Below are 72,089 nucleotides of genomic sequence, written 5' to 3'. Positions count from 1 at the left end.
TGTTTCCAATCCTCATTCCAAAACATCTTTCTCACCTTGATACATGTTCTGCTGTGGTTGACATAATGCTCTACCATATCAACACACCCTCCTCAAGTGGGATATTTTGTGTGTAATGTGTCACTATGAATACGTATTTACTGAGCTATAAATCTTTTTGTTCCATTTTGTCATTGTAAATATTTGTAGTGTAACCTTTTCTTTTTTTTGCCTGTTCTTTAATAGGGAAACCTGGGGGCATAGTGGGTAAGTATTACAGCTGCTAACTGAAGGGTTGACAGTTCAAATCTACCAGGCACTCCTTGGAAACTCTATGGGGCAGTTATACCCTGCACTATAGGGTCGCTATGAGTTAGAATCCACTCTACAGCAGCGGTCTTTTTTGTTGTTGTTGTTATTCTTTAATGGAAGGCTCCCTTGTGGTGGAATGTTCAAACACTCACTGCTAACTAAAAAGGTGCCTGTTTGAACCCACAAGCCATTCCACGGAGAAAAGACCTGGCCATCTGTACTCATAAAGATTACAGCGTAGGCAACTCTATGGGGCATTTACACTCTGTACTATAGGCCGCTATGAGTCACAGACGACTCGAAGACACCTAACAGACAAAAATTCTTTAGTGGTATATATTTTGTTGCCTCCAACAGAACATTGTCTGACTTTCTTTCTTCAGACATGTCATCAGGAAAGATCAGTTGCTGGAGGAGAACACCACATTCGGTGAAGTAGAGGGCCAGCGAGAATAAGGCAAGCACTTCATGAGACAGATTGACATAGTGGCTGCAACAATGGATTCACACATTCCCAGGATAGTGAAACTCTGTGGCGCGGTTCTACTCTGTCCTACAGGGTGAGGACAGCACAGATCCAGGCAATGTTTTGTTCTGTTTTACATTAGGTCGCCATGAGTTGGGGTCACTCAGTGGCAGTTAACAACACCAACCTTTTGTGATGGACTTTTTTAACTTCATGTGATTCCATTGAGGTCCATCCGCGCTGTTGTGTGCATCAATAATTTGTTCTTTTTTACTGCTGAGTGTTATTTCATGAATGGATTTAGTAAAGTTGGATTCATTCATTCACCCACAGAAGGACATTTTGAGTTGTTACCAGTTTTTAGCTATTATGAATAATGTTTCTGGGAACATTTGTGTGAGGGTTTTTGCATGAACGTAAGTTTTCGTTCCTCTGGGATAAACGTCTAAGTGTAGGTTGTTTTAATTTTGACAAAGTCCAATCTATCAATTTGTGCTTTTCATCCATATGTTTGCGTGTAACAATATTTCAGCGGTTTATTACCGAGTGGTGTTAACTAGCGGGAATAGACCACGGTTTATCCGCCCTCGGGGAGATGGGCATTTGGTTTGATTCCAGTTTTTGATTATTACAGATGCAGTTGTTAGGGACATTTGTGTACATTTCCTTATAAGGAAAAGTGTGTCATTTCTCTTGGGTAGATATGAGTAAACTGGCTAAATTTTATGGTAATACTGTATTCATCTTTTTAAGACGCTGATGCTTCAAATTATTTGTTAAAGTATTTGCACCGTTTTAATTTTCCACTAACAGTTTAGGAATGCTCCATTTCCTCCACACATTTACCAAACAGCTGATATTCTAATAGATGTATAGAGACATGTCATTAGGGTTTTAACTTGAAATTCACTGAAGAATAATGAACTGAACATTTTTATGTGCTTAATTTACCAACTGTATGTGTCCTTTGGATAAGTGAATGTTCATTTTTATGGTAATTTTTGTGGGCTGTTTCTTTTCTTTTTGTTTTTGAGTTGTGAGACCTCTCTCTGTATATATTATGGAGTCCTGGTACATAGTGGTTAAAGAACTGGTAGCTAACCAAATGGTTGGCAGTTCAAGTCCACCAGCTGCTCCTTAAAAACCCTGTGGGGCAGTTCTTCTCTTTGAAACTGGGTTGCTATGAGTCGGAATCAACTTGATGGCAACGGGCCGTTGGGGGTGGGGGAGAGAGTATATATTATGGACACAGGCCTTTTATGAGTTGTATTATCTGAAAATGTTATATCCCAGAATATAACTTGTTTTTATACTAATGTCTTTTAAAGAGGAGTTTTAATATTTCATGTGGTCAAACTTCTTACGGATTTTGCATTTGGTATTATATTGATGAAATTCTTAAATGTATCTATAGAGTCATTGAAAACCCACTTAAAATCCAAACAGCCTTTAAAAAAAAAAACTAATAAGCTGAAAGTAAAGTTATCAATAAATGTTAATGTTTTAGTCCTGTAACTGTACTGTAGAGTCTATTAGATTTTTTTACATTAAAAAAGTCATCTATTAATAAAGTTTCTCCTTTTTCAACCTAGATCCTTTCTATTTATTTATTTATGTTTTTATTGACATACTGTATTTCCTAGAACTTCCACTAAAATGTGGAATAGATTTGGAAAGAGTAAATTTACTTGTTTTGGTCCTGGTTTTACTAAGAATGTATTCAGTCTTTGAAACCATGTACGATCGTAGCTGTAGGTTGTTCATGGGTGCCCTCTAACAGTTTGAGGAAGCTCCATTTTAATACTAATTTGGTCAAAGTTTTATCACAATTATTGGGATTTTTAAAACTATTTTCTCTACATCTATTTATATGACATTGTTTGCCATTTCTAATTTGTAATTATGGTGAATGTTATTAATTGATATTTTAATGTAAAACTAACAATGCATTCCTGGGGCACACCTAATTTGGTGCACTATTACCTTTACATATGGCCAGGCTCAATTTCTTAAATTTTCCCTTAGATTTTTCACACATGTGTTCTGTTGTTTTCTTTTAATGCCTTTGTCTGAGTTAGATATCAGGGTAAAGCTATTCTCATATAAAAATGCAGATATACCCTTCTCTTAGGTTTTGTGGAAAGTTTGTGTAGAAATAGCTAATTTTTTTTCCCCTAAACACTTAAAAGAATTTCTCAATCAAACCACTTGGACTGGTTGGGAAGGGGGTGAATTTTAAATTTAAGTTTCCATTTTGTTACCTCTTCATAAAATGTATTTTTCCTGTGTGTTTTCTAGTCTCTACATACATGGAAATATATCATATCCCTCCTTGTATGGACCTCTTATGCAAGGATATATAATTAGAAAATGACTTCTAAACAAGGGTAATTATTGTTTTCTGGAGAGATAAGGCTAGGAATTTATGAGACAAAACACACAATCAGGAAGCAATATCAATCCAAGACAATAAAAAAATGAAAACATCTGGAAGTTTCTATGGCTGGCCTCAGTAAATTTATCTTAACTGATATAGCCACTGACAGAGAAAAAATGGGCTGCTTTGGACTGAGATGATCCTCTTGAACATAATAACTTCATTTTGTTACTCTTTATATTAATATTACAATATAATAACAAATAGTAACAAAGTAATCATGTTCTAAGGGTTCACATATGAAAGTAAAGGCACCGATGATCAAAGAGAGGAATTTCAAGGTTGAGAGAACAGACATTTGAGCAAATTCAGATGGCTGAGTATTTCATATCATCCCACTGCCCTGAGCTTTCTTCCAATCAGAATTAGCCTCCCCAGGGCAGAGAATGAGAAATAAAACAGAAGGTGTGCATGCGCAGTCATATACACAAACACGCAAACACATACTTTATACGTTTTTTTTCCTACTAGATGAGGAAAACACCAGATACTTGAAACTCTTCCTGTATCTACTACAATTTCACTGTCCTACACAATATATTCACTAGTCTTCTTTTATTTTTTAAAAATCTATCACCCCCTAGCACATTCTAAGATGCTATAAAATTTCTTAATTATTACACTTATACTGCATCATTCCTGCTCAAGGAAGGCAATACTTTTTGCTGTTCTGTTTATTAATCTACTTATAGCTCTTAGTAGAGTGGTAGAAGGCAAGGTAGAAATATATGTTTAGCTGATCTGTGCATTTGTGATTGCTATTCCCTTTGGAGGCACACAGAAAAACGTTTAAAGCCCATGACATAAATTAGGAATCATAGTATAGTAACCTTTGAGAAAATAAATTGCATAATTGTCCTAAAGTCCTATGTAAGGCATATTTTACATCTTTATTCCTCAAACTATAGATCAAGGGATTCAACATGGGAATAACCAAGGTGTAAAATATGGAAGCCACTTTATCAGTGTCAAAGGAATGACTGGATTTGGGCTGCACGTACATGAAGATTAAAGTCCCATAGAACATTACCACCACAGTCAGGTGGGATCCACAGGTGGAGAAAGCCTTGTGCCCGCCCTCAGCTGAGTTCATCCTGAGAATGGCTACAATGATCAGTATGTAAGAAACAAGAACTATTAGGAGGGATGAAATCAAATCAAAAGCTGCTAAGGCAAGAATGATCAACTTGATTTCAAGTGTGTTTGAACAGAGCAAAGATACCAAGGGGAGACCGTCACAGTAGAAATGCCTGATGACACTGTAGCCACAGAAGGATAAATTAAAAATCTTCATGGTGATCAGAAGAGAAACAAATGTGCTGTAGAGATAGGTGATTGAAACCAACACCCAACACCTCCTCTGTGACATGATGACTGTGTAGAGCAGAGGGTTACAGATGGCCACATAGCGGTCATAGGACATTGCTGACAGGATAAAAAATTCACTATTTAGAAACATAATAAAGAAAGCTAGCTGTATAGCACAAAAATAATAGGAGATTGTGTTTTCATTGACCACAAAATTGACTAGCATTTTTGGTCCCACAGTTGTTGAATCACCAAGATCAGTGATAGCCAGGTGTCTGAGAAAAAAGTACATGGGGCTTTGTAGCTTGGAGTCCATCTTGGTGAGGATGATGATGCCCAAGTTGCCCACCACTGAGATCATGTAGATGATGAGGAACAGCCCGAACAATGGAGCTTGCAACTCTGGACGGTCTGCGATTCCCTTCAGAATGAATTCATTCAGCACTGTTAGATTATGCTTGTCCATCTAGAAACCTACTGTAAAAAGAGACTTGAGCATCATCAATAGCTTTTATGTAGTATCATCCGGTAGGTTTTTAGTATACAAAGCCAGTATGTCTACTGTAAATTCAAAGTTTTCATTTTAGGATATTTGAATACATACACAACTTTCATAAATTTTGCACACACATATACACATATACGTGTTAAATAGATTGGTTGATACATTGATAGATGAAACAAAAATGAATAATATGTTAAATATTTACATGTAAGGTACATGGATATTTACTGTACTCTTCTTAAAACTTTTGTCTTTTTCGTATACCTAAAAAAATGCATCTAAACATTTTGCATTCTCTATTTCAAAACATTACATTATGAAAACTCATGACTATAGATAGTCCAGGTTGGAACAGTCAACGTACTAGACAGATTTTGGATATATATATGTATATACATGTATATATACACACATATATATGATTGATGACAATTGGGATTATTTGTCTTTATACATGAAAACATTCCTAGAGATTTATGTAGATAGATGCAACCTCTGCTATACCTCCATTTGTAGTATATACAAAGAGATACTTTGGGCTAATAACACGTGTTATATGAACCTATTTATTCCCACCTGAAAAAAATCATATTCCAACACTTTCTTGCAGGGTTGTTAGAAAGGATGAATGAGAATTAAGTTCTTCAATGTGTCTACGATACTTGAAAATAAAATAGTGTGTGCCTGGGACTATTTGTCTATCTGTCTGTCTTTCTGTCTATCTATCTATCTATCATCATCATCTATCTTTTTTGGATGTAGACAGTAATTAGTTGAAATTTTTTTATTGTTGTTAATTGTTTTGATTTTTAAGGTATTTATATGTAAATTCTTCTGAACTGTGCTTTAAGTTCTTTGTTACCATATTCATGACAAATAGGTTCATTAAGATGTTATCCTTGTAACTGACCCCACCTCCATAGTCCATAATACCCGTTCTATGACTAAAGTGTCTAACAGCGTCATTCTTTAGTTTCTTTTTTGGTCTCCTTAAAATGCTTTCTCCTGCAATTGGGCATTTGTATTGTAACTGACACATTTTAAGCTTTTTCTAACAAATCAGATATATATTTTTTTCTCACAAGGAAACCTAGGCTATATGAGGAAATCTGAACAAATAATGAAAAATTGATGTCATAAACTCCTTCTTATAAAAAAAGAATCCTTTACTTTTTATGAAAAAAAAGTTTAAAAAATCACTATATAACACAATAGCATAGGAGAAAAAGGAAATATACTGGTTATGACATATATGCGAATTATTGCAAGGTACTTAGGATCTTTTTGAACATGAACTATGTCCCATTAAACATTGGAATTCCTATGTGCCATGTGATATCACAGAAAAATTTCCGTATAATCTTTAAAAAATGTATCTGAGTATACCAGAGTTGTTTTAAAATATAAGAATAGCCTTACTGGTTGATATAACAGAACTGTAGCTTTAAAACATCATGATCATCACTACTTCATAAGTATGTACGTGCATCTGCCTACCTACCAATCAATCAATCAATCTATACATCATCTATCGATCTACTTTTCTATTTATCGATCTACATATCTATTTATCTATCCATCCTATATCTATTACCAATACCATGAGCAGAACAGTCTCTGTGTAGGCTATTAGCAGACAAATGCAGAAATTAAATTTCATAGCTTTAAATTGTATTATAAAAGTGAGTACATGAAATCCACATTCATCTCACACAAAACGTATCAAGAACTCAATCAAATTTCTTAATATTTTCCCACCTATGGAATCGACTCAATGGCACTGGGTTACTGGGTATGAAAAGTGGAGCCTCAAAAATGTCACTAAAGCATTCCAGTTATTAGTAAAACATGGCACTACAAAAAAAAAAAAAAATCTACCTTTTTCCTGTAAAGAATCTGTTTTAACACCCCATGCACTTCTTAACATGGCATAGTGGGAAGGATTTATAGCATTCTCTCGGCCTTTAAGCCTCTCCCTGAGGAGATACCAAGCAATGTTTTAATCATGTCTGAAGCACTTGAAAGCTTAACAAAACATCTACAGTGTCTGTTAATTTTCTAAACAATTTGAATTCACCAGGGAGTTAGTTTCTTTTAGACATGTTTATTCATTTATTCTCAGTCAGCTTTCAATTTGTCCCATCAAGGGATCTGGATTAAAATATTTTACTTTTAGGACAGACCACTTGATATTCCCCCATTTCAGTAATGTTTTTACATGGAATAAAATTAATACATTTCATATATATGATATACTGTTTCTTTGTGTTTTATTCTCTCTCTCTATATATGTATTTACTTCAGGGACAGATATTAGTCAATCCAACTCCTCCTTTTTTTGGAAATTGTCTCTTTAAGACTTCTCTTTATTTTATTTTATTAGATTAACATGTTCTATTTTATTGGCATGACTCAAAAACAGAAGTAACAACTGCAAACATCTAATAATAATCAGAACATGGAATGTACAAAGTTTGAACATTAGAAATCAGAATTCTTAAAAAATGAAATGGTCTAAGTGAGCTGAACTGGACTGATATTGTCTGTTTTGAACTGGACAATCATATGGCATACCATGCCAGGAATGACAAGTTGAAGAGGAATGGCTTTGCACTCATCGTCAAAAAAAAAAAAAAAAAAAAAAAATTTCAAGATCTATCCTGAAGTATCCTGAAGTACAATGATGTCAATGATAGGGTAATATCCATATGCCTACAGGGAATACCAGTTAATACTACTATTATTAAAATTTACACACCCAATACTAATTCAAAGATGAGGAAATTGAAGATTTCACCAACTTATGAAGTCTGAGTCTCATCAAATTGACAGTTGATATTCAATAATAACTGTTGTTGTTGTTAGGTGCCATGGATTCGGTTCTGACTCATAGCAACCCTGTGTACAACAGAAGTAAACACTGCCAGCTCCTGAGCCATCCTCACAATTGTTGCTATGCTTGAGCCCATTGTTCCAGCCACTGTGTCAATCCCTTTCGTTGAGGGTCTTCCTCTTTTTCACTGACCCTCTTCTTTACCAAGCATGATGTCCTTCTCCAGGGACTGCTCCCTCCTGATACAATGTCCAAATTTGTGAGTTAAAAGTCTTGCCATGGTTGCTTCTAGTAAGCATTTTGGTTGTACCTCTTCCAAGATAGATTTTTTTCCTTTCTTCTGGCAGTCCATTGTATATTCAGTATTCTTCATCAACACCATTATTCAAAGGCATCAGCTCTTCTTGGGCCTTCTTTTTTTATATATATAATTTTTATTGTGTCACAATTTTTAAGTGAAAGTTTACAAATCAAGTCAGTCTCTCACACAAAAACTTATATACACTTTGCTACATACTCCCAATTACTCTCCCCCTAATGAGACAGCCCGCTCTCCCTCCACTCTCTCTTTTCGTGTCCATTTCACCAGCTTCTAACTCCCTCTACCCTCTCATCTCCCCTCCAGGCAGGAGATGCCAACCTAGTCTTAAGTGTCCACCTGATCCAAGAAGCTCACTCCTTACCAGCATCCCCCTCCAACCCATTGTCCAGTCCAATCCATGTTTGAGGGCCTTCTTTATTCACTGTCCATGTTTAGCATTCATATGGGCCAAGCGAAAACACTATGGCTTGGGCCAGGCACACCTTAGTCCTTAAAGTGACCTATTTGCTTTTTAACACTTTAAAAAGATCTTTTGCAGCAGATTTTCCCATTGGAAACTGTCATTTGATTCCTTTACTACTGTTTCCATGGGCTTTCATTTTGGATTCAAGTAAAATGAAATCCTTGATGGCTTCAACCTTTTTGTTTCCTTTATGTTGAAGTTTAATGCATACTGAACGCTGTGGTCTTTGATCTTCATCAGTAAGTACTTCAAGTCCTCTTTACTTTCAGCAAACAAAATTGTGTCATCTGCATTTTGCATATGTTAATGAGTCTTCCTGCAATCTTGATGCCTTGTTCTTTTTCATGCAGTCCAGCTTCTTAGAATATTTCTCGCCATACAGATTGAATAAATATGGTGAAAAGATACAACCCTAGCACACGCCTTGCTTGACTTTAAACCACGCAGTATCCCCTTGTTCTGTTTAAATGACTGCCTCTTGGTCTAAGTAAAAGTTCCTCATGAGCACAATAATTAAGTGTTCTAGAATTCCCACTTTTTGCAGTGTTATCCATAATTCATTATGATCCATACAGTCGAATGCCTTTGCATAGTCAATGAAATGCAGGTAAACATCTTTCTGGTATTCTCTGCTTTCAGCCGTGATCCATCTAATATCAGCAATGATATCCCTTTTTCCATGTCCTCTTCTGAATATGGCTTGAATTTCTGGCAGTTTCCTGTTAATGTACCGTGGCAACTGCTTTTGAATGATCTGCAAAGTCTTCCTTGTGTGTGACAATAGTGATATTGTATGATAATTTCCACTTTCTGTAAATATTATCTTTAGTGTTAGTTTGGTCAAAATTTTATCACAATACGGGGCTTTAAATTTTTTTCTACATGTATTTATGTGGCATTGCTTTTCCATTCTAATTTGTTATTATGGTGAATGCCAGTAACTGCTATTTAAAAAACAATCATACATTCTTGGGTAACACCTAATTGGGTATATTAGTGTCTTTACCTATTGCAAGACTCAATTTCTCCATTTTATTCTTTAGGTTTTTCACATATATGCTCTGTTATTTTCTTTTCTTTTAATGTTTTCAACTGTATTTGATATCAGGGTAAAGCTATCCTCATATAGAAAATGGCAATATACCCTACCCTCCTCTTCAGTTTTCTGGAAGAATTTGTATAGTATTGGATTTTTTGTTTTCCCTAAATGTTTAATAGAATTACTCAATCAAGCTACTTGGAATTGATCTTGGGATGGATGGAGACTATTTTAAATTTCCATTTTTTATCCTCTTTAGCAGCCATTTTTTTTTCTCATGTAATTTATCTAGTCTCTACATAGGTGGAAATTTATCATATGCCCTCCTCATATGGTCCTAACCTAAAATTCAGATTGAATTTTTTTTAATAATAAAACCAAAACCCAGTGCCGTCGAGTCTATTCCTACTCATAGCGACCCTATAGGACAGGGTAGAACTGCCCCATAGGGTTTCCAAGGAGCACCTGGTGGATTCAAACTGCCGACCCTTTGGTTAGCAGCTGTAGCACTTAACCACTAAGCCACCAGGGTTTCCTTTTTTTTTAATAGACAATCTTAATGTATCTAAAATCTACTTAATTTTTTCTGATTAAGAAATTTTGGAAGGTTTAAAGAATAAAGATAAAAAAATGTGGATGGAAAATTCATAGGGAATATAGAGTAACTATGTCCGGAAACCCTGGCAAATATGTAAAAAGCTACATATCGCACCTCACTCACCAGAAACACAGCATAGTCCAAACCTTGGGATTATCTCCTTTTGCTTCTTCCAAACGGAATAATCAAAATGATGAATTCAAACAATAGATCCTGATCAAAATATAGTGCCCACTCATATTAACCAAATTTGAGGAAATTCGGCCAAACAAAAACAAGACAAGGAACCCATCTCATCATAAAATAAACTTCTTATGCAAGGATGCTTAAACAATTAGAAAATACCCTTTAAACAAGAGTCCCAGACAAAAAAACCCAGTGCCGTCGAGTCGTTTCCGACTCATAGCGACCCTATAGGACAGAGTAGAGCTTCCCCACAGAGTTTCCAAGGAGCGCCTGGAGGATTTGAACTGCTGACCCTTTGGTTGGCAGCCGTAGCACTTAACCACTATGCCACCAGGGTTGTTTTCTAAAGAGATAAGGATAACAATTTAGGAATCAATACCAGTCTGGTAGAGAAAAAAAAAAAAAAACGTAAAAACCTGGAAACTTCTGTGGCTGACATCAATAAATTTATCTTAACTGGTATATCCACTGATGTAGACAAAATGGGTTGATTTAGACAAAAGCAGATGCTGAGCTGATCCTTTTGAACATAATAACTTTATTTTGTACTCTTTTTATTAGTATTATAAAAATAATAACAAAGTAAACAGCCTCTAAGGGCTCGAATATGAAAGTAAAGGCATTGATGATGAAAGAGAGGGATTTCAGGATTTAGGAAATGGATGTTTTAGAAAATTCGGTTGAATGAGTAGTTCTTCAAATCATCCCACCACACTGTTGAGCCTTCTTCAAATTAGAATTAGCCACCTCGGGGCAGAGTACGAGCACTAAAACAGAAGGTGTGCATGTCTGCACACATATACACACTCACTATTCTTCTTTTTCTTTTGAAATCTGTTGGCCCCCAACACATTCACTATACTATACAATTACTTAATTATGCATATAATACATCTCTCCTGCATAAGGAAGACAACAATTTTTATTGGTTTATTTATTACTGTATTTACAGCTCTTAGAAGACTGACTGGTAGACAGCAATATAGAAACATTGATTGAGCTTATCTGTGTTTTTGTGCTTGGTATCCGCACCGGAGGCACACAGAAAAATATTTAAAGCCCATAGCATAATGTATATGAAAGACATGGTATAGTGAACTTTGAGAAAATATATTACATAACACTCCTAATATCCTATGTAAAGCATATTTTACATCTTTATTTCTCAAACTGTAGATCAAGGGATTCAACATGGGGATAACCAGGGTGTAAAATATGGAAGCCATTTTATCAGTATCAAAGGAATGACTGGACTTGGGCTGTACATACGTAAAGCTTAAAGTCCCATAGAACACTACCACCACAGTCAGGTGGGATCCACAGGTGGAGAAGGCCTTGTGCCTGCCCTCAGCTGAGTTTATTCTGAGAATGGCTGCAAGAACGAGGAGGTTGGAAACGAGAACAATTAGGAGAGATGAAATAAAATCAAAAGCTGCTAAAATAAGAATGATCAATTCGATTTCATGTGTGTTTGAGCAGAGCAAGGATAACAAGGGGAGACCGTCACAGTAGAAATGCCTGATGACACTGTAGCCACAGAAGGATAAATTAAAAATCTTTATGGTGGTGAGAAGAGAAACAATTGTGCTTCAGAGATAGGGGATTGCCACCAGCACCCAACATATCCTTTGTGACATGATGACTGTGTAGAGCAGAGGGTTACAGATGGCCACATAGCGGTCATAGGACATTGCTGACCGAATAAAAAGTTCAGTAGTTATGAACACAGTAAAGAAACCTAGCTTTGTAGCACAAAAATAATAGGAGATTGTGTTTTCATCCATAACAAAATTTACCAACATTTTGGGTCCCACAGCTGTTGAATAACCAAGATCAGTGATAGCCAGGTGTCTGAGAAAAAAGTACATGGGAGTTTGTAGCCTGGAGTCCATCTTAGTGAGGATGATGATGCCCATGTTGCCCACCACTGAGATCATGTAGATGATGAGGAACAGCCCGAACAATGGAGCCTGCAGCTCTGGGCGGTCTGTGATTCCCGTCAGAATGAATTTATTCAAGACTGTTAGATTGTGTTTGTCCATCTTTGTCTATCAGGAAACCTATTCTGGATAGAGACATAAGCATTGTCAATAGCTTTTATGCAGGACCATCTGGTAGATTTTTTAGTCTACAAAGCCAGTATGAATAAAATAAATCCAAATTTTCCATTTTAGGATATTTCAATGCATACCCACCTCCCACTAATTTTATACACATACACATACACACATATATATATTAGATTGATGGCTACATTGATAGAGAGATGAAACAATAATGAATAAAATGTTAAACTTCTAGGTGTTAGGTACATGGATGATTACTGAACTCATCTGAAAACCTTTGTTTTTTCATATACCTAAAAAACTTACGGATATAGTTTGGACGTTCTACTTCAAAATGTTATCTTTTGAAAGCTTATTATTATAGATGGTTCAAGATGGAACACTCAACACACTGGACAGGTTTTGGATAGATACATAATTGACCACAAGGGGATTATTTGTCTTTATACATGAAAACATCCCTAGAGTTATATGTCTATAGATATATATACATCCATTTGTAATATATATAAAGTGGTACTTTGGGCAAATAACATAAGTTTTAGGAATCTGTTTATCCCCACCTGAAAAATCATATTTCAATACTTCCTTGCAGGGTTGTTAGGAAGTATCAATGAGAATTAAAGGCTTCAATGTGTCTAGGATACCTGAAAATATCTCTAAAAGTGTGTATGCGTAGTACAATTTCTTTATCCATCTGTCTATTTATCTATCTATTTATCTATCTGTCTGTCTGCCTATCATCATCATCATAGCATCTATCTTTTTTTGGATGTTGATAGTAATTGCTTGAAATAATTTTTTTTGTTGTTGCAGTTAATTGTTTTGATCTTTAAGATATTTATAGGTAAATTCTTCTGGACTGTGACTTAAGCTTTGTCACAATTTCTGTGATGCTATCCTTGCAACTTATCCGAGTTCCACATTCCATAACACCAGTTCTATGAGTAAAGTGTCCAAAGGTGCTGTTCTTTAGATTACTTTTTTGTTGGTCTACTTGAAATACTTTCTCCTCCAATTGGGCATTGGTATTATAACTGACACATTCTAAAATTTTTGTATCAAATCATATGTTTTTTTTTTTTCCTCATGGAGAAACCTAGGGTATATGAGGAACTCTGAACAAATAGTGAAAAACTGATATCACAAACTCTCCCATTATAAAAAAGTACCCTCTACTTTTAATGAAAAAAATTTTTTAAATCACCGTATGACACAATAACATTAGAGAAGAAGACAATATACTGATGATGACATATATGTTAATTACTGAAAGTTATTTAAAATCTTCCTGAACATGAAACACATCCCATTAAACATTGGAACTCTATGTGACATGAGGTATCACAGATAACTTTAAGTATAATCTTTAAAAAAAAGTATCTGAATATACCACAGATGTTTTTAAAAATTTGAGAATATTCCTATGGGTTAAGATAACAGAATTATTGGTTTAAAACTTTGTGAGCATCACTCCTTCATAAGTATTATGTCTATCTCTACCATCTATCTATCATCTATCTATCTATATATATATCTTTCTATCTAACTTGCATATATCTATTCCTGAATACTATGAGCAGAGCAGTCTCTGAGTAAACTATTAGCAAACCAATGCAGAAATTAAATTTCAAAGCAATAAATTATTAAAGTGAATACATGAGATCCACATTTATCTCATAAAAACTTACCAGGAATAATGGTGGAAAGCAGACAGAATTCACTCAATATTCTTAATAATTTGCTGTGACTTTGAAATCAATTGAAACGGTGCCTTGAAAATGTTACTATAACATTCTAGATGTTAGTAAAACATGGCACTACTTAAAAAATTCTACCTCTTACCTGTAATCAATCTGTTTTAACACCCCATGGACTTCTTAACATGGCATAGTGGGAACAATGCAGCTTTCTCTCAGCCTTTGAGGTTCTCCCTGAGGAGATACCAAACAATGTGTTAATTATGTATGAAACTCTTAAAGGCCTAACAAAATGTCTAGGGTGTCTGTTAATTTTCTAAACTATTCATATTCACCAGGGAAAGTAAGTTTCTTTTAGATACATTTATTCGTTTTTTCTTAGTTAACTTCAAATTTGTTCCATCCAGGGATCTGGATTAAAGTCTTTTTAGGACAGACCACCCAATTTCCCCCCATGTCCATAATGTTCTCAAATAGAATGAGATTAGTACATTTCATACATATGATATGCCATTTCTTTGTTTTTTCTATATTGTCTTTTCTTTTTGACTTCGGGACAGATATTAAAAAAAAGATTAGTTACTCCAATTTCTTTTTTTGCAAATTGCCTGTTTAAGACTTCTCTCATTTTATTTTATTAGATTAAGATATCATATTTTATTTTTCCCATTCTGGCCAATTCCCATTCCAATTATTCTTTCCCACCTGGATACATACTCTACTGTGTTTTATGTCTGACATACAACATCAATGTATCCTTATAAAAATGTAGTATTTTGTGTATATGTGTTTTACTCTGCACATTTAATTTGTGCTGTCTTAATGTTGCATTTTCCAGTCATTTTAGTGATTGGCAATCTATCCATGTTGTGACATATACACACAAGTATTTCTCTGCTTCTTGCTACGTAATAATACATGAGTCGGAATCAACTCAACATCAACTAACAACAAAAACAGCATATATGTAACACCGTACTTTTCTAGTTTCCAAATGGTATATATTTTATTTATCTTCACCTCCCAGCTATCCTCAACATCACTACCACATGCAGCCTTGAGCATTTCCCTTTCCACTGCTCTTAAAAAATTGTCTTCGTGATATATGTCATGTATGTATAGTATATTCATGCACACACACATGCGCACACACACGCACATCAGTGAAATGTCTTTGTAAAATGAAGCATAACACCCCTATTAATTTTGCTGAACAATTAAAATTTGTTGTAGAAATATGTACTTTCTCCATTAAATGCTTGCTGTTTCTTGGGTTCTCATATGATTATGTCATTGTTAATTGGACATTAATTGCAAGCAATATAGATTTCATCTCTTATACCATTGTCTCTTTTCCTATTCCAGTTGTCCACGGTTAATAATTCATATGTGTATTACCTGCGAGTTAATTTCTACTCTTGCTTTTTTCCCTTGCTTTTGGTCATTCGGATCAATTTCTTGGCAAGTATGGTGATCATTTTATTGGTTTTAGTGGAGTATAATAAACAACAATATATATATTTAACACATACAATTTAATGTTTTAACATATGTATGTACTTGAAAAACTATTACAGTAGTAAAGATAATGGACATATCCAACACCCCAAAAGTTTTCTAATGTCCCTATTTAATCCCTTTCTCCTGACCCTCTCTGGCCCACTTCCAGCCCTGTTCAGCTATTGATGTGCTTTCTATCATGATCTATTTGTTTGCATTTTTAAAAAATGTTATATAAACAAATTTTATCTCATATACTTTTTTTGAATCTGGCTTATTTCACTCACCATACTTACTTTGATATTCATCCGTGGTGTTTCATATGCTAACAGTTCATTTCTTCTTTGTGCTTTGTTTTTGTTGTTGAGGTGGACTCAGTTGTATGGATATACCGCAATTTGTTTATTTATTCTCCCCTGAATGAGCATTTGCATTTCTTTCATGTTTCAGCTATCATTACTAAAGGCCCTGTGAACATTTGTGTACAAGTCTTTCTAAGGTTGTATGCTTTCATTTCTCTTAGGTAAATACATAGAAGTGAGATGCCAGGATTGTATGGTAGAGGTAAGTTTAACTTTTTAAGAAAATTCAACACTGCTTTCCAAATTAGTTGTTCTATTTTACAATGAGGTGGATTGACAGAGAGGCTGCAACAATGGGCTGAAGCATCAAAGTGATTGTAAGGATGGTGCAGGACAGAACAGTGTTTCATTCTGTTGTGCATAGGGTCGGAGCCAACTCCAGGCACCTAACAACAACATTTTACTTCCCCAGTGGTTAAATATTCAGCTGCTAACCCAAAGGTTAGCTGTTCAAACCCACCCAGAGGCTCTGAGGGAGAAAAGATCTAGTGATCTACTCTCATAAAGATTACAGCCTTGAAAACCCTATGAGACAGCTCTATCCTGTCCTATAAGGGCTCAATGAGTCAGAAACAACTCGGTGGGAATGGCATTTGGTTTTGGTATCATTTATTTATGTTTCAGTTTCCTCCACATGCCTATAAATTAGCCATTCTAATATGCATGTGCTGATAACTCTTTGAGGTATAAATTAAATTTGAGGTGATATTTCATCAAGATTTATTTTCATAAGCTTATTTGCTATACTTACATATTCTTCTTTGAAGTGTTTGTTCAAATCTTTTCCCCCTTTTTTGATATTGTTTTCTTATTATTGAGTTTGAGATTGCTTTATACAATGTGGATATTTACGCTATAACCATTGTGGCACAATGATTAAGAGCTCGGCTGCTAACCGAAAGGTCAGTGATTCTAACCCACATGTGGCTCCGCAGGAGGAAAATACCTGGAGAGCTGCTCCCATAATGATTTCAGCCTAGGAGGCCTTATTACTCAGTTCTGCTATGTTCTATAAGGTCAGTGTGAGTCAAAACAGTCTCAACAGCATACAACAACAACATCCTGTTACAGATATAACATTTGAAATATTTTCCCCCAGTCTATGGCTTGTCTTCCAGTTTTTTAATAATTTATTTTAAAGAGCAGTAGTTTTAAATTTTGATGTAACTGAATACAATAAATACTTATTTTATGGATTTTGCTTCAGTGTTATGTATAGGAATATTTTTCTAACCCAAGGTAAAAATTTTCTGCTGTTTTATTTTCCTTTCTAAAAGCTTTAAAATTTGATGATTTACATTTAAACTGTCATGCACTTTGAGTTAATTCTTGCATATGTGTAAGTTATAGATCCACATTCTTTAATTTGTATATAATATCTAATTGTTCTACCACCATTTGTTGAATGGCTATCCTTTCTCCACTGATTTTTCTTTGAATCTTTATGAAAAAATTAGTTGTTCAAATATGTGTGGGTGTGTTTTTTAACTCTTGCTAATATGTCTTTGACCTATTTGCTAATTTTTTTTTCAATCACACTTTGTCTTGATTATCATAGTTTATAATAAGTCTTGGAATCAGTTCTTCTTTGTCATCTCTCTTTGGTCTCTTTTTTCAAAGTTGATTCAGCTATACTAGGTCCTTTGCATTCCATTATAGATTTTAGTTTTCTTGTCAATTTCGACACAGACCAAAAAAAAAGTCAGTTGAATTTTCATTGGAATTTCATTGACTCTATAAATACAGTTGGGGAAATTTGACATCTTAACAATATCGAGTCTTCTGACTTATAAGCATAGCTTATCTCTCCATTTATTTAAGTCTTTATTTCACAATATTTTCTAGTTTTCAATGTAAAGGCCAACTCACTCAACTTATCAAGTGTTTGATTAAAAGTCATCTCCTCATAGGGTTCCCCTAAAGATCTTCATTAAAATTTTAACGCTCATCTGCCTACTGGCCCTATTTCATTTTCATATAACTCAATACCTTCTATCATATGATATAATCCACTTATCATTATGTATTTTCTTCACTCTTCTACAGAAATGTAAGCCTTATGAAGTGAGGGGTATTCATTGTTTGATTTAAAATATTTCTTTATTAAATATAATGAGTCCATTAACATAATATTCACCAGGTATCTTTTTTGTGCCTTTTACTGTGCCAAGTACAACAGATTAAGTAGTGAGTGGAATACACAAAGTCCCTGGCTTCATAAAGATAGATGTTCAGTGAAAGGAACATATAAACAGGCTATATGTGAGAATATGTAGGAATGTACCTTGTAGGGATATATCTAACCTAGGCTTGAAACCAAGTATAAGTTGATACTTGAAGTATAAGCAGGAGTTAGCCATCTCTGGGTGATTAACTCTGGCTAAAACATAAGGAAGAAATTTCTATGTATCTACACTTATCACTAATTTATTCTATTCTTTCCATGGAGACAAACAGTACACGGCTAAAGGAAAATTGGATATAGGATATAAATTGCCTATTAAATAATTATTCTTATCTTATCTTACAGTTCATTTTAAGTAGAATATTTAAACACAGTCTCCAGGTTCTGTGTACAGCATTTTTCACCTCTTTGTTCCTCAAACTATAGATGATGGGATTTAACATAGGTATTACCAGAGTATAAAAGACAGAGGCCATTTTATCAGTATCAAAGGAATGGCTGGATTTGGGATGCACATATGTAAAGAATAGAGTCCCATAGAAAATGACTACCACTGTCAAGTGAGATCCACATGTGGAGAAGGCCTTGTGCCTGCCCTCCGCAGAGTTCATCCTGATGATGGCAATGAGTATCAGCGTGTAGGACACAAGGACTATTAGAAGGGATAAAACCAAATTAAAAGCCGAAAAGATCAGTATTATTAATTTAATTTCATGTGTGTTTGAGCAGATCAAAGAAATCAAGGGCAAACTACCACAGTAGAAATGCCTGATAACATGGCCACAAAATGATGCAACGAAAATTTTTATGATTGTCAGCAAAGACAAAAAGAGACTGTAGAGATAAGGTATGACCACCAGCACCTGGCATACTTTTGGTGACATGATGACTGTGTAAAGCAGAGGGTTACAGATGGCCACATAGCGGTCATAGGCCATTGCTGACAGAATGAAAATCTCACTACTTATGAAAATACTGAAGACAGAGAGTTGCATAACACACCAATTATATGAGATTGTAGGTTGATCTACAATAAAATTCACTAGCAGTTTGGGTCCAATTGCTGTTGAATATCCAAGATCAGGGAAAGACAAATGTCTGAGGAAAAAGTACATGGGTGTATGTAGCCTAGAGTCAACCTTGGTGAGGATGATCAAGCCCAAGTTACCCACTACAGAGACCATGTAAACAATGAGGAGGATCCCAAATAATGGAGCCTTCAGGTCAGGGCGATCTGTGATCCCCAGTAGAATAAATTCATTCAGCACCGTTAGATTGTATTTGTCCATCCAAGCCACTTAGGAAACTTCTATGAGGAAAAAGTACAAAAATAATCATTAACTTTCATGAGCTATTACTGAAATATATATATACATAACATATATATATGCATAAGATCAATCCATATTCTAATTTCAGAGTTTTGATATAAATCTTCCCTTTAATCTTGAAGGTTGGAAAACCCGGTAGTCTATTGGTTAAGAGCTACGTCTGCTAATCAAGTTGTCAGCAGTTTGAATCCATCAGGCATTCCTTGGAAACTCTAAGAGGCAGTTTTACTCTGTTCTAAAGGTCATTTTAAGTCAAAATCAACTCGACGGCTATGCTTTTTTTTGGTTAATCTTAAAGGTAGAGAAAATGAAGCTATCTTTTTGTGTAAGTTGTAAACATCAACACACAGAGTAAACTAGGAAATTAGGTCATGTAAGTAAAGAATATCAATAAAGAGGTAGAAATTGTAGAAAAGCAGAAGAGTAGACGGGAAGCGACTACTTAATGGGTATTAGCTCCCTTTTGGGGTGAAGAAAATGTTCTGGAACTAGATAATAGTGATGGTTTCACAATATTTTGATGGTATTTAATGTCACTGAATCGTACATTTTAAAATATTTGGCATGGTGAATCCTCTGTAATGTGTATTTTACCATATATTTAAAAAAAAAACTCTTTTACAACCTCATTTCCACAGGACTGTATTTGTCATGCTTACATTTACTTTTATGTTATCAAGCTTTACAGCATATATTCTATCAAATTACTAAACATAACTAGATTTTGTATGCTTTGTCTGTATTGTAATTTAATTTATGAAAATCAATGGGTAATATTTGTAGTATTATAATAATGTAATACTTTTCTCCACTTATCGAAGTAATACAAAATTAAAGTGTTTTATCTCTTGTACAGATCATTTATTTTGCTTTCACTTAATAAAACAGAAGCACTCATTGCCATTTTAAAATTATAACATGGCCAGTGATCTCAGCAATTTGACAGATCTCCAGTGTTTAAAAATATAAAGTTCTATGCCAAACCTATGGAAATAATAGTCAGGGCCTACCAATTATCTCACATCATGAGTGTCTTACAAATCCATGGCCATCTGGTATACTTTCCTGGCCCCTATATATGACTTGGCATACTTGTATACTGAAATAATTCTCAAGGGACAATGTATTTAGGGACCTATAATAAGAAGGAGTATAACTCTTGTATGTCTGAATTAATAAGATATTATAAAAACTATCGTTTTCAAAACCCATGTTGTTGTTGTTAGGTGTCATTCAGTGGATTCTGACTCAAAGCGACCCTATACACAAGAGAAGGAAACACTGTCCAGACCTGTGCCATCCTCACAATTGTTGCTAGCTTAAGCACGTTGTTGCAGCCACTGTATAAATCCATCTAGTCCAGGGTCTTCCTCTTTTTCTCTGACCCTCTACTTTACCAAACATGATGTCCTTCTCCAGGGACTGATCCTTCTTGATAACATGTCCAAAGTATGTGAGACAAAAATCTCATGATCCTTGCTTCTAAGGAACATTTTGGTTGTACTTCTTCCGAGACAGATTTGTTCATCTTTTTTGGCAGTCCCTGATGTATTCAATATTCTTCACCAACACCACAATTTGAAGGCATTAATTCTTCTTGGGTCTTCCTTATTCAGTGTCCAGATTTTGCATGCATACAAGGTGATCGAAAATGCCATGACTTGGATCTGGTGCATCTTAGTCCTCAAGGTGACATCCTTGCTTTTAACACTGTAAAGGGATCTCTTGCAGTCAATTTGCCCAATGCAAAGCTTCTTTGGATTTCTTGACTGTTGCTTCCATGGGTGTTAGTTGTGGATCCAGGTAAGATGAAATCCTTGACAATCTCAATGTTTTCTCCATGTCATGATGCTGCTTATTGGTCCAGTTGTAAGGAGTTTTGTTTTCTTTACATTGAGCTGTGAGCCATACTGAAGGCTGTGGTCTTTGATCTTCATCAGTAAATGCTTCAAGTCTTTTTCACTTTCAGCAAGCAAGGTTGTGTCATCTGCATAATGCAGGCTGTTAATAAGTCTTCCTCCAATCCTAATGCCCCATTCTTCTTCATGTAGTCCAGCCTCTCAGATTATTTGCTGAACATATGGGTTGAATAGGTATGGTGAAAGGATACAACCCCGACACACACCTTTCCTGACTTTAAACCATGCAGTATCCAATTGTTCTGTTCAAAGGACTGCCTCTTGATCCAGGTGCAGATTTCTCATGAGCACAATTAAGTGTTCTGGAATTCCCATTCTCTGCAATATTATCCATGAAGTGTTATGAGCCACACAGTTGAACACAGGTAAACATCCTTCTGGTATTTTCTGCTTTCAGTCAGGATCCATCTGACCTCAGCAAAAATATCCCTGGTTCCATGTCCTTTTCTAAATTCAGCTTGAATTTCTGGCAGTTCTCTGTTGAGATACTGCTGCAGGTGCGTTTGAACTATCTTCAGCAAAATTTTGTTTCCCTGTGATATTAATAATATCATTCCATAATTTCTGATTCAGTTGGATCACCTTTCTTGGAAATAGGCATAAATATGGATCTCTGCCAGTCGATTAGCCAGGTAGCTGTCTTCCAAATTTCTTAGCATAGGTGAGTGAGCACCTCCAGTGCTACATCCGTTTCTTGAAACATCTGAATTGGTACTCCATCAATTCCCGGAGCCTTGTTTTTTGCCAATGCCTTCAGTGCAGCTTGGACTTCTTTCTTTAGTACTGTCAGTTCCTGATCCTATGTTACCTCATAAAATGGTTGAACACTGACCAGTTCTTTTTGGTACAGTGACTCTGTGTATTCCTTCCATTTTCTTTTGGTGCTTCTTGTGTCTTTTAATATTTTGCCTGTAGAATCCTTCAGTATTGAAATTCAAGGCTTAAATTTTTTCTTCAGTTCTTTCAGCTTGAGAAATGCTGAGCATGTTCTTCCCTTTTGGTTTTCCATCTCCAGGTCTTTGCAAATGTCACCATAATACTTTACTTGTTTTCTTGAGCCACCCTTTGAAGTCTACTGTTTGGCTCTTTTACTTCATCATTTTTTCCTTTTGCTTTACCTACTTGATATTCAAGAGAAGTTTCAGAGTCTCTTTTGACATCCATTTTGGTCTTTTCTTTCTCTCCTGTCTTTTTAATGATCTTTTGCTTTCTTCAAGTATGATGTCCTTGATGTCATTCCACAATTCGTCTGGTCATCAGTCATTAGTATTCAACATGTCAAATCTATTCTTGAGATGGACTCTAAATTCAGGTGGGATATACTCAAAGTTATACTTCGGCTCCTGTGGACTTGTATCTAATTTTCTTCAGTTTCAACTTGAACTTGCACATGAGTAATTGATGGTCTGATCCACAGTCAGCTTCTGGACTTGTTTGACTTATGATATTGAGCTTTTCCATTGTCTCTTTCCACACATGCACATGTAGTCGATTTGATTCCTGTGTATTCCATCTGGCAGGTCCATGTTTATAGTTACTGTTTATGTTGTTGAAAAAAGGTATTTTCAATGAAGAAGTCGTTGGTCTTGCAAAATTCAGTCATGTGATCTCCAGCATTGTTTCTATCACCAAGGCCATATTTTCCAGCTACTGATCCTTCTTCTTTGTTTCCAATTTTTGTATTCCAATCACCAGTAATTATCAATGCATCCTGATTGCATATTCAGTCAATTTCAGACTGCAGAACTTGGTAAGTCTTTAATTTCTTCATCTTTGGCTTAGTGGTTGGTGTGTAAATTTGAATAATAATTGTATTAACTGTTTTTCCTTGTAGGCTAATGGATATTATGCTATCACTGACAGCATTGTACTTCAGGATAGATCCTGAAATGTTCTTTTTAACGAGTAATGCAACACCATTCCTCTTCAAGTTGTCATTCCCAGCATAGTAGACTGTATGATTTGCTGATTCAAAATGGCCAATACCAGTCCATTTCAGCTCACTAATATAGATGTTTATGTGTTCCATTTCATTTTTCATGATTTCCCATTTTCCTAGATTCATACTTCATACATTCCAGGTTCGGATTATTAATGGATGTTTGCAGCTGTTTCTTCTCATTTTGAGTCATGCCACATCAGCAAATGAAGGTCTGGAAATCTTGACTCTATCTACGTCATTAAGGTTGACTTTGAGGACGCAGCTCTTCCTCTGTCGTATTTTGAATGCCTTTCAACCTGAGGGGCTCATCTTCCAGCAGTATATCAGAGAATATTCCATTGCTATTCATAAGGTTTTCACTGGCCAATTCTTTTCAGAAGTAGACTGCTGGCTCCTCCTTCGTAGTCTGTCTTAGCCTGGACGCTCAGCTGAAACCTGTCCTCTGTGGGTGACCCTGCTGGTATTTGAATACCAGTGGCATAGCTTCCAGCATCACAGCAACACACAAGCCTCCACAGTACTACAAACTGAGGGATGCCTGGGGGAAAATCCGTGTTAATAAATACAAATTTCTCTATAAACGAGAAAAGATATATGACATTTCTCTCAAAGAATTGAAAATACATCCCATACAGAGAGCTTAGAATTGCACTTTCACTATTAGACCAGACCTCTTTAAGAGACTGGAAAAGCTGAATCATTCTGCAGTATTCCCTACCTCCTTCAAATGCAGCTTTCAACATTAAGATCCAGGAAACCAGTCGTCATCCAGTTAACTGCAGCTAATGGTGACCCCATGTGTCACAGTAGAACAGTGATCCATACGGTTTTCAATGGCTGAATTTTCAGAAGTGGATCTCCAGGACTTTATTCTGAGGTCCCTCTGAGTGGACTGGAACCTCTAACATTTCAGTTATCAGCCTAGCACATTAACCATTTTCACCACACAGGACCTTCCAACACTTAAAAAAAAAAAAGTAGATACCAAAAAACCAAACCCTTTGCCATCAGTCAATTCTAACTCACAGTGACCGTATAGGATAGAGTAAAACAACCCAATAGGGTCTCCAAGGAGCAGCTGGTGGATTTGAACTGCCTTACCTTTTTGTTATCAGGTAAGCTCTTAACCAGTGCATCACCCAGACTCCATATAATACTAAGATAGGTGATCATAAATGTATTTGCACCATGAGGTATCAAGAAAAATATAGATTTCTTGGGTGATGCCTGTCTACCATTACTGAAAGTTTAGACCAAGGACCCAATAAATGAATATTGATCAAACAGAGGAAAAACATGGAACAGAACTTCAAACTTTTACAGAAACCAGACTTAAAGAATCCGTTGAGACTGAGGGAACCCTTGAATCTAATGCCTGGAAATAGTCTTGAAAACTTGAACTGAAACTATCCCATGAAGCCATAGTTAAACTAAATATCAATTTAATACAATAATAAAAACTGTTTATATAATGCTCTTATAAAAAAATTATCTGCATTTGTGTAAACTTACAACAGTTAATCTAAATCACAAATGAGAACTTTCAGTGGCAGAAAGCTTAAATTAATGGTGATATGGGTAGAGATAGAATGATGACATACTGTGAAGTATGTAACCAATGTCATTGAACTGTTCATATAAAAACGGTTAATGGATATATGTTTGGTGTGTACTTCCCCCCCCCAAAAAAAAAACTGTTTAAAAAAGAAAAAATAGATATTTCAATACAGTTACTTAAATATGCCAGTAATTTTTGTGTAAGAGCTAACAGAAAGAAGATCTGGGGCCACTATAAATGAGAGGAAAACACATCTCAATTTAAAGCATGATAGATAATGCTGCTTTTTAATTTTGCAAGGTTTGTTACTTTGTTAACTTGATCAAAATGGGTAAATGTGGAAGAGAATTTAAAATTTTTAATGGAATCCAGACTTCCTGGGGTGAATGAGGCTGGATGAATCTCTGAAACTATTGCCCTGAGATAATCTTTCAACTTTAAATCTTAAACCAAAACTATCCCCTGAAGTCTTCTTTGAACCTAACAATAATTTAGCTTAATTAGTAAAGTACGTCTGCCTTGAGGATTGTGCTCCTTCAAAGAATTACCTAGGCAAAATCGCATGGACAACAGGAATTCTAAAGTTTAGATGAGAAGCTTAGGGGCAGTGAATTTATGTTAACAGTGATTGAATTATCTGGAAAAGGATAATGAGAATGGTTTGTACAGCTTGAAGAATATAGTCAATGTCACTAAATTTTATGTGTTGAAATTATGTATCTTTTACTGTGCAGATTTTCAAAAAAAACAAAATAAATCCTACCTGACCTACCAAGATCCTGGCTTTTTCTTGTGTAGAGTGCGTCTGTTTTTCTCTCATGTTCAATAGATGAAGTTAACTGAAGTCAGTTACTCTTCACGTGTAATGGAACTGATTCTTTTAGGGTTCAACTATGGAAAAGAACACAATCATTTTTTTTCTTGTAGAAAACAACAAAATAGTCAATAAAAACCCATTGCAATCGAGTCGATTCTGACTCATAGTGACCCTATAGGACAGAGTAGAACTGCCTCATAGAGTTTCTAAGGAGCGCCTGGTGGATTCGAACTGCTCACCTTTTGGTTAGCAGCCATAGCACTTAACCACTACACCACCAGGGTTTCCAAAGTCACTAGAGTAGGCAAAACTCTTTATAATCTCAAAGGCACATCTTCAATATTCTTATCCTTGGACTGCTTTCACACTAGCCACAGTGGAAATAACCAGAGAAGTGCAGAATTTTTCTCATTAGACATCAGGCCCTGTTGCTTAAACATCTCTTCCTTTTTTTCTCATTGGGTTTCTAAACATACCACTAAAGGTATCTGAAAAGTTCACATCTAGCCTCTTACAAAGGCAGCTGTACTTAGGGTGTTGGTGTATTAGCCCGTGGGGCCTGGCAGACTAGGAGACACCTGGCCAATGACGTGAAGTTGCATCCTGAAGCAAGATTGAATTCATTGCCTAAGTGAAATGCACTTCTGAAGAGGCATGAAGGATTCTCTAGCACACATGCACTTTCTGAGTTGACACAATATTTTCAACACTTTGAGAAATTCATTGCAGATTTTCAGTATATAATTTCTTGCTCTTGAAAAACTTATATTTTAGGCAGGGAACTTACCCACATGTCTAAAATGTTACACTTCATTAGAATAAACTCAGTCCAAACCATCTGTTTTGTGTCTAACTTTATAATATTAACTGATTTTTTTTTGGGGGTGTGTGTGTGTGTATATATATATATATATATATATAACCAAAACCAAAAACCAAACCCAATGCCTTCGAGTCAATTCCGACTCATACCGACCCTGTAGGACAGAGTAGAACTGCCCCATAGAGTTTCCAAGGAGCACCTGGCAGATTCGAACTGCCGACCCTTTGGTTAGCAACAGTAGCACTTAACCAGTACTCCACCAGGGTTTGTATACACATATATATACATACATATATATAATATTTAATATATATATCTTATACTTGTATGTATGTTATATATATCGTCTTTATTCTGTTTATCAAATACCTTTTCATCTAGTGTCAGTGTGATATTTGCCCATAACATAAAAATTTATGATACAATTTTGACAACTACTTTTCTACTTCTAAAGGTAGACTACATATACAGTGAAACTTGCAAAAGCTCAAACTAAATAAGGTGGAAATCTGTCAGAGAAGGAAAACTCAAATATTTTTCCACTAATAAAGAAATAGAGAGCAATAGAGAAGTAGTAAGCTATACCCTGACAAAGGCAGAAAACTTGTGGCTCTCACAATTGTCACTGTATGTATACATACATATATATATATATATAAATATGGGGCAATTCTACTCTGCCTTATAGGGTCACCCTGAGTAGGATTTGACTAGGTTGAGATGGATTTTGGGGGTTTTATATGATACACAGCATATAAAATAGGAGTCCCTGGGTGGCACAAGTGGTTAACTGCTCAACCACTAACCAACTTCGGCAGCGCGATCACACCCAGAGGCTCCTCGGAAGACAGGTCTGCTGATCTGCTTCTGAAAGGTCACAGCCTTGAAAATTCTGTGGAGCAGTCCTACTCTGCAAGAAATGGGGCTTCCATGAGTTGGAATGGACTCAACTTTAACTAACAACAACAGTAGCAATATATATATAAACACAAATATATTATTTCAGGAAATATTTTAGTTGAAAAGATTACCTTTATCACAATTAACATACCAAAATTTATACTGGACCTGAAAGAGTATAATTCTGAGCTTTTGAAGTTTTACTTTAGACAGTAGGTTTTTACAGAACTGTCTTACAGATCCATTGACTTCTATAAACTCCCGAGGACCACAACTGGAGCCTTGCTGGCTTATAAACACTCTAAGGAGAGTTTGGCAAAGAGTCGTACAGAATATTTGGAGCTGCTATTTTGTTTTACAGCAAAATGTTTCAACTCTATTAAGAAGATTGAAGCTGTATTATGGATGATTTAATATTCAGCATTTTGTCTTACCAACATTTCTTTTTTAATTTATATATTAAAGGATGTGCAATTGGTATAAAATTAGAGAATTTAATTTCTATAGGGCCGCTATGAGTTGGAATTGACTCAACAGCAACGGGTTGGGTTTTATTTATTTCTGTTTAGGAACAGAAAGATACATTTTCTGGAAAAAAAAAATTCACTGGCATTAACCTGATAATCATGAAGATAGGTACCATCCACTCACCTAAGATGAGGAATGAGTTTTCGCTCCCCAAGTGATTACTAATCTGGCTGCAATCAGAAGGAGAATTTATGAGTTTCTCTCCCCTTTGAGACATTCCCCAGGGAGCTGGAAGGCAAATTTCTTCATTATTCCCAAAGTGTCTGAGAACAGGAAATAATGCCATTGGGTTTTTGATAATTATTCAAGACACCTTTGATTTCCCTATTGACCCAATATTCATTTATATACAATTCCCCTGCTTTCTTTGTTATTTTTATTGTTCCCAGTCTAAGATCTGGATTTAGGTATACAACTTGCTGAGTACCTGCTTTAATCTCCCCAAAATTACTTCAGTATTCAGCATTTTCTACCGTGGTTTCCTCCAAGTTTTATGTGCAATGGCAAAGGCAGAACTCCTAGATTGTTTTTTTAAGATTCAGAACACATACAAATTACGAATATGTACGTAACTCCAAAGAAAACGTGTTGGCCTTTTTATGAGTTAACAGGACTCCTTAACAACTACATACATATTCATAATTTGCATTCCTCCTGAATGTTTAAAAAACATCCTACGACTTCAAATACAAATAATGAACATGTCTGTAACTCAATAAGCTAGAAATAGATGGGAAATGCCTCAATATGTTAAAGGGGAAAAATAGTAAGTAATATATTCGATGGCAAAAACAAAGTAAAACGACTAACACTTCCCAATTTCAAAACTTACCACACTTCTACAGTCCTCAAAACATTATGGTCCTTTCATAGGATAGATATATAAATCAATAGATCAGAATTACATTCTAGAAATAAACCCACACTTCTACAGTCAATGGATTTTTGACAAGGTGCCAAGGCTATTTAATGGGTAAAAAACACTCTCTTCAAGAAATGGTGCTGAGACAAATGAACACCCGGTCACAAAATAACGGATTCTTGTCCTTACCTTATATCATATACCAAATTTAACTTGAAATGAATCAAAGACCTAAATATAAGAGCCCAAATCATAAAATTCTTAAAAGAAAATGTATGGATAAAAGTTTGTGACCTTGGATTTAGCAATGGTTTCTTAACTACAAAACCAAAATACCAAGCAGCGAAAGAAAAAAAACAGTAAATTGAACTTCACCTAAATTAAAAGCTTTTGTGCATGACAGGACACTATCTGACAATGAACAGATAACCACGGAATGGAAGGAAAGATTTGCAAATCATATGTCCAGAATATACGAAGAGCTCTTACAGCTTAACAACAAAAAGACAAGCAATCCAATTAAAAATGAAAAAAGGATTTGAATAAATATTTCTCCAAGAAGCTCCATAAGTGTCCAAAAAGCAAATGAAAAGATGTTCAACATCATTAGTCATTAAATAATCTATTCATTAAAAATAAAGCGACATGCAAATTAAAACCACAATGCGATGTCAATTCACAGCCAGCACGATGGTATAACAAACAAAAATAAACAAGCAACAACAAGAAAAATAACAAGTGCTGCCCAGGATGTGGAGAAATTGGAAACTTTGTGAATGCTGTTGGGAATATAAAATGGTACCACCTCAGTGGAAAAAATTTTGAAAGTTCTTCAATATGTTAAACATAGAATTACAACATGATCCAACAATTCAGCTCCTAGATATATACCCAATACATTTGAAAACAGATGTCAATCAAATACATATACACAAAAGCCTAAAATGATAAAGATCATGGAAGAAAAAAATAGAGACAGCACTAGGGGCCCAATACATGGCATAAAGAGAATATAAACCATAATGAACCAGACACAAACACCAGAAGATAAACTAGATAACTGGGAGCTCCTAAAAATTAAGCACTTATGCTCATAAAAAGGCTTCACAAAAAGATTAAAAAGAGAACCTGCAGACTGGGAGGAAAAAAAAAAAATTGGCTACAACGTGTCCGACAGGGGTTTAATCTCTAAAATCTATAGAATACTTCAACACCTCAACAGCAAAAAATAAAAATAATCCAATTAAAAAATGAGCAAAGAATATGAGCAGACACAGGAGGAAATGCTCCCAATCATTAGCCATTAGAGAATGCAAATCAAAAATACCATGAGGTAACAGCTCACTCCATTACTGCCACTAGTTAAAAAAAGAAAAAAAAAAAAAAAAACAGAAAATAACAAAAGTTGGAGAGGTTGCAGGGAGATTGAAACTCTTAGGCACTGCTGGTAGAAACGTAAAATGGTGCAACCACTATGGAAAATGATATAATGTTTCCTAACAATTTAGAAATTGAATACCCTATGATCCTGTAATCCCACTCCTAGGAATATATCCTAGAGGCATAAAAGCCAGAACACAAATTGACATCTGCACATCCATGTTCATTGAAGCATTAAGCAAAAAAATAATAGCAAAAAGATGGAAACAACCTAAGTGCCCACCAACAGAGGAATGGATAAACAAATTATGGTACATACACACAATGGAATACTACATGATGATAAAGAACAATGAGATGAATCTGAGTAACATCTCACAACATGGATGAATCCAGAGGCCATTATGCTGAGTGAAGTCAGTCAATCACAAAAGGACAAATATTGTATGAGACCACTGCTATAAAAAACAAAGAAAAGGTTTACACACAGAAAGTAACAATCTTTGATGCTAATGAAAGAGGGGAAAGGTAGTGAGGGGAGGGGAAATCACTAACTGGATAATAGACAAGTTTGGTGAAGGGAAAGACAACACACAATATATGAGATGGGAGCACAACTTGACCAAGGCAATGTCATAGAAGCTTCCTAGACACATCCAAACACCTTGAGGGACCGAGTTACTGGGGATGAGGGCTGGAAAGCATGGTCTTGGGGGACATCTAGGTAAACTGGCATAACATAGTTCATAAAGAAAATATCATACATTTCTACTTTGTTGAGGGGCATATGGAGTCTTAAAAGCAGTGAGCAGCAGCCTAAGACATTTCTATTTGTCCCATCATGTTCGGAGCAAAGGAGAATGAAGAAAACCAAAGGCACAAGGAAAAGATTAGTCCAAAAGACTAATGGACCATATGAACCACAGCCTCTACCAGCCAGATTCCTAAGAACCATATGGTGTCCAGCTACCACCACCAACTGCTCTGACAGGGATCACAACAGAGGATCCCAGACAAAATGGGAGAAAAATGTAGGACAAAATTCAAATTCACAAAAAAAGACCAGAATTACTGGTGTTCCAGAGACTGGAGGATGCCCTGAAACTGACCCTCGGACACCCATTTAACTCTTAACTGAAGCCACTCTGGAAGTCCACCTTTCAACCAAAGATTACATAGGCCTATAAAACAAACAATAACACACATAAGGAACATGTGTCTTACTTCAACCAAGTATAGGAGACCAAATGGGCAACACCTGCCCAAAAGCAAAGATGAGAAGACTGGAAGGGACAGGAAAACTGGACGAATGGACATGGAGAGCCCAGAGTGGAAGGGGAAAACGGGAGGATGTTGACCCATTGTTAGGGCAGCAATGAGTGTCACAAGACAATTCGTGTATAAATTTTTTAGTAAAAAACTAATTTTCACTTTATACTTTCATTTAAAGCACAATAAAATAAAATAAAAAGAAATTTGTACACATATGTTCATAGCAGCAGTATTCACAACAGCCAAAAGATGTAAACAACACAAACATCCGTCAATGAACAGATAAACAAATTGTGCTACATATAATGGAATATTTTTCGGCCATAAAAAAATGAAGCACTGATACATGCTAAGGCAAAGATGAATCTTGAAAACATAATACTAAATCACAGAAGTCAGCCACAAAAGGCCACATGCTTGTATGATTCCATTTATATGAGATATCCAAAACAGACAAATCCGTAGAGACAGAAAGACAGTTGAAGAATAAGGAGGGTTGATGTTATGACGTAAAACTCTGCTTTGCTTTCTTCCAGACATATGGACAATTTTTGGTGAACTTTATTTCCTTCCTGGATTTATTTGAATTTTTTTTTTTTTTTTTTTTTTGTGAAGGTGGCTTGTGGAACAAAACGCTTTGGGAAGCAGACATAACAGAAAGGCCTATGACAAACCAGATGTCTGCAAAAAGGTCTGTGACCTTTCAGAGACAAGGATATACTGCTTAAGCCAAGCTTACCTAGACCTTCTTTTTGTTTTCAGGTGCCGTCTAGATGGTTCTGACTCATAGTGACCCTGTGTACAACAGAACGAAACACCGCCCTGCCTTGCCCCATTCTCACAATCATTGCTATGTTTGAGCCCATTGTTGCAGCCACTGTGTCAATCCACCTCATTGAGGGTCTTCCTCTTTTTCGCTGACATTATACGTTACAAAGCATGTTGTCTTTCGCCAGGGACTGGTCCTCCTGATAACATGTCCAAAGCATGTCAGACAAGTCTCACCATCCTCGCTTCTAAGAAGCACTCTGGCTGTACTTCTTCCAGGACAGATTTGTTTGTTTTTCTAGTAGTCTGTGATATATTCAATATTCTTCACAGCACCATAATTCAAAGACATCTATTCTTCTTTTGCCTTTTTTACTAAGTGTCCAGCTTTCACATGCATGGCTTGGGTCAGGTGCACCTTACTCAAAGTGAAATCTTTGCTTTTCAACATTTTAAAGAGATCTTTTGCAGATTTGCCTGATGTAATACTTCTAGACCTTAGAAAAAAAAAATTTTTTTTTTTTTTTTCTTTTAGGGACAAGAAAATCTCCATTTTGTTCTGGGTAGAAATTATGAGACCTTAAAATTCCTTAATCTTGCTTTCAAAGTAAAATAATGCTGAGCCTGAGTCATGGTAATTGGTATCTCCCTCTCTTTAGTTTTTGATGCAGCGGAAGAGTCCTTAAAACCAGAGAATTGGGATGTATGTAAAATCTTGAGATTCATGATTGCAGTCCTTCAAAATAAAATGAGTTTCTCAGTGAATCATTAGAGAATCCACAGACTTTCAATAAGATGAATTCGGTGTATAAATTTGTATAATGACACTTACTATTCTTCTGAATCTGGGGAGTTTGTTGACTTCCTATTCTCTGAAGCATATGAACCTCTAACAAAATGTCTAGTATATCCGTACATTTTGTATTCACCAGTGTGTGAGTTCCTTTTAGACACATTTTTTTCCTTTATTTTAAATTACATTTCTGTTTGTCCCACCCAGGGTTAAGATATCTTACCTTTAGGACAGACACAAGTATTATTCTATTGCCTCTTCCTTTTGCTGTTCATATCGTACACACACACGTTTCTCTGCTTCTTGCTACATAGCAAGATATATTACATCTAATGCATTTCACATGTCTATTGCCCTAATGGCGTATATTATGTTTTTCTCCAACTCCCAGCTATTCTCAATGGCACTGCAATGAACAGTCTTGCGATTGCCTCTTTCAACTGCTGTTAAAAAATGTCTATACAATACGTGTTGAGTTTATGTGTGTGTATATATATATAAAAAAAAAAAACAATTTTTTTGTTTTTTTTTATATATATATACACACAGACACATACAAAGTGGTGAAAATTCTTTTAAGATGAAATATAATAGTCCAATTAATTTTGCTAAGCAGCTCAATTTTGTTGTGGAAGCATGTACTTTCTTCATTAAATGCATGCTGTTTCCTGGATCCTTGTATCCTTGGTACAAAAAAAAAAAAAAAAGTTGCCTTCGAGTTGCTTTCAACCCATAGTGACCCTGTAGGACACAGTAGAACTGCCCCATAGGGCTTTCAAGAAGCAGCTGGTAGATTCGTACTGTCGACCTTTTGGTTAGCAGCCAGTTAGCAGACATTGTTATTGGGCATTAATTGTATGAAATATAGCTTTCAACTATTATACTATTGCCTTTGCCATTTCCTGTTTGTGTTGTACAATGAATGGCTCATAATTTATATATGTGTTTTCTGTGAGTTGATTTCTACCTCTGCATTTTACTCTTGCTTTTGATCGTTGGGTTTGATATCTTGGCACAAATGGGAATCTTCCTATCAACACTATTGAGTTATAATGGACAATTGTAAACTCCACATATTTAAAGTGTACCATTTGATAAGTTTTAACATGTGCATGCACTTGAGAAACTATTACAGCATTAAAGATAATGAACCTATTACCCTAAAAGTTTTCTAATGCCCCCATTAGATCCCTCTTTCCTGACCCTCCCATGAGTTATAGATCAACGTTTATTAATTTGCATATAATATATAATTGTTCTACCACCATTTGTTGAAAGGCTCTCCTTTCACCACTGAATAATCTTGCACCTTTGTAAAAAGATTGCTGTTCTCTTATCCTTGGGTCTATATTTGGACTTTCGATACTGTTTCATTGGCCTATTTGGTAATTTTTATGCCAATAACACTCTGTCTTCACTACGATAGATTATAATGTCTTGAAATCAGTTATTGTTTGTCTTCTAACTTAGGTATCCTTTTTCAAAGTTAATTCAGCTATTCTAGGTTCTTTGCACTCAGTTAAGGATTTTAGTTTGTTAATTTATGAAAAAAAAAATGCCGGATGAATTTTCATGTGATTGCATTGAATCTATAAATACACTTGGAGAAATTTGACATCTTATGAGTTGAAATCGACTTGACAGCAATGGGTTATGGGTTTAACAATATTGAATCTTCTGACTCATAAACATGGCTTATCATTCATTTATTTAGGTCTTTAATTTATTTAATGATGTTTTCTAGTTTTCAACGTAAAAGCCTTGGGACAGTCTTCCCATAGATAACCACATAGCTCAAATCACTCAACTTCTCAAGTGTTTCATTAAATGTCATCTCCTCATAGAGTTTTCTTGAAAACCTTCATTAAATTTTAATCCCCATGCTGCCTAATTGTCCTAATTCATTTTCATATTACTTAATACCTTCTATCACATGATAAAACTTACTACTTCATTATGTCTACTTTCTTCATTCTTCTACAGGAATGTTGGCCTTATGAAGTCAGAGATATTAAATGTTCAATTTAAATATTTCGTTATTAAGTATAACGAGCCCATTAACATAATATTCACCAGTCATCTTTTTCTGATGGGGCCTTTTACTGTGCTAAGTACAACAGATTAAAATAGTGAATAGAATATATAGAGTCCCTGGCGCCCTAAAGATACATGTTCAGTGAAAGAATCATGTGAACAAGCGTGTGGGGATGTAGGGAATCTAAACTTAACACCAAATATAAGTTGATATCTGAAGTATAAGCAGGAGTTAGATATCTCTAAGTAATAAAATCTAGCTGTAAAGAAATGGAAAAAAAATCATTTCTATACTTATCACTAATTGATTTTTGACTTGCCATGGAGACAAACAGTACAAGGCAAAAAGAAGGTCTGATGTAGTATATATTGCCTATTATATAATTTATTGTATAATTTATTGTTACTATACCCTGCAGTTAATTTTAAGTAGAATATTTGAACACACTTTCCAGGTTCTACCGACAGTATTTTTTACCTCTTTGTTCCTCAAACTGTAAATTGTGGGGTTTAGCATAGGTATCACCATGGTGTAAAATACTGAGGCCATTTTATCCGTATCAAAGGAATGGCTGGATTTGGGATGCACATACATAAAAAATAGAGTTCCACAGAATACAACTACCACTGTCAAGTGAGATCCACAGGTAGAGAAAGCCTTGAGCCTACCCTCTGCAGAGTTCATCTTGAGGATGGCCACAAGGATCATCATGTAAGACACAAGGATTATCAGAAGAGATAAAACTAAATTGAAGCCTGAAAAAGCCAGTATTATCAATTTAATAACGTATGTGTTTGAACAGATCAAAGATATCAAGGGCAGACTATCACAGTAGAAATGCCTGATGACATTATAGCCACAAGATGGTGAAATAAAAATTTTTATGGTCATCAGAAGAGACAAAAGGACACTGTAGACATAAGGTATGACCACCAGTACCTGGCATACGTTTGGTGACATGATGACTGTGTAAAGCAGAGGGTTACAGATGGCCACATAGTGGTCATGGACCATTGTTAAAAGAATGAAAATGTCACTAACTATAAATATACAAAAGAAAGCCAGCTGTGTAGCACACCATTTATAGGAAATTGTATGATGACCTACAATAAAATTTGTTAGCATTTTGGGTCCAACAGCTGTTGAATAACCAAGATCAGTGAAAGCCAAATGTCTGAGGAAAAAGGACATAGGTGTATGTAGCCTAGAGTCTATCATGCTGAGGATGATCAAGCCCAGGTTACCCATCACTGAGACCATGTAAACAATGAGGAAGAATCCAAATAACGGAGCCTGCAGCTCAGGGCGATCTGTGATTCCCATTAGAATAAACTCATTCAGCACCGTTAGATTGTGTTTGTCCATCAGATCACTCAGGAAACCTACAGATGAAAAAGTATATAAATAATCACTAACTTTCAGGAGATATTACTGAATATACATATTTATATAAGGTCAATCTATATTTCTAGCTCCAGAGTTTGACATAAATTTCCCCTCTAATCTTGAAGGTAGAGAAAATGAAACCATCTTTTTGTAAATTGAAAACATCAACACACAGAGTAAATTGGAAAATTATGTCACACTAATAGTAAATATCAGTATAGAGATATAAATTATAAAGAAACAATGAAAAAAAATTCAAAGGCATAAATGTACAAAAATTGGAATAAAAACTAAAAGGTTTCAACAGCAGATTTGAGCAGAAAGGAGAAGGAATCAGTGAACAAGAAAACAGGTCAATTGAGATCATCTAGTCTAACAGGCAGATAATAATTAAATAAAATGAACAAAGCCTAAAGGTACTAACGTAAGCAAATAGAACTTCTAGAAGGAAAGAGAGAGAGAAAGCGGCAGACAGATTATTAGAAGAAATACAGTCATGCATTACTAATGTCCAGGACACATTCTGTGCGATAGGATGTCATGTGACTTGGACTTTGCACCACGCCATATCATATACAAGCAGTCACACCATATTATATACATTCAGTCACTGAATTTTGAACAAGTTCATTTGCTAAGTCTCTCTTTAAATCGAATTTGTAAGTCGGAACAGTTAGATGTGGTTCATATCTAACGTCAGTCAAATTTCCATCTTAGTATAGAGTACATAGTGTATAGTATATAGTGTACCTTTCTATATAGAAAAACATTAAAGAAACACTTCCATAGATACTACTTTAGCATAATAATACAGTAATAATAATAATAATGTTTTGATGTGCCTCACAAAGAAGTACCCTTTTTTATTATGAACCATTGTATTTTTCTAGCATTTTTAATATAATAGGCTTTAAGGGGATTGATTTGTAACTACAGGTTATATGTAAGTCAGACATTTGAACCTGGGACAATAGAAAGTACTGTATAAAATATAGTACAGTATATAAGCCAGTAACATGGGTGTTTATTGTGATTATTAAGACATCTGTATTATAGGAAAAAGAAAATTTTTTTCTTTTTTTTTTATAGGTTATATACCTACTGTACAATTATACACCTGACAGTGCAATCACTTTGTAAAGAAGAGTCATGAAACACATGAGTTGCATGCGGGAAGCTATTGTATTCACTACATCTGGTTATATCCTCTACGTCCTGTTCTCCAGTCAGGAGTTCTGAACTCTATTATAACCTTGTTGGACCATGGTCATATGGATGATCAGATGTTGTCTGAAGAGATATTATACAACTCATGATTGTAATGGATCAAAAAGTCACAATTTTGATGAAAGACATGAATATACACGTTCTAGAAACTCCGAGTAAACTAAAAGATATACACTCCAAGGCATATTGTAATCATGCTGCTGTAAGACAAAGAAAGACTCTTGAAAGAAGAAAGAAAGAATTGAGAGAAGTGACTTGTCACAAACAAGAGATCCCCAATAAGATTAACTGATAAGTTCTCATCAGAAAGCATAAATGCCAGGAAAGAGTGAGTTGACATACTGAAAATGCTGACCAAAAAAAAATGTAACCAAGAATAGTGTATCAGGCAAAACTATCCTTCAAAACTCACCATGCATATACAGTCCTCAAAATATTATGGTCCTGCCATAGGATAGACATATAGATTAATGGATTAGAATTAGATTCTAGAAATAAATCCATACTTCTACAGTCAATGGATCTTTGACAAGGACACCAAAACTGTTTAATGGGTAAAAATTAGTCTCTTCAAGAAACGATGCTGAGACAAGTGGACACCTGAGTACAAAAGAATAAAATTGTGCCTTTACCTCACATCATATGCCACATTTAACTCAAAACGTACCAAAGGCCTAAATATAAAAGCCCAAACTGTAAAAATCCTAAAAGAAAACGTGTAGGTAAATGTTTATGACCTTGGATTTGTCAATAGTTTCTTAGATTTAAAGCCAGAATACCAAGCAATAAAAGAAAAACAAAACAGTAAATTGAACTCCATCCAAATTAAAAGCTTTTTTGCATGATGGGACACTATCAAGACAGTAAAAAAATTAATAAATCACCACAGATTGGAAAAAAGTATTTGCAAATCATATATATGACAAGAGTCTAATGTACAGAATGTACAAAGGACTATTACAGCTCAACAACAGACAAGCAGCCCAATTAAAAAAAAAGAAAAAAGAACAAAGGATTTGAACAAGTATTTCTCCAAGAAGCTCTATAAATGACCAACAGCAAGTGAAAAATTTTTCAACATCATCAGTCATTACTGTTGTTGTCGCCAGGTCCGGTCACGGCCTCTACAGAGGGACAGTTGGTTGGTAGCTGTGCATGAGGTGCATCGGGTAGGAACTGAAACCAGATCAGTCACATGAAAGTCCAACATTCCACCAGTGAACAACCACTTCTCCATTTACAGAGGTTTTTGATGACCAAGCAGTTGCTGTCGCGTAGACTAGCATTCATGGAGACCCCAAGTGGGTCATAATACAGCTGTGCTACATAGGAGAAAAAATTGAAGTAATCAATGATTTCTTTTTACTTGGATCCACAATCAACACCCATAGAAGCAGCAGTCAGAAATCAAAGATGCAATACATTGGGCAAATCTGCTGCAAAGGGCCTCTTTAAAGTGTTGAAAAGCAAGGAAGTCACCTGAAGACTAAAGTGTGTCTGACCCAAGCCATGGTATTTTCAATTGCATCATATGCATGCAAAAGCAGGACAATGAAAAAGGAAGACTGAGGAAGAATTGACGCCTTTGAATTGTGGTATCGGGGAAGAATATTGAATATACCATGGACTGGAAAAAGAAGGAAAAAATCCGTCTTGGAAGAAGTACAACCAGAATGCTCCTTAGATGCAAGCATGGTGAGGCTGTGTCTTACATACTTTGGCCATGTTGTCAGCAGGGATCAGTCCCTGGAGAAGGACATCATTCTTGGTAAAGTCCCAGGGTCAGAGGAAAGAGGAAGACCCTCAAGGAGATGGATTGACACAGTGGCTGCAATGATGTGGTCAAGTATAACAACGATTGTCAGGACTGTGCAGGCCCAGGCAGTGTTTCATTCTGTTGTACATAAGGTTGCTAACAACAACAACAACACATAGGATTTTCAATGACTAATTTCTCTGCACCACCCGAAGATTCCCAACACTAAATTAGGTGATAACAAATGTATTTCTGCAATGAGATATCAAGAAAAATATGCATTTAATTATACCCACTTAAATATGCAAGTGATTTCTGAGGGGGAAATAAGAGAACTAAGACCAAGAGCTACTAATAAATGAAATAAAAAGACACCTTGATTTAAAGCATAACATATTTTGCTGATCTTTAATTTTGCAAGGTATCTTATTTTCTTAAACCTATAGTTGTGCAGAGTTTAATCTTATTTCTGATCTGCATTAGGTGCGTATTTACTCATTCAAAGAGTCATTTAATGACATTTCAAAGACTCCATCCAGCTTTTGGAGGATAGGGGGTGGGGCAGCCCTCCTACTGATTAAACATGATGTGAGGGAGGCATGATGTAGTAAAACAGATACTTTAATATTTTGCTTTGGCCATGCCTCCAACTAAAAATTTGTATATTGCACATGACTTTGATCCCTTAGTGATATTGGTAAATTCAGGAAATATATGAAATAAGCAAATGTTAGGATTATAGAAAATATTAGTTTTTTTTTTTTTTTTTTTAAGTTACATGAAACCCGAAAATACTATGGGAATCTATTATGAATTGAGGTGACAAATTGTGAAATAGATCTGTTTACCTACCAATGACAATATCATGTTTGACATTTAGTTGAGGGCTAAAATGTTAGAAAAACCCACTGCCATCGAGTTGACTCTAATAGTGACCCCATAGGGTTTCCAAGGCTGTAAAGCTCTACAGAAGCAGACTGCCACATCTTTCTCTCATGGATCCTCTAGTGGTTTCGACCCTCCAACCTTTCGGTTAGCAGTCGATCCCTTTAACCACTATGCCAAAAAGATCATAAAAACCTTAAGGATTTCAATGGGACGTTTCCTAACAGCATTAACTGCATTTGTTTTACTATCTAAAGAATATCAACTAACCATAAAGGTAATGGAATTATGTTTAATTTTCCTCAAAGACTGTAAAGGTGGCTGCAATATCGAACTACCTCAGAAATTGTGATTATCAAAGAAGATCGTTAATTCCTGTGATTAAGTCCTCTAGTGTGGGTATTAGGTTAAATGGCAGTTGGGGTCATAAAAAAACACTGGAACTCTGACGGGTAGTCACAGGAAAATGTGTCACCTACTCAACACTAATGAAGAATCTGTGTGTGCTTCCCTTGCCTCCCTAACATAACCCAAAATGAGAATTTATGGGCTTCTTTCTTCCTTGAAGACTATCCCTGAGGAGAAGGAATGCAATTTGTTAATTATGCCCAAAGCATTTGAAAGTTTCAAACAAAGCCAATGGGATATCTGCTAATTATACAAAATACCTTTATTTTAAATAACTTTTCACAACTTCTCTGGGTTAAGCCTACTCTGCTGCCATCTAGCAATTGAAAATCAAAATATTGTACCTGTGAGGACACAATGGAGACATGTATAAATTCTACCCACTGCATAATTGTAAAAATTTCACAAGGAAAAATTATAGATCTGTATGTGTAGCTGTTTTCTCCATTTTCGTGGTGTTTTGAGGGAGTCCCTGGGTGGGGCAAACCATTAAGCACTGGGCTATTAACAGATAGGCTAGTGGTTCAAACCTATCCAGAGACACTTCAGAAGTAAGGCCTGGTGATCTGCTCCTGAAAGGCGACAGCCATTGAAAACCCTGTGAAATGAGTGTCTTCTTCGAAACACATGAGATCTCCCTGAGTCGGAACTGACTTGATGAGAATTGGTTTGTTTTTGTTTTTAGTATGGTGGTATTAATTTATTATTGAAATATAACATACAGGTAAAGATGCACTCACTATAAATATATTTTTAAAAACTTAATACATCTTTTTAACCAGAATCCACAATTAACAACAGCAAAAAAATCATTAGCAAGATCCCAGAAACATAACCACCGAGCTGACATGTTATTGTTGTTAGGTGCCATCAAGTCAGTTCTGACTCATAGTGACCCTATGTACGACAGAAGGTAAATTTGGGTAATAGTCGTTTTAATTTGTTGTCCTTGTAGGCAACGGATATTATCCTGTCACTGACAGCATTGCACTTAAGGATTCATCTTGAAATGTTCTTTTTGACAATGAATGGGACAACATGCCTCTTCAATGTTTCATTCCTGGTATAAAAGACTGCATGATTGTTTGATTCAAAATGGCCAGTACCAGTCCATTTTAGCTCTCCAATGCCTCAGATATCAATGTTCACGTGTTCCATTTCATTTTGATGACTTCCAATTTTCCTAGATTTATACTTTGTACATTCCACACTCTGATGATTAATGAATATTTGCAATTATTTCTACTTATTTTGAGTCATGCCACATCAGCAAATAAAGGGCCCCAAAAACGTGACTCCATCCACATCATTAAGGTCAACTAAACTTTGAGGAAGCAGCTCTTCCCCAGTCATGTTTTGTGTGCCTTCCAAGCTGACGGGCTCATCTTCTAGCACCGTACCAGTCAATGTTCCACTGCTATTCATAAGATAAAACCCTATGTGGCTAATTTTCTCAGAAGTATACTGCAAGGTCCTTCTTTCTAGTCTGTCTTAGTCTGGAAGCTCCACTGAAACTAGTTCGCCATGGATGACATTGCTGGTGTTTGATATACCAGTGGCAAACCTTCCCGTGTCACAGCAACATGCAAGCTGCCACAATACAACAAACTGACAGACATGTGGTGGAACAGCATTGATAAGTTTTGCCACTTTTTAGTGCTGTCGTGGTAATGTACCATCAAGTCAGTTCTGACTCATAGTGACCTTATGTACAACAGAAGGAAACACTGCTTGGTCCTGCTTCATCCTCACAATCGTTATGTGTGAGCTCATTGTTGCAGCCACTGTGTCATTCCATCTCCTTGAGGGTCTTCCTCTTTTTTCCTGACTCTCTACTTTACCAAGCATGATGTCCTTCTCCAGGGGCTGATCCCTCCTGACAGCATGTTCAAAGTATGTGAGAAGCACTCTTTCCTTCCTTGCTTTGAGGAAAATTCTGGTTGTACTTCTTCGAAGGCAGATGTGTTCATTCTTTTGCCAGCCCATGGCACACCCAATATTCTTCACTACCACCACAACTCAAAGCCATCAATTCTTCTTTGGTATTCCTTATCCATCATCCAAACTTCACATGCGTATGAAGCAATTGAAAAATCGTGGCTTGGGTAAGGTTCACCTTAGTCTTCAAGGTGACATCTTTGCTTTCTGACATTGTAAAGAGATCTTTCAAAACAAATTTGCCCAATTCAATGCATCTTTTTATTTACTGACTGCTACTTCCACTTCCATGGTTATTGGTTGCAAATACAAGTAAAATTAAATTCCTGAAAACGTCAATCTTTTCTCTGCTTATCATGGTGTTGCTTATTGGTCTAGCTGTGAGGATTTTTCTTTTCTTTATGTTGACATGGAATCCATACTGAAAGCTGTAGTCTTTTATCTTCATCACTAAGTGCTTCAAGTCCTCTTCAGTTACAACAACGAAGGCTGTGTCATCTGCGTAGCGTATGTTGTTAATGAATCTTCCTCCAATCTCGATGCCCCATTCTTCTTCATATAGTCCATCTTCTCAGAATATTTGCTCAAAGTGCAGATTGAATAACTATGGTGAAAAGACACAACCCTGATACACATCTTTCTTGGCTTTAAACCATGCAATATCACCCCCTTTTTCTGTACAAATGACTGCCTCTTGGTGTATTCACAGTTTCTTCATGAGCACAATTAAGTGTTCTAGAATCCCTGTTCTTCACAATAGTATCCATAATTTGTTATGATCCACACAATAGAATGATTTTGCAGAGTCAATGGACACAGGTGAACATCTTTTTGGTATTCTCTACTTTCAGCCAGACTTTATCTCATATCAGCAGTGATATACCTGGTTCCATGTCCTCGCCTGTATCCAGCTTCAATTTCAGACAGTTCCCTGTTGATAATTGCTGCAGTCATTTTTGAATGATCTTCAGCAAAATTTTACTTGTGTGTGATATTTACGATATTGCTTGATAATTTCTCTATTTGGTTGGACCATCTTTCTTGGGAATAGGCATAAATATGTATCTCTTCCAGTCAATTGGCCAGGTAGTTGTCTTCCAAATTTCTTGACATACATGAATGAGCAATTCTAGTGCTACATCTGTTTGTTGAGACATCTCAGTAGGTGTCTTGTCAGTCCTGGAACCTTGTTTTTCACCAGTCCCTTCAGTGCAGCTTGGACTTCTTCCTTCATTACCATCAGTCCCTGATCAAATGCTACCTCCTGAAATGATTGAACATCCACCAGTTATTTTTGATACAGTGACTCTGTGTATTCCTTCCATCTTCTTTGTATGTTTCCTGTTGTTTAATATTTTTCCCATAGAATTCTTCAATATTGTAACTCGAGGCTTGAATTTTTTCTTCATTTCTTTCAGCTTGAGAAAGGCCAGGCATGTTCTTCCTTTTTGGTTTTCGAACTCCAGGTCTTTGTACATGTAGATATATATGTATATATATATACACACACAAAAACATACACATATACTGGAATTTGTATCGTAATTGCATTAATTTTATGGGGTAATTTAAGAAGACTTGACATCTTCATGGCATTTATTGCTTTCCACCCATAGACATAGTGTTTCTCTAACTTTATGTCATCTTTAAGAACAAAGTAACATTTTGTAGTTTGTAGCCTTCATGTCTTCTAAATCTTACATTAGATAATTTCTTATGCTCTTTTTTTATTTTTGTGCTATTGCAAATACTACTTTTAAATTCGTTTCCACATGTTACTAGTACATAGCAAAACAATTGATTTTTTCTAATACATTAATCTCTTATCCATCAACCTTTAAAAGTTATTTCTTTCTCTTCAGTCGATACATTATTCTGGATTTTTTTTATGTAGAGTCATGTCACTTGAAAACATTTACAACTCTATTTCTGATTTATCGAACATATACCTTTTATTTCAACAGAAATCTCAGGTATTACCCACTATAAAGGGAGACAGATTTGAAGTGTGAAGAAAGACATTTTTCAAATATTTCTCGTCGCTATATGTAAGCATGGTGCAAACACTGTGGTTTAAATGACATGTAAGACAAAAAGAAAATGTATTTTTTTTAGTTTAATATTTAAATTTTAAGAAAGATTGTTTACTAAGAGATGCATACAAAAGGATTCTCTTTACTGGTAACATATATTTGCGGCAACGCAAGAACAGCGATGTGGAATTCAGGCACTTGTTCTGAATTTGAGTCCAAACCAACATTGATACCAGAAGAATAATCAGTACTTGAACATCTATGTTAGATGTTTTGATTGAAAACAAGGAAAATTACTCTACTTTACCATGCCTTTTCTACATTTTATTTCTAAAAACCTAGAACCTTAAATAAACTACTGTCAAGAACTAATTTGTTGAATACGCACTCTATACTGAACTTTAAATAGAACTTTTGCACAAATTTTTCCATATCCTATACAAGGCACCTTTTACTTCTTTGTTTCTCAAACTATATATTAAGGGATTCAGCATAGGTATTATCACAGTGTAAAATACAGAGGCCATCTTATCGGTATCAAAGGAATGGCTGGATTTGGGTTGCACATATGTAAAGAACAGAGTCCCATATAACACAAATACTACTGTCAGGTGAGATCCACACGTGGAGAAGACCTTGTACCTCCCCTCTGCAGAGTTCATCCTAAGGATGGCTGCAAGGATCAACATGTAGGACACAAGAACTATCAGAAGGGATGAAACCAAATTAAACGCTGAACTGATCAGTATCATCAGTTCAACATCATGTGTGCTTAAACACAGCAATGTTAATAATGGAAGACTGTCACAGTAGAAATGACTGACAACATTATAACCACAGAAAGAAGAAATAAAAATCTTTATTGTGGTCAGAAGAGAGAGAAAGGCACTGTAGAGATAGGGAACTATTACCAGGCCCCAGCATACTCTTTGAGACATGATAATTTTGTAGAGCAGAGGGTTACAGATGGCCACATAGTGGTCATAGGCTATTGCAGACAGAACAAAAAGTTCACTAATGATGAACATTATGAAGAAAGCTAGCTGTATAGCGCACCAAATATAAGGGATTATATTTTGATTCACTACAAAATTTACCAACATTTTGGGCCCCACAGCAGTTGAATATCCAAGATCAATAAAAGCCAGATGTCTGAGAAAAAAGTACATGGGTGTTTTTAGCCTGGAGTCCATCTTGGTGAGGATGATCATGCCCAAGTTGCTCACCACTGAGATCACGTAGATGATGAGGAACAACCCAAAGAATGGAGCCTGGAGCTCAGGGCGGTCTGTGATCCCCATTAGCATGAATTCCTTTAACATTGTTAGGTTTTGCTTATCCATCCATGCCATTAAGGAAACGTACTGTGGGAAGAACCATCAGAATAGTTATTAAGTTTCTGAAGTTATCACCAGGTAAAACTTTAGTATACAAAGCCATTATGCGTGAGATAAATTGATTTTTTCAGATGAAGTAATTCAAACAAAACCCATCTTTGTCATCGAACCTAGAACCAAATTTAGAAAACCGTTACAGCATAAAGAATACCATTGCTGTAGAGTCGATTCCAACTCATAGTGACCCTACCAGATATAAATAAATAAATAGTGCCGTATCTACCCTACCAGATAGAGTAGAACTATCCCATAGGGTTTACGAGGAGTGTCGACATGTAGAAAAATTTTATTTTTTGAGTAATATACTGGTTATCATTGCAAGGTATACAGTTCTTTTGGCAATAGGACATAAAATATATTTGACCTAGATTGGAAAAGCTAATAATCTATTTTTTCTTTCAATTTTAAAATACACATAATTAGTAAAAACATCAAATTTTAGAAGGAATTATAATAAAAAGGTATAGGCCTCTGCTTCTTGCTCCTGCATCTTCAGCCCCATTACCAAGAGAAAACCATTATTGATTCATTTAGTAGACTTTGATTTTCTTTTCCTTGTGATCAACAATATTTCTTAATGATATTCTTATCCAGTAAATGTTTGGTTTTTAAAAAGTGTATCCTTGGAGACAACATGATGCTCTAGACAGAAGCACCACATCATCCCTTAACAGCAAAAACCCAAAAAAATTAAGTAAAACAGAGACAAACATCAATCTGGAGCCTTACGCATCAAATGAAGAGACAAAGAACTCAACAAAGCACCAGGTGTAATAAGAAACTCCAGATAACAGCAAGGAGAGATATAAAATGGAGATCTGCTTTCAGCTAACACAGCACAGATTCTCTATCTTGGACATCTTTTTGAGATCAGTGGACAGGGAGTACAGGAGAACAGCTTTATGGAGCTCCCAGCAGAAGACATAGTACCACAGCTGCACAACAGCTGAGTGACTACCCCTGCCCACTGGACAACATGGTAAGAAATATTGTGCCCCTCAGATAGGCAAACAACAAAGAAGGACAGCCTACGTGCTTAGGTATAACTAAATAAAATGAGAAAGCAGAACAAAACAAACAAATCTACAATCATTAAAGAAAGAAAAAAATAACAGGTGAAGAAAACAGAAAACCCAGAGAGGATCATTGAAGAATTGCTGACAGAAACTTCCCTAATATCATGAAAGATGAAAAGCTGACCATTCAGGAAGCTCAACAAACCCCATATAGGACAGAGCCAAAAAGAAAATCACCAAGGCATATCATAATCACACTCACTAAAATGAAAGACAAATAAAGAATCCTGAGAGCAGTTCAAGATAACTGAAAAGTCACACTGTGGAAACAATAAGATTAAGCTCTGATTACTTGGCAGAAACTATGCAAGGAAGAAGGAAACTTGATGATATACATAAATTCTTGAAAGAAAAAATAAATGCCAACAAGAATAATACATTCTGCCAAACTCTCATTCAGATATGATGTTGAAATTAGGACATTTCCAGATAAACAGGAATTAAGGGAATATGTAAAAAACAAATTAAAGTACAAGAATTATTAAAGGGAATCCTTCAGTTTGAGGACAAACAACATCAGAAGACAGCATGAATCTAGGACTCAAGACCTCACTGCCAGATACCAACCTAGGAAATGAACACTTGAAGATTAATCAAGTCTAAAAGATTAATAACAGAGAAGAAGAGACAATGACAAAAACTTCAGAGCAATGAAAGTGGGAATAAACGGTGTAGGTATAGAACTTTTTAATGGAGAAGAAGGCAAAGCAATACCAAGTTATTAAAGACTGGTTCAATCTTAGGAAGATAAGGGTAAATTTCAAGGTAATCACAAAGAAAATTAACAAGCCTATTCATCAAAAAAAGAAGAAAAACATAAAGTTTCAATAAACACAAAATCTACAAAAACAAAAGAAAAAAAATGCACACAAAAAAAGGAATTCAGCACAGGAAAGAAAGAGGAACAAAGAAAACATCAGCACCACCAAAAAAAGCTACAAAATGACAGCAATAAACTCACATCTATCAAACTTATAATGAACGTAGATGGCTTAAATGCACCCATAAAGAGACAGAAAGCCTGGATTAAAAAAAAAAAAAAGAACAATATGCTGTGTAAAAGAGACCTAACTTAGAAACAAAGACATAAATTTATTAAAAATCAAAGAACTGAAAAAAATACATTAAGCAAACAGTTAACCCCGCCCCCTGGAAAAAATTAAAAAAAAAAAAAACTGGAGTGGCAATACTATTCTCAGATAAAACAGGCTTTAAAACAAATCCACCATAAAAGAAAGAATGGCACTATGTAATGATTAAAGGAACAATCCGTCATGAAAACATAACCATAACAAATATCTATGCACCCAATGACAGGGCTCCAAAATACATAAAACAAACTCTAACAGAGCTGAAATGAGAAATTGACAGTTCCACAACAATAGTAATACATTTCAACACACCACTCTCAGTAAAGGACAGAGCATCTAGGAAAAAACTCAACAAAGACGGATCTAAAGGACACAATCAGCCAACTTGACCATGTAGACATATATAGAACACTCCACCCAACAGCTATAAAATACACCTTCTTTTCAAACACACATGGAACGTTCATCAGAATAGGCCACATCTTAGGGCACAAAGCAACACTCAACAAATTGCAAAAAACTGAGATAATACAAAGTATCTTCTCTGATCACAATGCCATCAAAGTAGAAATTAAAAACAGTAAGAGGAAGGAAAAAAAATCAATTACATGGAAACGGAATAACATCCTGAACAACAACCTGCTTAAAAACCACTGAGTTATAGAAGAAAGCAAAGATGGGAACTAAAATTTATAGACTCAAATGAGAATGAAAACACATCACACCAAAACTTTGGGGACACAGCGAAGGCAGTGCTCAGGAGTCAATGTACAGCAACAGATGCAAACATCAAAAAAAGAAGAAAGGGACAAAATCAAAATATCAGCTGTACAACTGAAAAAAATAGAAAGAGAACAGCAAAAAAAAAAAAAAAAAAAAAAAAGCCCACAGCCACCAGAAGAACGGACATAATAAAGATCACAGCAGGAATAAATGAAATAAAGGATAGAAAGAATCAGCAAAACCAAAGGGTGGTTCTTTGAAAGGGTCGAAAAGATTGACAAACTACTGACCAAACCGGAAAAAGAAAAACCTGAGAGGACTCAAATAACCCAAATAAGAAATGAAAGGGGGACAATACAACAGATCCGACTGAAATAAAAAGGATTATAGCAGTTTTTTTTTTTTTTTTTTACACAGTGTACTATGAAAAACTATACTCTTAACAAATTTGAAAACCTAGAGTAAATGGACAAATTTCTAGAAACACAATACCTATCCAAACTAATGCAAAATGATGATGAAAATCTCAACAGACCCATAACAAGAGAAGAGATTGAAAAGGTAAAAAAAAAAAAAACTCTCAACCAGAAAAGCCCTGGCCCAGATGGCTGCAATGGAGAATTCTACCAAACATTCAGAGATGAGCTTACACCAGTATTACTATTTCAGAACATAGAAAAGGAAGGGATACTTCCAAATTCATTTTATGAAACCAGGATAACCCTGACACCAAAACCAAGCAAAGACATCACAAAAAAAGCAAATTGCAAACCAACATCTCACATATACATGCAAAAATTCTCAACAAAATTCTAGCCAATAGAATTCAGCATCATATCAAAAAAAAAAAAAAAATACACCATGACCAAGTGGAATTTCCCACAGTCTGGGAAAATATTTTTGATTATTATGAATACAACAAAGGTCTAATCTCTAAAAGCTACAGGAAAATCCAACAGCTCTACAACAAAAAGACAAATCATCTAATTAAAAAATGGGCAAAGGAATTGAATAGAGGTTTCACTCAAGAAGACATTCAAGCAGCTAACAGACATATGAGGAAATGCTTGAGATCACTAGACATTAGAGAAATGTAAATTGAAACCACAGTGAAATACCATCTCACCCTGACATTACTGGCAAGAATCAAAAAACCAGAAAATAACAAGCTGAGGAGAGATTGCAACTCTTATGCACTGCTAGTGGGAATGCAAAATGGTACAACCATTTTGGAAAATGGTATAATGCTTCCTTACAAAGATAGAAATAGAAATACCACGTGGCCCAGCAATCCCACTCCTAGGAATATATCTAGAGAAATAAGAGCAGTCATATGAATAGACACATGCACAGCCATGTTCATTGCAACATTGTTCACAATAGCAAAAAGATGGAAACAACCTACATGCCCATCGACAGATGAATAAATAAAGTACAGTAAATACACACAATGGAGTACTATGCAATGATAAGAAACAATGATGAATCTGCAAAGGATCTCACAACATGCATGAATCTGGAGGACTTTATGCTGAGTGAAATAAGTCAATTACAAAAGGACAAATATTGTATGAGACCACTAGTATAAAAACTCATGAAAAGCTTTACACACAAAAAGAAACAATCCTTGATGGTTACAAGCGGTGGGGATGGAAAAACACTAAATGGAAAATAGCTAAGTGGTAAATTTGGCGAAGAGTAAGACAGTACACAATACTGGGGAAGCCAGCACAACTTGTACAAGGCAAGGTCATGGAAGTTCCACAGGCACATTCAAACTCCCTGAGGGATCAAATTACTGGGCTGAGGGCTGTGGGGACCGTGGTCTGGGGGAACATCTAGCTCAATTGTCATGACATACTTTATAAAGAAAATGTTCTACATTCTACTTTGGTGAGTAGTGTCCGGGGATCTGAAACGCTTGTGAGAGGCCGTCTAAGGTACTATGCTGGTCCACCACATCGGGAGCAAGGGAGAGGAAGAAAACTAAAGACACAAGAGGAAGATTAGTCCAAAGGACTAATGAACCACAACTACCACAACCTCCACCAGACTGAGTCCAGTCCAACTAGGTGGTGCCCAGCTACCACCACTGACTGCTCTGACAGGGATCACAATAAAGGGTCCCAGACAGAGCTGGAGAAAAACATAGAACAAAATTCTAACTCACAAAAAGGAACAGACTTACTAGCCTGGCAGAGATTGGAGAAACAATTTAGGATATGGCCTCTGGACACCATTTTAGCTCAGTGATGAAGTCACTCCTGAAGTTCACCCTTTAGCAAATGATTAGACAGACTCATAAAACAAAAAGGAGACTAAAGGGGCACGCTAGCCCAGAGGCAAGGACTACAAGGCAGAAGGAGACAGGAAAGCTGGTGATAGGGAACACGAGGCCTAGAAGAGAGAGTGTTGACTTATCTTGGGTTTGGTAACCAATGTCACAAAACAATATGTGTGCTTACCCTTTAGTGAGAAGCTAACTTGTTCTTTAAAAATAAAATAAAATATTACTGCTCCTCTAAGCTTCTATAAGTTTTAAACTTTTTTTTTTTTCCTTATATCTATAATGATAGATAAGAAGTTTGCTAGCTTGCAGGAGTCTCCAGCATGCCTACTCTAATACACTTAAACCACTTTTTTTCGTTTTTCTTTTCCTCTAGAGCAGCGTATCCCACACTTCAGGAAATGAGTACCACCTTTCTGGTTTCACTATGTTGAGTATCATCTCAGTGCTGCATGAGTAATGTATTCAGTCTGAAAAAGAAAGATTAGCAGACATTCTCACATTTGCTTTGATCTAAATATTAACATCTCTAGTTAGAATTTTCTAACACGAATATACCTTCATAAAATGTATTTGTTAATGCAACAGCTAAAATTATCTAGTAAACTGCCATAAATATACCACAAAGTGAAAACAAGGTTCTAAAGCTGGCAGTGCTATCTGAAATGCTTCGGGGATTGGGACATAGTACTGTATGTAGTATCCTGGTATGAAGTAAAGAAAGCAGCAAGGAAGCAGGGGAACTGAATATTGCCTGCCTCATCTAAAATGCCCAAGGTTTACTCATTGAAATGTACATGGATGAGATGCATAATTTATTTTTACCAGATAATGCTGAAAGGAGTAGAGTAGTTTGTTATAATTTAATTTTAGATACTAGGTTTATATCTTTATATCCTCTTCTATTAACTATACATCAAATATTTTGAATTAATAAATTTTAGTTTGAGGATTGTGTTTCCTTGACCTTTATTTTCCCAACTTCTATTTCAGATTGTTTTAAAGACAGGTACTTCTGTATTTTTAAGGAAGAGATCTATCCAAATTTGGTAGAAACTCCTACAGATTACAAAAAACAAATACTACTCTGAAACTCATGTTAAAAGGTCATTATAACACTGAATAAAATTAAATATATAATCAAAAATATTTAAAGGCCTACAATTTCAATTATGTAGGTGCAAAAATCTTATACAATATTACAGACTTTACAGTGTGGAAGAATGTAACTCTCTATGAGCAAATTAAAGAGCCCGGTGGTACAGTGTTGGAACTCACCAGCTGCTCTATGGGAGAAAGACATGGCCGTCTGCTCCTGTATAGATTTACAGCCTGGGAAACCTTACGGGGCAGTCTGACTCTGTCCTATAGGGTCACTATGAGCTGGAATTGACTCAGTGGCAAGGAGTCTGGGTTTTGGCTTATGACCAAGCTAAATGATCCCAGGTTGATCTGGATGGTTTAATTCTGGAAAATTCATAAATATAATTGACCGTATTAACTAATTAAAATAAAAACAAAAAAATTTTGGCATTAGAATAGACAAAAAACACTGCATAATAACGAACATTCCTTTAGAATGGACAAAAACTTCACAAATTTGAAATAGAAGGAAAATTTCACAACTTGGTAGAATGATTTTGAAAAATGCCCAAATAAACCAACTCTAAAAATGAGATAAATTAAAACTTTACCAAGAGAAATTATAGAAATCTTAAATAAGCTGATGGAAATTCTCGTTCCTAAATTACACAACTCTATGTCATAATCATGTCAATTCTGCCCAAATTGATCTATTTTTCCAATGTCAATACAATCAAACTCTTACCAGGGGATTTTGTGGAATTTGACACTGTCTCTGAAATGTGTGGGAACCCTGGGGGAATAGTGGTTAAATGCTCCGGCTCCTAACCAAAAAGGTCGTCAGGTTGTATTCACCGGGTGCTCCTTGGAAATTATGGGGCACTTCTATTCTGCCCTATAGGGTCGCTACAGGTCGAAATAGACTTGACCACAACGGGCCTGGGCTTGGGCTCTAAAATAGGTATAGAAAATGCAAATGGTAAAGGGAAAGCAAGACACTCTTAAAGATAACCTGTTTTATCAGATATCAAGACTTACAGAGCTACAGTTATTGATACAATGTGGCAATGGCAAAAGAAAAAGCAAGTGTATCAATGTAACAGAATAGAGAACCCAGAAAGAAACCAACATACTTACGGAGCTGTTCTACATACCAGAAGTGGCATGTTAAGACAGTGAGATGAAATGAGTCTATTCAATAAATGGAGCTGGATAACATAATTATTTCTAAAGAAAGGTTAAAATGGATGTTTTTTTCCACAGATAAATAAATCAATTTTAGTTTTTCAAAGCACTTATTGTCAAAACAAAATATTCCAACCCTAAAGAGCATAGATGTCAATATCTTTTAGATCTTGAGATAAACATTTTTAAAACAGACTCCCAAAAATTAACAAAAAAAAAAATTAATAGAGCTAGCCATATTTAACTTAAGCACTCTCGTTTATTTAAAAAGAAAAAGAAAGAGAAAATGCAACTACTTTAGTTACTAGGCCTCTGGATTTCCCTAAACAAAACATTCCGGAAAATCAGAATAAAAATTCTAGGTTAACTGGCAGAATATCCCTACCTTGTAAAGTCCACTCTATTTAAAGATCTACATAAAAGTAACAAAACATGTAGATAAAGTTAAAAAAAAAAAAAAATTACCTAGCAGCAACTCAGGAAGTAAAATGGCAAAGCCTAATGCTTTAAGCTATAAAAAATGATATCTAAAAATAGAAATAATCCACAAAATTTGTACAGTTCGGCAAGCCTCTTCACCTCAAGATCCATTCTATTGAAATTTTACAAATTTCTGGGGTTCTGAAACCTTCCATGTGGTAAAAGAAACAATCTAGGGTTGATTTTATACGGTATGAATTAACTATTGCTTTTCGTCCTCCTTTATAGGGTAATCATATTGTCCAGCTCCCTTCACTGCCCTGTTGTAACATGGAGCTCTGTCATATACACAGGTCTATGGCCCTCTTTTTGAGTTGATGTCCTTGTTTTTCCTCCCTGGTTATGATTGGAAGAAATGGAGAAACTGAGTAGCAGGCCTGACTCTGATTTCATGGCAGCACAAATTCCAGGGCAGTATTGGGAATTGGGGAATGGACCTGAAGCCCCAGGACATCATCTTAAGCAAATGGAACCTCCAATTTCAACTAAGTTTTCTATAAAACGTAGAAACTAGTCTCAACTAAGGTAAATGTGTCTGTGAAATTGAGGGCATTCTGCTCTCATCCAAAGGAGGGAGGGAAGGAAAGAAAGAGAGGAAGGAAGGGAGAATTTGAGTGGCCCTAAAAATACATGGGGTCCTGCTGTCTTTGCGTGAGTTAATAAGACAGAGACATGTACACATACTAATTATTTAAAACAATAAAGCAAAAGGGACAAATACTCATATTCCTCTCATCCAACACAATTAACAGGGACATGAGCCCTTGTTTATGTTCCCACACTTTACTAAGTAAAATATCCTGCACCATCTCGATAGGGGAATACTAACTCTGAAATAGAGGGATACCCATGAATGAAATAAAATCAACGTAAACCTTTTCTCATTAATACTTTGAAATCAGGCAGAATGAGCACTTGAAGAGTCCTACTTAGCAAATATCAAGTCTTCGTAACTTAAGAAAAGATACTCACCAATTTGATGTTCAATGTTAATCCCCAAACCTCTATCATGTGGCTTGTTATGATCTTTGAATTTTTTTTTTTAACTGTACTTCTTGAATATAATTTTATCCCATTGCGTCAGAGAATCAAATACATGGAAAAAACCTTATGGACTGATAGATTCATGCTTTGCATTATACCTGTGCATTATAACTGGCACTAATGTGAGGTATAAGAAGGTCTCTTACCCTCCTGTTTCCATCCTTGGGAAATAGTTTTCCCAATTCACCTTTGAGATGAGAACAGATCAGGATGAAAGCTTCCCTCAGTGAATGAGAGGAGAAAAGTAATCCCCAAGCCTGGAGTTAGGGAGTGTTGGAAGTTCAACAGCACTGAAAGTAGAACCCATATATTTGATTTACAAGGGTTCCAAGGATTGACAGCCCCTGAACTTTGAATTGTGCTGATTTTAAACTCAGTCTTGCCTTCACTAAAAATATGCTTGGAGATTCTTCTAAGCCTTGAGGCTCACTTCTCTATGGAAACATGTAATACAAAGATTGTAGGGGCCAGGCGTGCTATTATTGCAGTGAGATGGGTATATTATCTTAAGGCAAGATGCCTAATATTTTATTTTGGCTTTGTCATCAACTATCTACTTCAAAAATCACTGCAGAGAACATCTGTTTCCCCACCTGGAATCACCTTGGACTACCTCTGATGGTAGTCCTGGTAGACTTTTTCTGGCATGTTAGCAGCTTCCTGTCTCAAGTGTTTCTTCTTCTTTGCATTTCGAAACATACAGTTCTGTAACAAATTTGTTGAGCTAATAGGTGGCAACCAATTATCTCACATCGAGACTGGTTACAAGACCATGACCTTCTGATACACTTTCCTGACCTTTATGGGATTCCTGGGTGGTGCAAGTGGTTTGAGATGGACTACTCACCTAAAGTTTGCCTCTTTGAACCACCCAGGGGCACCACATGACAAGGTCAAGCAATCTGCTTCTGTAAAGATTACAGGCAAGAAAACCCTATGAAGCAATTCTACTCTGTAATACACGAGGGTGCCATGAGTCGGAATCAACTCAATGGTAACAGGTTTCGGTTTTATATATAATAAATATATATACTTCTGTTTATATATAAATATATATCTTTCTATTTATATATATAATGCTTCATGGCTTATATCCAAAAATGAAAACAAATGAACAAACAAAAAAAAACAGAGGCTGCCAATTCTGACTCATAGGAACCCTACAGGATAGAGTAGAACCGCCCCACAGGGTTTCCGAGGAGCGACTGGTGGATGTGAACTGCCGACCTTTTAGTTAGCAGCTGACTTCTTAACCACTGAACCACCAAGACTCCTGGCTTGTTTCAGTAACACCAAAATAATTCTCAAGGGACAACGCATTTAGGACATTATCCTAATGAGTATAATAAAAAAGCAGTATAACTTTTATCTGGAACAATCAATGATATACTGGACAAGTGATTTTTTTCCCCAAATCCGTGCTAGTGTACACATTTTCCTATAAGTGAGAAAAGACACATGACATTTCTGTCACATCTCTCGAGTTCTATGTAAAGCACTGAAATCTTTTTTACATGATTTTCTATGACTATTTACATGATTTTATATGATTATTGAGGATAACGTGGTTCTGACATTTTAAGCTGTATTATTATTATTATCATCATTATTTAATATATCTGCATTTTGCCAGACTCTCAAAACATGGAAGAACGTCTCACGGACGGTGCGTAGACTTGTACTGTTATTAGAAAACCAGGCCGTGTGGAGACTTTGCTGCTGTTGTTTGCTGCTATGGAGTCAGCCCCAAATCTCAGCACAAATGAAGGAAAGGTTGCCTTCCCTGCGCCATTGTGGATCAGACCGTTGTGATCTACCGGGTTTCTACAGGCTGATTTTCAGAAGTAAACTGCTAGGCCTCTCTTCCTAGTCAATCGTAGTCTGGAAGCTCTGTTGAAAAATGTTCGGTATCATGACAACCTGCAAGCCTCCACCGAGGGACAGTTGGTGGCTGTGCGCGAGGTATGTTGGCCGGGAATTGAACCCAGGTCACTTGCGAGGAAGTGAAGAATTCTACCACTAAACCACCACTTCTCCTTTACAGGGTGTTTTGATGACCAGCCATTTGCTGTGGAGTAGACCGTCGCTCATGGAGACCCCATGTGTGTCACGATAGAGCTGTACCACATAGGGTTTTCTATGACTAATTCCTTTGCACCATCTGAGGGCTCCCAGCACTAAGTTAGGTGAAAATGAATGTCTTTCCACAATGCAAGTATCAAGGAAAATATGCATTGAAATATATTTACTTAAATATGCAAGTAATTTTTGAGGGAGAAAAAAAGACCCAGAGCTACTAATAAATGAGAGAAAAAGACACCTTGATTTAAAGCGTAACACATTTTGCTGATTTTAATTTTGTAAGGGCCCTTATTTTCTTAAAACTATAGTTGTGCAGAGTTTAATCTTATTTCTCATCTGCATTAGATGTATACTTACTTACTCATTCAAGGAATAATTTGATGACATTTCAAAGACTCCATCCAGCCTTTGAAGGATGGGGGAGGGGCAGTCCTCTTAGTGAACAGACGTGGCCTGAGAGACGCATGATGTAGTGAAACGGATACTTTAATATTTTACTTTGGCCATGCGTCCAGCTAAAATGGTGTCTTCGATCCCTTGGTGATATTGGTAAATTCAGGAAATATATGAAATATTCATGATATATTTGAAAAACAGCAAATGCTAGGATCATGGAAAATATTACCAATGCTGTTTGGAACTGCCATCCGTTCCATTAGCAGTGGACCCCTTTAGCCACTACACCAAAAGGATCATGAAAATCTTAGGGATTTGGAAGGGGAGTTAACAATATTAACTGCATCTTCTGAGCTGACATTTTTTACAATCTAAAGAATATCAACTAATCGTTGAAGAAATGGAATTATATGTGTAATTTTCCTCAAGGACTATAAAGGTGGTTGCAACATCATACTACCTCAGAAATTATGGTTATCAAAGGGAATTGTTAATTCCTGTGACTAAGTCCTCTAGTGTGAGTTTGAGGTTAAATGGCAGTTGGGGTCATGAAAAAACACTGGAACTCTGAGGGGTAGTCACAGGAATCTGTGCCGCCTACCTTACTCACCACTAATGAAGAATCCCTGTGTGCTTCCCTTGCATAGCTAACATAGCCCACTAAGGAGAATTTATGGGTTTCTTTCTTGCTTTAAGGCTCTCCCTGAGGGGAAGGAATACAGTTTGTTAATTACTCCTAAAGCATTTGAAAGGTTCAAAGAAAGCCAAAGAGATATGTGCTAATTATGCAAAATACCTTTACATTCCCATAGGAGGGGGATTATTTTAGGTAATTTTTCACAACTTCTCTGGGTTAAGCCTACTCTGCTGCCATCTAGGAGTCTAAAATCAAAATATTCTACCTGTGAAGACACAACAGAGACATGTACAAATTCTACCTAGTACATAATCTGTAAAAAATTCACAAAGAAACATTATAGATCTATATGTGTAGCTGTTTTCTCCATTTTCATGGTGTTTTGAGGGAGTCCCTGGGTGGGGCAAACCATTAAGCACTGGGCTATTAACTGATAGGTTGGTGGTTCAAACCTATCCAGAGACACTTCAGAGGTAAGGCCTGGTGATCTGCTTCTGAAAGGCGACAGCCATTGAAAACTCTGTGAAACGCATGTCTACGTGGAAACACATGGATCTCCCTGATTCAGAATTGACTTGATGAGAACTGGTTTGGTTTTGTTTTTTGTATGGTGCTATTAATTTATTATTGAAGTGTGTACACAGTATAAATACATTTTTAAAAATGTAACACATCTTTTTACCAGAATCGGCATTTAATAACAGCAACAAATATCATTAGCAGTGCCCCAGAAATATAACCACTATGCTGACTTCTTATAGAACAGGTTGTTGTTGTTGTCAGGTGCCATCAAGTCAGTTCTGACTCATAGTGACCCCATGTAAAACAGGAGGTAAATTTGAATAATAGTGGTCTTAACTGGTTGTCCTTGTAGATATACACATATTATCCTATCACTGACAGCATTGTGCTTCAGGATTCATCTTGAAATGTCCTTTTTGACAATGAATGGGACAATATGCCTCTTCAAACTTTCCTTCCTGGTATAACAGACCTTATTATTTTCTGATTCAAAATGGCCAGTACCAGTCCATTTCAGCTCACTAATGCCTCAGAAATCAATGTTCATGCATTCCATTTCATTTTTGATGACTTCCAATTTTCCTAGATTTATACTTTGTACATTCCACACTCTGATTATTAATGAATATTTGCAACTATTTCTACTCAGTTTGAGTCATGCCACATTGGCAAATGAAGGGCCCCAAAAACTTGACTCCATCCACATCATTAAGGTTGACTCTACTTTGAGGAGGAAGCTCTTCCCCAGTCATCTTTACTGTGTCTTCCAAGCTGAGGGGCTCATCTTCTAGTACTATATCAATGTTCCACTGCTATTCATAAGATAAAACCCTATGTGGCTAATTTTCCTCAGAAGTACACTGCAAGGTTCTTCTTTCTAGTCTGTCTTAGTCTGGAAGCTCCACTGAAACTAGTTTGCCATGGATGACATCGCTGGTGTTTGATACACCAGTGGCAAAACTTCCTGTATCACAGCAACATGCAAGCCGCCACAATACAACAAACTGACAGACATGTGGTGGAACAGCATTGATAAGTTTTGCCAATTTTTATTGCTGTTCTGGTTACGTACCATCAAGTCAGTTCTGACTCATAGCGACCTTATGTACAACAGAAGGAAACACTGCCTGGTCCTGCTTCATCCTCACAATTGTTATGCGTGAGCTCATTGTTGCAGCCACTGTGTCATTCCATCTCTTTTGCCGATGCTCTACGCCATCTTTCCTTCTAAGGAACATTCTGGTTTTACTTCTTCCAAGGCAGATGTGTTCATTCTCTCGGCAGTCCATGTTATATCCAATATTCTTCACCAATACCACAATTCAAATGTGTCAGTCTTCTGTATTCCTTATTAATCGCTCAACTTTCACATGCGTATGAGGCCATTGGAAAATTATGGCTTGAGTAAGCTTCAACTTAGTCTTCAAGGTAACATCTTTGCTTTTCAACACTTTAAAGAGATCTTTTTCAACAGATTTGCCCAATTCAATGCATCTTTTGATTTCTTGACTGCTACTTCCATGGGCATTGGTTGTGGATCCAAGTAAAATGAAATTCTTGAAAACTTCAATCTTTCTCCACTTATCATGATGTTGCTTATAGGTCTAGCTGTGAAGAGTTTTCTTTTCTTTATGTTGACATGTAATCCATCCTGAAAGGTATAGTCTTTTATCCTCATCAGTAAGTGCTTCAAGTCCTCTTCACTTACATCAAGAAAGGCTGTGTCATCTGTGTAGCCTATGTTGTTAATGAGTCTTCCTCCAAACTTGATGCCCCATTCTTCTTCATATAGCCCAGCTTCTCAGATTATTTCTTCAACATATAGGCTGAATAGGTATGGTGAAAAGATACAACCCTGCCACACACCTTTCCTGACTTTAAACCATGCAATATCATCCCCTTGTTCTGTTCAAATGACTGCCTCTTGGTGTAGGCACAGATTCCTCATGAGCACAATTAAGAGTTCTGGAATTCCCATTCTTCACAATATTATCCATAATTTCTTATGATCCACAGAGTCAAATGCTTTTTCAGAGTCAATGAAACACAGGTAAACACTTTTTGGTGTTCTCTGATTTCAGCCAGGATATTTCTCACATCAGCGATGGTATACCTGATTCCATATCCTCTTTTGAATCCAGCTTCAATTTCAGGCAGTTCCCTGTTGATAACTGCTGTGGTCATTTTTGAAAGACCTTTGAAAAATTTTACTTGTGTGTGATACTAATGATATTGCTTGATAATTTCTCTATTTGGTTGGATTACCTTTCCTGGGAATAGGCATACTGATCTCTTCCAGTCAATTGGCCAGGTTGTTGTCTTCCAAATTTCCTGGCATGGATAAGTAAGCAATTCTAGCCCTGCATCTGTTTGTTGAGACATCTAAGTTGGTGTCCTGTCAATCCTGGAGCCTTTTTTTTTTTTTTACCAGTGCCTTCAGTGCAGCTTGGACTTCTTCCTTCAGTACCATCAGTTCCTGGTCAAATGCTACCTCCTAAAATGGTTGAACACCCACCAATTATTTTCAGTACAGTGACTCTGTATATTCCTTGCATCTTCTTTGGATGTTTCCTGTTGTTTAATATTTCACCCATAAAATTCTTCAATATTGCAACTTGAGCCTTGAATTTTTTCTTCATTTCTTTCAGCTCGAGAAAGGCCAAGTGTGTTCTTCCTTTATGGTTTTCTAACTCCAGGTCTTTACACATGTCATTATAATACTTTGCTCTAACTTCTTGTGTCTTTAATTCATTAAGAGTTGGAACTGACTTGACAACACCTAACAATGACATACATAAATATATATCTGTCTATAAATATATATCTGTATGTATATATATATGTAAATATATACACACACACACTCAAACATACACATATATTGGAATTTGTATTGTAATTGCATTAAATTTATGGGGTTAGTTAAGAAGACTTGACATCTTCATAATATTTATTTCTTTCAACCCATGGACATGGTATGTCTCTGCCTTTATATCTTCTTTAATAACTCAGTAACATTTTGCAGTTTCTAGTCTTTAATATCTTCAAATCTTACATTAGATAATTTCTTAAGTATTTTTTTAATTTTTGTGCTATTGCAAATTGTACTTTTAAATTCATTTCCACGGGTTACTAGTACATAGTACTAGCAAAACAATCTATTTTTTTCTAATATATTAGTCTCATATCCACCAACCTTGGAAAGTTATTTCTTTCTCTTTAGCTGATACAGTATTCTGGATTTTTTATGTACACAGCAATGTCACTTGAAAACAGTTACACTTGTATTTCTGCTTTGTCACATATATATCTTTTATTTCAACAGAAATCTGAGGTATCCTCTATTATAAGGGAGACAGAGCTGAAGTGTTGTGAAGAAAGATGTTTTTAAAATATTTGCTATATATAAAATATGTATATAATAAGCAAGGTACAAACACTGTGGTTTAAATGATATGTAAGACACAAAGAAAACATATTTTTTAATTTATTATTTAATTTTTTAGAAAAGATTGTTACTGAGAGATGCATGCAAAAGGCTTCTCTTTAATGATAACATACATATTTGGCAATGTGACAACAGTGATGTCAAATTAAGGCACATGTGCTGAACTTGAGCCCAAACATTGATACCAGAAGGATAATCAGTACTTCAATATCTATAAGGTATATATTTTGATTGAAAACAAGGGAAATTTTTATACTATCCCATGCCTTTTACACATTTTATTTCTAAAAACCTAGAACCTATAATAAACAACTGTCTATAAATTAATTTGTTGAATATGCACTCTACGTTCAACTTTAAATAGGAATTTTGCATAAATTTTTCCATATCCTATGCAAGGCACCTTTTACCTCTTTGTTCCTCAAACTATATATTAAGGGATTTAGCATAGGTATTACCACAGTGTAAAATACAGAGGCCATCTTATCAGTGTCAAAGGAATGGCTGGATTTCGGTTGCACATACATAAAGAATAGAGTCCCATATAACACAAATACTACTATTAGGTGAGATCCACACGTGGAGAAGGCCTTGTACCTCCCCTCTGCAGCGTTCATACTGAGGATAGTTGCAAGGATCAACATGTAGGACACTAGAACTATCAGAAAGGATGAAACTAAATTAAATGCTGAACAGATCAGTAACATCAGTTCAATATCAAGCGTGCTTGAGCACAGCAATGTTAATAGTGGAAGACTGTCACAGTAGAAATGACTAATGACATTATAACCACAGAAGGAAGAAATAAAAATCTTTATTGTGGTCAGAAGAGAGAGAAAGGCACTGTAGAGATAGGGAACTACCACCAGGCCCCAGCATACTCTTTGAGACATGATGACTTTGTAGAGCAGAGGGTTACAGACGGCCACATAGCGGTCATAGGCCATTCCAGAAAGAATGAAAAGTTCACTAACTACAAACATTATGAAAAAGGCTAGCTGTATAGCACACCAATGATAGGGGATTGTATTTTGATTCACTACAAAATTTACCAACATTTTGGGTCCCACAGAAGTTGAGTGTCCAAGATCAATAAAAGCCAGATGTCTGAGAAAAAAGTACATGGGTGTTTTTAGCCTAGAGTCCATCTTGGTGAGGATGATCATGCCCAAGTTGCCCACCACTGAGATCATGTAGATGATAAGGAACAACCCGAAGAATGGAGCCTGGAGCTCAGGGCGGTCTGTGATCCCCATTAGTATGAATTCCTTTATTACTGTTAGGTTTTGCTTATCCATCCATGCCATTAAGGAAACGTACTGTGGGAAGAACCATCAGAATAGTTATCAAGTTTCAGAAGTTATCACCAGGTAAAACTTTAGTATACAAAGCCATTATGTGTGAGTTAAATTGATTTTTTTCAGATGAAGTAATTCAAACAAAACCCATCTTTGTCACTGAACCTAGAACCAAATTTAGAAACCATTATAACATAAAGAAAACTGTTGCTGTCAAGTCGATTCCAAATCATAGTGACCCCACCAGATAGAGTAGAACTATCCCATAGGGTTTGCAAGGAGTGGCTGACGTATTACAATAATTTTATTTTTGTGTTTTGTACCGGTTATCATTGCAAGGTATACAATTCTTTCAGCAATAGAACATAAAATATGTTTGAACGAGATGGGAAAATCAAACATGCTATTTTTTTTTTTATTTTAAAATACGTATAATTAGTAAAAACATCAACATTTAGGAGAAATTATAATAAAAAGGTATAAGCCTCTGTTCCTTGTTCCTGCATCGTCAGCCCCAATATACAGAGAAAACCATTATTAACTCATTTAACACACTTTGGTTTTCTTTTCTTGTGATCAACAGTATTTCTAAATGATATTCTTATCCAGTAAACATTTGATTTTTAAAAAGTGTATTCTTGGAGGCAGAGCCAACATGATGATATAGACAGAAGCACCATACCATCCCTCAACAGTAACAACCCAAAAAACTAAGTAAAAACAGAGGCAAACATCAATCCTGGAACCCTAAACTTTAAATGAAGAGACAAAGAACTCAACAAAGCACCAGATGGAATAAGAGAAAGGAGAGCAAGGAAAGATATGGAGTGGAGGACCCATATCAGCTAATGCAGCACAGATTCACCAACTTGGACACTGGTTTGAGAATGGCAGACAGGGAGTACAGGAAAGCAGCTCACAGAACTCCCAGCAAGAGACAGGGAACCCGCTGGAATTGCTCTGCTGCACCATAGAAGAGTGACTGGCCCTGTCCATTGGACAAGGTGGTGAGAAGTATTGTGCCCACAGACTAACAAACAACACACAATGACATCCAGCCTGCTCAGACTTAACCAAATAAAACAAAAAGCAGGATGAAACAAACAGATCTACAATCAGTAAAGAAAGAAAGTAACTACTGAGAGTCCCAAAGACAGCAGATACTGCCAAACATATAAAAAAATAAGACAGAATGGTTCCAGTTGATGTCCAAAATAATACACCAGATGACCTTCCAGCAGAAGAAAAGGCACTGTAACTACCTGATAGGGAATTCAAATCTCTAATATTCAGGACTATTCAAGAGTTGAAGGGAAAAGCAGGGAAAATTGAGGAAAAAATACACAAAATCATGGAAAAAACAGACAAAACAATGGAAGAAGTCAGAAAAATAATACAGAAACAAAATGTCAAAATAGATTCCCAACTGGAAATCATACAAAAATAACCATCAGCAATCCAAAAGATAAACAACAATATTTCAGAAATGGACAGTGTCATACAGAGTCTGAGGAGCAGGTTTGAAACAATTGAAGATATAATCAGCAAAACTGAAGGCAAATACTTGGATACCACCATGTTTGATGAAAAATCAGAAAAAAAAAAAAAAAATGAAGAAACCCTGAAAATGATGTGGGATACAATCAAAAGCCTAAATTTGCAAGTGATCGGGATTCCAGAACAGGGGGAGAAAACGGAAAACACAGAGAAGACCATTGAATAATTATTGACAGAAACTTCCCTAATATCATGAAAGCTAAACAGTTGACCACTCAAGAAGCTCAACAAACCCCATATATGATAGTCCCAGAAAGAAAATCACCAAGGTATATCATAATTACACTTGCTAAAACCAAAGACAAAGAAAGAATCCTGAGAGCACCTCAAGGAAACCCAAAAGTCACACACAGAATGGAAATAATAAGACTAAGCAGGCAAGAAGGCAATTGGATGGTACACATAAAACCGTGAGAGAAAAAAAAAAAAGGCCAACCAAGAATAATATGTTCTGTGAAAGTCTCATTCAGATATGATGGTGAAATCAGGACATTTCCAGACAAACAGAAATTAATGGAATATGTAAAAACCAAACCAAATTACAGGAATTATTAAAGGGAGTCCTTTGTTTTGAGACCCAACAACCTCAGAAGACAGAATGAATCTAGGACTCAAGGCCACACCAGCCAGATACCAACCTAGGAAATGAACACTTGAGGATTAATCAAACCTAAAAGATTTACAACAGGGAAAAGAGAGGTTAATTTGTAAATGACAACAACTTCAGAACGATGAAACAGGGAGTAAAAGGTTTAGGTATAGAACTTTCTAATGCAGAAGAAAGCAAGAAAATGCCAAGTAAAAAAAGACTGGTTTAAACTTAGGAAAATAAGTATAAATTTCAAGGTAACAATAAAGAAAGCTGACAATCCTATTCAACAAAATAGAGAGAAATAAATTTATTAAAAATCAAAGAATGGAAAAAAATATATATATATTAAGCAAATACCCCCCCCCACACACAAAAAAAGCAGAAGTGGCAATACTAATCTCAGATAAAATAGACTTTAAAACAAAATCTACATTAAAAGACAAAGAATGGCATTATATGATTAAAGGGACAATCCATCATGAAGACATACATACCCATAATAAATATCTATGCACCCAATGACAGGGCTCCAAAATACATAAAACAAACTCTAACAGCACTGAAAAGAGAAATCAACAGTTCTATAATAATAGTAGGAGACTTTAACACACCACTCTCAGTAAAGGACAGAACATCTAGAAAGAAATTCAGCAAAGATACAGAGGATCGAAAGGACAAAATCAGCCAACTTGACCTCTGAGGCATATATAGAACACTCCAAACAACAGCTATAAAGTACATATTCTTTTCCAAAGCACATGGAACGTTCTCCAGAATAGAAGACTTCTTATACCACAAAGTAACACTCAACAAAATCCCCAAAATTGAGATAATACAAAGTATCTTCTCTGATTAAAATGCCATCAAAATACAAATTAACAACAGGAAGAGGGAGGAAAAAAAAATCCATTACACGGAAACTAAATAACATCCTGCTTAAAAACCACTGGGTAATAGAAGAAATCAAAGATGGAATCAAAAATTCCTAGAATCAAATGAGACTGAAAACACATCATACCAAAGCCTTTGGGATACTGCAAAGGCAGTGCTCAGAGGTCAATTTATACAACAGATGCAAACATCAACAAAGAAGAAAGGGATAAAAATAAAATATTACCTTCACAACTGAAACAAATAGAAAGAGAACAGCAAAAGGAGCCCACAGTCACCAGAAGAAAGGAAATAAAGATCAGAGCAGAATGAAATGAAATAGAGAATAGAAAAACAATAGAATCAACAAAACCAAAAGTTAGTTTTTTTAAAGGGTCATCGAAATCGACAAACCACTGGCCAAATTGACAAAAGAAAACCAGGAGAGGACCCAAATAACCAAAATAAATGAAATGGGGGCCATTAGAACAGACCTAAATGAAATATAAAAGATCATAAAAGAATATTAAGAAAAACTATACTCCAACAAACATGAAAACCTAGAGGAAATGGACAAATTTCTAGAAACACACTACCTACACAAACTAACAGAAAATGATGTGGAAAATCTGAACAGACCCATAACAAGAGAAGAGATTGAAAAAGTAAAAAGAAAAAAAAAATCCCAACAACAAAAAAAGTCGTGGCCCAAATGGCTTTACTGGAGAATTCTACCATTCAGAGATGAGCTTCCACCAGTACTACTATTTCAGAGCATAGAAAAGGAAGGGATACTTCCAAATTCATTCTATGAATCCAGGACAACCCTGATACCAAAACCAAGTGAGACACCACAAAAAAAGAAAATAACAAACCAATATCTCACATAAACATAAATGCAAAAACTCTCAACAAAATTCCAGCCAATAGAATTCAGCATCATATATTAAAAAAAAAAAAAAAGAAAAGAAAATGACCAATTGGCATTCATACCAGTTATGCAAGAATGATTCAACATTAGAAGATCCATCAACATAATTCACTGCTTAAATAATATAAAAGAATCACACGATCATCTCAGTCGATGCAGAAAGACATTCAACAAAGTGCAACAACTATTGCTGATAAAAACTCTCAGTAAAATGGGTATAGAAGGGAAATTCTTCAACATAATAAAGGGCATCTATACAAAACCATCAGCCAACATCATTCTTAAGGGGAAGGGGCTGAAAACAGGAACAAGACAAGGATGGCTTTTACCACCACTCCTGTTTAAAATTCAGCTGGAAGTTCTAGCAAGAGCAGTAAGGCAAGAAAAGGAAATAAAGGGCATTCAAACTAGTAATGAAGAAGTAAAAGTGTCTCTATTTGCGGATGATATAATACTATACAAAGAAAACCCAAAAGACTCCACTAGAAAAATACTGGAACTAGTAGATTCAATAGAGTAGCAGGATATGTGATATACAAAAATCAGTTGAATTCCTATACACCAATAAAGAGAATGATGAAAAAGAAATCAGAAAAAAATACGATTTATAACAAAACACCAAAAACCAAACCCAGTGCCATCGAGTCGATTCAGACTCATAGCGAACCTATGGGACAGGGTAGAACTGCCCCACAGGGTTTTCAAGGAGCGCCTGGCAGATTTGAACTGCCGACCCTTTGGTTAGCAGCTGTAGCACTTAACCACTACACCACCAGGGTTTCCCAATTTATAATAACTCCTAAAAAAATAAATAACTTAGGAACAAATTTAACCAGGGATATAAAAGATATATACAAAGAAAGCTCAAAACACTACTGCGACAAACCTAAAGAGATGTATATAAATGCGAAAACATTCCATGCTCATAGACGGGTAGACTCAACATTGTGAAAATGACAATTCTACCCAGAGCAGTTTACAAACACAATGCAATCTGGATCCAAACACCAACAACATACTTTAAAGAAATGGAAAAACTAATTATTAAATTTATGTGGAAAGGAAAGAGGACCTGGATATGTAAAACACTATTGAAAAAGGAAATAAAGTAGGAGGGGTCTGGTAGTCAGAACACTCGGTACTGGCACAACAACAGTTTCGTTGACCAGTGGAACAGAATTGAGAACCAGATGTAAATCCATCCACCTGTGGGTTTCTGGGTATGGTCACCTGATCTTTGACAAGGGTCCCAAGTCCAACAAATGTGGAAAAGTCAGTCTTTTTGACAAATGGTGCTAGCAAAACTAGATGTCCATCATCAGAAAAATAAAACAGGACACATATCTCCCACCATACACAAAAGTTAATTCTAAGAAGTAAATAAATATAAAATCAAGATCATAGAAAAAAATAGTATCAGTGCTAGAGGCCCTAATACCCAGCATTAACAGGATACAAACCATGACTAACAATACACAAACTCCAGAAAATAAGCTACATAACTAAGATCTTCTAAAAATTAAACACTTATGCTCTTCAAAACACTTTACCAAAAGTGTAAAAACAGAACCCTCAGACTGGAAAAATATTTTGGGCTATTACAAACCTGACAAAGTTCTAATCTCTAAAATCTACAGGAAAATCCAATACCTCTACAAGAAAAAGACAAATAATCTAATTAAAAAATGGGCAAAGGAAATGAACAGACACATCACCCAAGAAGACATTCAAGCGGCTAACAGACACATGAGGAAATGCTCGTGGTCACTAGACATTAGTGAAATGCAAATCAATACCAGAATGAAATACCATCTTGCCCTGGCATTACTAGCAGGAATAAAATTTAAAAAAAAAAACAGAAAACAATAAGTGTTGGGGAAGCTGTGGAGAGATTGGAACTCTTATGCACGGCTGGGTACAACCATTTTGGAAAATGATATGATGCTTTCTTCCAAAGCCAGAAATAGAAATACCGTATAATCCAGCATTCACACTCCTAGGAATATATCCTAGAGAAATAAGAGCAGCCGTAAGAATAGACACATGAACACCCAAGTTCATTGCAGCATTGTTCACAATAGCAAAAAGATGGAAACAACTTAGATGCTCATCAACAGAGGAATGGATAAATAAACTATAGTGCACACAGTGGAGTATTATGCAATGATAAGGAACAACGATGAATCTGTGAAGCATCTCACAGTATGCATGAATTTGGAGGACTTTATGCTGAGTGAAATAAGTCAACTACAGAAGGACAAATATTGTATGAGGCCACTACTATAAAAAAAAAAAAAAACTCATGAAAAGGTTTACACACAAAAAGAAACAATCCTTGGTGGTTACGAGTTGTGAGGATGGAAAAACACTAAATAGAAAATAAATAAGTGGTAACTTTGGTGAAGGGTAAGACAGACAGTACACAATACTGAGGAAACTAGCAAAACTTATACAAGGCAAGGTCATGAAAGTTCCACAGGCACATCCAAACTCCCTGAGGGACCGAATTACTGGGCTGAGGGATGTGGGGACCATGGTCTCGGGGAACATCTAGCTCAGTTGTCATAACATAGTTTATAAAGAGAATGTTCTACATTCTACTTTGGTGAGTAGCATCTGGGAATCTTAAAAGCTTGTAAGCTGCCATCTAAGGTACTGCACTGGTCTTCCCCTTCGGGAGCAAGAGAGAATGAAGAAAACTAAAGACACAAAGGAAAGATTAGTTCAAAGGACTAATGGACAACATCTACCACGGCCTCCACTAGACTGAAACCAGTACAACTAGATGGTGCCTGACTACTACCACTGACTGCTCTGACAGGGATAACAATAGAGGGTCTGGGACAGAGCTGGAGAAAAATGTAGAACAAAATTCTAACTCACAAAAAAAGACTAGACTTCCCATCCTGGCAAAGACTGGAGAAAGAAACTCTGAGAATATGGACCCCAGACACCCTTTTAACTCAATAATGAAGTCACTCCTGAGGTTCACCCTTCAGGCAAAGATTAGACAGGCCCATGAAGCAAAATGAGACTAAAGGGTCCCACGCCAGCCCAGGGGCAAGGACTAGAAGGCAGGAGAGGACAGGATAGCTGGTAATAGAGAACCCAAGGCTGAGAAGGGAGAGTGTTGACACGCGGTGGGGTAGGTAACCAATGTCACAAAGGCATATGTGTACTAATCCTTTAGTGAGAAGCTAGGGAGGGAGGGAGGAAGGAGGAAGGAAGGAGGAAGGAGGGAGGAAGGGAGGAAGGGAGGAAGGAAAGAAGGAAGGGAGGAAGGAAAGAAGGAAGGAAGGAAGACAGAGAAGAAAAGAAGTATATTCTTACTCCTCTATGCTTCTATACATTTTAAACATTTTTTAATTTTTTCTGTAATGATAGATAAGAACATTGCTACCTTGCAGGAGCCTCCAGCATCCCTACTCTAATGCACTTAAACTACTTTTTCGGTTTCCTCTAGAGCAGTGTGTCTGACACATCTGCACATGAGTGCAAACTGTCTGCTTTTTGCTATGTTGAATATCAAGGCAGCGCTGCGTGAGTAATATATTCAGTCTGAAAAAGAAAGATTAAAGGACATTCTCACATTTGCTTTGATCTAAATATTAGCATCTCTGAAATGATGAGTTTAATGTTCTAGTTAGAATTTTCTAACACAAATACAACATTATAAAATGTATTTGTTAATGAAACGCCTAAAATTATATACTAAACTGCTATAAATATACCACAAAGTGAAAACCAGATTCTAAAGCTGGCAATGTTATCTGAAATGCTTCAGGGATTGGGACAAAGTATTGTACTAAGTATACTGGAATGAAGTAAAGAAAGCAACAAGGAAGCAGGGGAGCTGAGTATTACATTCCTCATCTAAAATACCCAAAGTTTATTTATTTAAATGTACATGGGCCAGATGAATCATTTATTTTTACCAGACAACACTGAAAGGAGTGGAGTAGTTTGCTATAGTTTAATTTTGGATAGTGTTTTTATATCTTTATGTCCTCTTCTATGAAGCATACATCAAATATTTTGAATTAATAAATGTTAGTTTGAGGATTGTGTTTTCTCTACCTTTATTTTACCCAACTTCTCTCTGTTCCAGATTGTCTTAAAGGTTGGTGCTTCCACACTTTTAAGGAAGAGATACATCCAAATTTGGTACAAACTCTTACAGATTACAAAAAATGAATACTACCCTGAAACTCAACTTAGAAGGTCATTATAACACTGAATAAAATTAAATGTATAATTAAAAAATATTTAAAGACCCACAATTTCACTTATGTAGATGCAAAAATCTTAAATGATATTATATATCTTACAATGTAGACGAATGTAACTCCCTCTGACCAAATTGAAGAGCCCTGGTGGTACAATGGTTAAAGGGCTTGAACACTAATGGAAAGATTGTTGGAACTCACCAGCTGCCCTGTGTGAGAAGGACATGGCAGTCTGCTTCCGCATAGATTTACAGCCTGGGAAACCCTATGGAGCAGTTTGACTCTGTCCTATAGGGTCACTATGAGTTGGAATTGACTCAATGGCAAAGAGTTTGGGTTTTG

At 35.9% G+C, this 72,089-nt stretch overlaps 4 protein-coding genes and 1 pseudogene across 4 annotated transcripts; all 5 read right to left on the bottom strand.

The window, feature by feature from the left end:
• Positions 1-4,002: 4,002 nt before the first annotated feature.
• LOC126080229 (olfactory receptor 8K3-like) lies at positions 4,003-4,968 on the bottom strand. The gene has a single exon (XM_049891490.1). It carries the CDS (start codon positions 4,966-4,968, stop codon positions 4,003-4,005), a length of 966 nt encoding a protein of 321 aa, XP_049747447.1.
• Positions 4,969-11,449: 6,481 nt separating this feature from the next.
• LOC126080228 (olfactory receptor 8K3-like) lies at positions 11,450-12,490 on the bottom strand (annotated as a pseudogene).
• A 6,100-nt stretch (positions 12,491-18,590) lies between these two features.
• On the bottom strand, positions 18,591-19,550 carry LOC126080227 (olfactory receptor 8K3-like). The gene has a single exon (XM_049891489.1). The coding sequence runs from the start codon at positions 19,548-19,550 to the stop codon at positions 18,591-18,593; it is 960 nt and encodes a 319-aa protein (XP_049747446.1).
• A 25,673-nt stretch (positions 19,551-45,223) lies between these two features.
• Positions 45,224-46,165, bottom strand: LOC126081275 (olfactory receptor 8K3-like). Its single transcript, XM_049893044.1, has one exon. It carries the CDS (start codon positions 46,163-46,165, stop codon positions 45,224-45,226), a length of 942 nt encoding a protein of 313 aa, XP_049749001.1.
• Positions 46,166-62,629: 16,464 nt separating this feature from the next.
• LOC126078681 (olfactory receptor 8K3-like) lies at positions 62,630-63,571 on the bottom strand. Its single transcript, XM_049889330.1, has one exon. It carries the CDS (start codon positions 63,569-63,571, stop codon positions 62,630-62,632), a length of 942 nt encoding a protein of 313 aa, XP_049745287.1.
• Positions 63,572-72,089: the final 8,518 nt, after the last annotated feature.

This window comes from Elephas maximus, chromosome 7 (assembly GCF_024166365.1).
Source record: "Elephas maximus indicus isolate mEleMax1 chromosome 7, mEleMax1 primary haplotype, whole genome shotgun sequence".
NCBI lineage: Eukaryota > Metazoa > Chordata > Mammalia > Proboscidea > Elephantidae > Elephas > Elephas maximus.
This window is presented reverse-complemented; position numbering and strand designations above follow the sequence as displayed.

Excerpts from the sequence above, each read along its gene's own strand:
- LOC126081275 (XM_049893044.1), bottom strand. The coding sequence starts at position 46,165 with ATGGATAAGCAAAACCTAACAATGTTAAAGGAATTCATGCTAATGGGG.
- LOC126080227 (XM_049891489.1), bottom strand. The coding sequence starts at position 19,550 with ATGGACAAATACAATCTAACGGTGCTGAATGAATTTATTCTACTGGGG.
- LOC126078681 (XM_049889330.1), bottom strand. The coding sequence starts at position 63,571 with ATGGATAAGCAAAACCTAACAGTAATAAAGGAATTCATACTAATGGGG.
- LOC126080229 (XM_049891490.1), bottom strand. The coding sequence starts at position 4,968 with ATGGACAAGCATAATCTAACAGTGCTGAATGAATTCATTCTGAAGGGA.